This window comes from Eulemur rufifrons, chromosome 6 (genome assembly GCF_041146395.1).
Source record: "Eulemur rufifrons isolate Redbay chromosome 6, OSU_ERuf_1, whole genome shotgun sequence".
In the NCBI taxonomy this organism is placed as follows: Eukaryota; Metazoa; Chordata; class Mammalia; order Primates; family Lemuridae; genus Eulemur; species Eulemur rufifrons.
Window position 1 is genome coordinate 63835712 of NC_090988.1, and position 72089 is coordinate 63907800.

General features: G+C 36.7%; 1 protein-coding gene across 1 annotated transcript; it reads left to right on the forward strand.

Annotated features, from left to right (window-relative positions):
• Positions 1 to 21931: 21931 nt before the first annotated feature.
• On the forward strand, positions 21932 to 57219 carry FAR1 (fatty acyl-CoA reductase 1). Its single transcript, XM_069469614.1, has 11 exons — positions 21932 to 22120; positions 26091 to 26266; positions 34316 to 34495; positions 36850 to 37027; positions 37951 to 37995; positions 38118 to 38236; positions 39174 to 39241; positions 40747 to 40918; positions 48427 to 48556; positions 55420 to 55547; positions 57057 to 57219. Exons 1-11 carry the CDS (start codon positions 21932 to 21934, stop codon positions 57217 to 57219), a joined length of 1548 nt encoding a protein of 515 aa, XP_069325715.1.
• Positions 57220 to 72089: the final 14870 nt, after the last annotated feature.

A 72089-nucleotide genomic window follows, 5' to 3' on the forward strand; every position in this document is an offset into this window, starting at 1 on the left:
TTACAGAATGATTCTGGAGGAAGCGGAAGGTAGAATGACTTGGCCCACAGTCCCGCGGGGCTGGAGGAGACCCAGGCTCAGTTCTCTCCCTACTCGGGACCCCGCGGAGCTTCCACAGAACCATGGCCTCGCTCTCGCCGACCCGAACCAGATCCGCCAAGCTGGTAGTTCTCCGAAGCGGATCCCGCACACCCAGCAATAGCCGGAGGGCCCCCGGGCCCCACCTAGGCAGTGTCTGAGCACGCCACAATGGCTGCCCTGAGGTCTCCGCGAGGGCCTCACCTCACGCCCCCTACCTTTGGAGCGGGCGCCCCTCCCGCGCTACGGGCAGCCGGGCGTGGCCCTGGGCGAGACCCGGCGGGGACGCGAGCAGCCAGCTGGGGCGCTCGTGGACCTAGGATGTGGGACGCGCGCCCATTGGCTGAGCTTTCCCCCGCCAGCGGCAGGACTCAGCGCCCACCTCCTGGCCCTCTCTCCGCGCCCCCATTGGCCGTTCGCGTCCCGCTGGCGTCCGCTCCCGCCCCCCTCCCACCTAGATGGAAACCCGGTTGAGGGGTGGGAAGCTGGAGCGGGGAGGGGGCTGAGCGATCCTCCTGGTAAGGGTGCAAGAGAGAGCCAATCAAAAGCAGACGTGGAAAAGAGGCGCCAAGCCAGCCAGTCACATCCTGAGGTGCGGTCGGGGCCGCTGACGCAAGTGCAGGCCTCAGCCAATGGGCGTGCCTTTGCCCGTCCGCTCTTCAGCAGCCGGCGGGGGAGGTAGAAAAGCGAGTGAGGAGAGCGCGACGGCGGCTGCGGCGGCGGCGGCGGCGCAGCCATCGCTGGACTGCCAGGGGGAGAGCGAGGCCCGAGCCTCTGCGTCGTGGTGAGAGGCTGGGACGCCGGCGATAGAGGCTGGGCTGCAGGCGCTTCCTCGCCTGGCCGGGTCAGCGGCTGCGGGAGCCGGGGCAGCAGGCCTGGCCGAGGCGGGGGCGACGACCCGCCGCCCCGCCCTCGCCCTCGCCCTCGCCCCCGCCCCCGCCCCTGACCCCGCTCTTGCCATGTTCTGCCCAGAGCTGGGGGCGCCCGCTACAGCCCTAGTGGTCGGTGCGCAGCTTGACCGGGCCACTGCCCTCTGGGGGTCGGGACCGCGAGGGGGACGGAGGGAGGGGCCTGGTTTGCAGCGGCGGAGCCCGGGGGCGCAGCCAGGGGTGGGAGGCCTCATAGAGGTGGCGGAGGTGGGGCGGGGTGGTTAACGGAGGAGCAGGTTCGCGTGCTCGAGGGAGGGTGGTAGCAAAAGGAGGCCTGTGACTGAAGGATTCTGGGTCTGGGGAGGAAGAAAGTGATGGGAAATGGGTGATGCTCAGAAAAGGGTGCCCAGGGAGAAGGCGCGGCGCCGGGGAGTGTGGTTGGCCTCTGGAAGTAGGCATTGATAGGGGTCGGGTGAAATCAGCTGGGAGAGAAGGGAGGACGGGCTTGAGTTCTGAAGGTTAAGGTCTGTGGACAAATGGGGACATGTGGATCTGGAGTAAGAGGCATATACTGAAACCGGAAGGTGACTGAGAGGTGTTTTAGGTGAGATGTGAATGGAGACTGATTAGAGGAGTTATGTGGCCTGTTAAGAGTAAAGTATACAAGGAACAAACGAGGTAGATTTATGTATGGTAGCCAAAGGCTATGACTCTTACGAGTAGTTGAGCAAGAACAACTGTCCTTTTCAGCAGTGCTCGGAGAGTCTAAAGTCTGAGGTAGGGGTTAGTCAGCCAGATTCCCAGCTTCATTCACTACTCATTGAGGGCTAAACAGTTGGACTTGTTAATTCTCGCTTCTGAGACTGACCATCCTTCTCATTCCCTATCCCTCCTCCTACCTCCGAACAGTTCATCTCATTGTTTTGCTTCAGCAGCACACAAACTCACCCTCTCAGAAGTAATGGTATAAGTATTGTTTGCTTTTGATAGGAGGGCAGGGAGACATCGCTGAATTCTTTACATTAAAAAACAAAAGTAGAATGTGTTGCTTTAAGGCACCATCAGAAGATACTCTTAGAAAATCTGCCCTGCAGGGAAGTTTCTCAGTTATCTTGTTGGGCATGTGTGATATAGCATAAAAATGATGCAAGATCTCTTACAGTAACACAAGTGAGAAGTAATGTGTAAGTATGATCCTGTTATTCTGTAGGATCAACTACTTTGATGTAGTGGACTTTGATTATGTATTATTTGTTGGGAAAATTTTCAGCTTTGGGAAGAGTTTTTGTAGCTAAATAGATTCAAAGTTCTTTTCACTCAGAGGAAAGAAACACATGGTATGTTTGTATCACTGCCACTGCTTTTCTGTTTGAAGCTTTTGGAATTTTTATTTGTGAGGTGTGGGCAGAGTTTTGAGGCAGAGAAAAGGTAATAGGAAAGAAGGTGGCCCACTATAACATTTCCAGTGGATTTAAATGGGAGATATAATTTCTGTTTCAGGATAGTATAAAAGGATTGTGAAGAGTTATAGTGTCAAGGACAGAAACCAAAGAGAGCATTTGTGGTGTAGGATGTTTCCTTGTTAACCGGATCAGCAAAGCATTTAGTAATAGACCATTCTTTAGGATGTAGAAACAATTTTGTGGAAGTTATTTCTTGGTAATGCTATTCACTGTGATCGCATTTTACCTTTAGTATAACAGAATACCTAAGTGCTGAGGCGACTTGGAGAGAGAAGTAATCTGAGTGGTGTGGAGTTAATCAGGGAAGGTTTCCTGAAAGAAGTGAGTTTTGAGCCGTTATCTGAGCTAGGAGTTGGGATATGGGTTATTAGAAGACATGAGGATGACATTCCAGTAGTTTGGACATGGTATAAGCAATTATGGACAAGAGTGACAAATTAAAAATGTTTTTTAAGGAGAATTGAGGATTCAAATGAAGATTTAGGGGTGTGGAAATCAACTAAGCCTGTTGCAGCTTAACTGATAAATGATAATTCTGTATGGTGGCTAGGAGGGAAGAATTAGAACAGTTGATAACAGATTGGAGATAGGTAATAAAGGAAAAAGCACAAAAACATTTTTTGATAATTATGGTAAGAGAATGTAGTCAAAGTAAGTTGGGTTATTGAGAGGCAGATTTGATGGTCAACCATATATAGTAATCAGAAACATTTTTGAGTCCTGCTAGATTATATTGATAATAATAGCAAAATTTATTTAGTGCTGCTTTGTGCCAGATACTCTTTTGAGCTTTCCAAGTATCATCTTCCTTTTTTTAAATTTTCTTTTAGCTGATACCTTGATTTCATTCTTTTGATTATCTATATTTTATAGCTGAGGGTGATGAGATTCAGAGAGATTTAATTTGCTCAAGGTCACACAGCTAGCAAGGGGTAGGTCAGGATGGCCAAAATCAGTCAGTAAATGTTAATTGAAAATCTGCTTGATGGTCAGGCATTGTCCTGAGTGCTGGGGATTCAAAATTGACGAGAAAACTCAGGTCTTATCTATATTTAGAGATTGTTAGGAGTTCATAGAAAAAGAGCCAGTGTAGAAAGAAAAGGATTAGTTGAAGAGATTTTTATAGATATTGAAGAATACACTATTTAGAGAAACCTAGGATGAATAGTTTTAAGAAAGAGGAAGTGGTCAAGAACAAAATATGTAGCTGAGAGACTCAGAAGAACAATTATTGAGAAGAAACCATTGAGTTAGGGAAAAAAGTAATGTAAATTTAGTCTCAAGAAAGCTAGAATAAGAGGATTAATATATGGACTGATAGTTAATTGTATTTAGTGGCAAGTACTCCAAACAAATTTAAAAATTTGGTATGATCACTATTATGATCAAATTCATAGGAAAGATGATGGTAGGGCCCCTTGTTATGTTTTAGTCTTTGGCTGGAAAGATCATGGGTGGTTTAAAATGCTTGCACTTTCTTGTAGTTTTCCAAATTTTAAAAAATGAGCATGATTTTTATAATTGAGAGGGTAACCATTCAACTGAAATGAGTTGAGGGAGTGTGTAAGCTAGGCTGAACTTGAGGTATGAGAAAAGGTGGTCTTATTTCAGTACCTGCTCCATAAGAACTGCCTTGGTAGACATGATCCCGTCTTGGAAATGACTGGTAGAAACTGAAACTGCATGGACTGAAAGATGGCATTTGCTTAATTTGAGAGATCAGGTTACTAACGTACTATTATGAATCACGGAGATACAGTCTTGGCTCTCCTGAACATTTGTTTTCTTAGTGTTTAATAATTGAATTTAAGGGTAAAAAAAAAAAAACCCACAAAAAACCACTCATAGAATTGAGTCATTTTTAACTGTTTCTTTTGGCCTTATACCCTTAGTTTGTTGTTTCAAGACAATAAACTTCTCTTATCAAATAATTATTCCCAAGCAAACTAGTAGTATATGCCATAGCATCAGTACAGATTTCTTCCAGTCTCCTAAATGGAGAGGGAAGAGTATGGTAAATTAATCTAGTATTTAGTGTACTTTCATTTGGCCCATAGGGACTGTGGGAGGAAACAACATTAATGTGATTCTTATTTCATCTAGGTACTGTACCATATTCCTTAAATAAATTATCACATTTAATTCTCATATAATCCTCTAGTGTATGTATCCTATTTTACAGATAAGAATGAGGCTGAGAAGTTAGTAACTCTGTAAAGGTTGCAGAGCTAAGTGGCAGATTGAAACTTTGCTTTGTCTAACTCCAGAACTCATGCAGATGAGACAAATAGCAAGAAGGACTGATTTATATTAATAACCTACAATTGAAAAAAATTCCACATGACCTTAGATATTTAGTAACTATTACCTTAAAAGGTGGGACCCTTGTTTCCAGTGTTTGTGCCTTGTGACACTGCCTCTAAATAAATGATAGTGATTATTGTGTGTCTTGCAGGGTAAATTATATTACATTTTCTTGCTTTAGAGATGTATGTTTTCATATTTTAGTATTTTTTGAACTGATGTGTTTTACAGTGTCTACATTCACTTCAAAATGTTTGTGACATGGATACTATATCTTAAAGTCAAATGGCTCAGAATTGAGGTAGTGTGGTGTGGTATATGCATACAGGCTTCAAAAGCCTCTCCCTTTTACTCATTACTTTTTAAATATGTATAAAGAATTGAAGTATATATTAATAATAGCTCATTTTCTTTAGTTAACAATACAGTGTAGAAAAAAGTGTTACGATGTAGAAAATTCATGTTGAACTGCAAACAAGCAGATTTGAGTTTTAATTTTGGTTTTGTTAGCAACTTGATGTATAACTTTAGGCAAGTCACTTCCCTCTGGGCTTTAGTTTCCTCATCTGTAAAATGGAGTGGGGAGGAGAACTTTTAAGCCTGTCTGCTTTGAGCAAGCTGTATGCCCTCTTTCTAATTAAAAACATGAATGCTTTAGGTACCTTTCTTAAAAATTGTATTATTGCTTTTTACCCTTCTATTTTCTTCATCTTCCTGTCTTCCCTGCCTGCCTTTTTTGTCATGGATCCTTAAGGGTATGGTCAGATTCTTAATTTATTAGAGAGGATGAATTATTTTTAATATCCTACATTTACCAAGACAGTGTATCTTAGAAAGTAGGTACCCAGAAAATACTGAATGAATGAATGAATGAATGTTTTATCTGAGTTAAAAAAAATCATTTAAATAAAGTATCATCAAAAATATACTGAAGGCCAACACTTGGGGAGGTTGAGGGAGGTTTGCTTGAGGCCAAGAGTTTGAGACCAGTCTGGGCAACATAGCAAGACCCCATCTCTACAAAAAACAAACAAAAAAATTAGCTGGGTGTGGTGGTTGCATGGGAGGCCGAGCACGAAGATCTCTTGAGTCTAAGAGTTCAAGGTTGCAGTGAGCTATGATGGTGCCACTGTACTTCAGCCTGGGTGACAGAGTGAGACTCTGTCTCTAACAATACCAAAAAAACTGTTGAAGTTTCATTGAAAGGTAGTTCTACCTAAATGAAATGTGTTTAGTAAAGTTATATTCACTTGCTCTGTACTGGTGAAAGAGGAAAACTCCTGGACTGGTCTTTAAGAAGCTTTCTGTTACAAGTAGGAGAGGCAAACTTCTGTAAACTTGGTATTATGGAAAATTGCCAATAATAATATACACATCACCAACTTTACCATTTATCAACTTGTGGTCAGTCTTGCTTCATCTATACCTCCACTCAGTTCCTCTTTATTTTGAATCAAATCTCTAGACATTTTTACCAATTATTACTGTATAGCATAAGTATCACAATGGATAGGTTAATCCAAGTAAGGTAAAAATTTGTTCATATGAATATATTTGGAGACTTGTACATTATACTGTTCTGGGCAAGAGAGATTAAATCTAATAAGCTACTATAGGGTAGGGATAATGTAATTGGGGAGATTGAATACACATACGTGAAACAGAATGTACTAAGACTGGATGATGTGCCAAAATTGGTGGTAGAAACTCTTTTAAGTAGGAACTGACATTTTGGAATGAAAGTAGGATTTAGACAGGTGGAGATAGGGAGAAAAAACATTTAGGGCATGGGTGAAGGTGATCACAAGGATAAAGCATGTAGTTAGAAAATCTAACTTTGGCTTTGTAGAATAAGTTATATCTAAGCCTATATCTATCTTTTAGATCATTATAAGATGTTATTGGCAGAGTGTAGATCTTTCATCAAAGCTTGAACAAAGCCAATTGCTGTAATACAAATGAGGACATACTACTTCTGAATGTATCATTGTCATGGCACAGTCTGTTAAAAAGCCTTTTAAATATCTTAATACCACATGTATTAATGGATCCATTCTTGCTAGAATGTTTGTGGGTGTGTGCCATCAGCTTTCAGGTATAAGTCTTTGAGATTTTGAATGGCTTTTTGTGTGTGTGTGCACACGCGCGCATAAGCATTAGCCATTTGACAATTTTAAGATTATTTTGAAATATCTAGTTTAGATCATTCTTCCATAAAATTCTTGCCAGAAATGTTGGCGTCATAATTCATGAGAAATCCTTGGATTTAGGGAATTCATACTATTTTATTTTATTCTTTTGAAATATTCTGAGAATGAAATCTTACAGTATGTTCCTTGCAGAAATTCCTAATGTAAGGTCATGAACCTTACTGAGCATCTCCTCAAAGCATTGTGCTATCTCCTTAGAAAAACATGCATATACACTTAATTTTTCATATAATTTCTGGCTATTAATAAGACTCCCGGCTCATTTAAATGTCTTTGAGGGGTCTGTGGGTTCTGGTTTAATAATTCATTCTTTGTTGTGTAGACACAAAGCAAATGCTATAATTCAACTCAGTTATATTTCTGTGTGTTCTGCTCACCTTTTCAAACAAGTGTTTTTAAGTATTAGGAGTGACAAAATTAGAAAGCTTATTATGCTAATACCTAATTCAAAAATTAGACTAATTCTTAATTGGATTCTTGGGGAAAAACAAGCTGTAGCTAGTTTAATAAATATGTAGGAATGACTTGATTGAAGATTTTGGAATAGGTGTATGGTACTTTATATAATGGCTGCTGTCCATCCTGAATCAACAGGAAGTAGAAAATATGACATAAGAATGAATAAATCATAAATATCTTTTTTCAGAGATAAAAGAAGAAACTTCTTTGACTTACCTTGCCCTCAGACAGTTAAGATCTATGGAGGAAAAGGATCTGTTAAAGTGTTCTGAGGTTCACATCTGGGTTGAAACAACTCTTAGAAGTAATGCAGGAGCTTAAGAATGTGTTTTGGGCTGACAAAGAATTGATTCTCAGTGGAGCCCTAAGATCATAAGTATTCATCATCCGCTTTATTTGAGGGATGGCCCTAAATAAGTTTCTTAGAAATATATGGTTTTAGGCTGGGCGCAGTGGCTCACACCTGTAATCCTAGCACTCTGGGAGGCTGAGGCGGGAGGATCGCTTGAGCTCAGGAGTTCGAGACCAGCCTGAGCAAGAGTGAGACCCCAGTCTCTACTAAAAATAGAAAAAATTAGCTGGGTATGGTGGCATGCCCCTGTAGTCCCAGCTACTTGGGAGGCTGAGGCAGGAGGTTCACTTGAGCCCAGGAGTTTGAGGTTGCTGTGAGCTAGGCTGACACCACGGCACTCTAACCTGGGTGACAGAGCAAGACTTTGTCTCCAAAAAAAAAAAAAGAAATATGGTTTTAGAAACTTGTGTATTGCACTTAAAATGTAATCATGATAATGGTTATTACCATAAGCAGAATCCTCAAGAGACAGGAACAGGTGATTTAGCTAGTAATAGGACATCTGACCCTGCAGAGCAGTGTATAGACAATCCAAGACCTGTGAATATGAAGTGAATTACTTCAAAGTGATAACCCTTGTGACCTGTTGGAGTTAATAATTTTCCAAGTATCTAATGTACTACTAGGGAACAACTTATTCTAATACATAGGAATAGAAATATAGACTCTGAGAGCCAAAAGCGATTTAAACAGTGATCTGGCCTCTCCTTCCATGAATTTAAAGAGGGACCAGAGAGGTTAATGGACTTGCCCAAGGTCAGTTGGTTATGGCAGTCCCAATAGTGTAGTTATTCATTACCTGATTTTTGTTAGGTCTGTTGTGTAACAGAGTAGTCGCCCTCCTCTCATAGATACGGAAGCATAAAATTGAAAGTGGGGAATATGACAGAGGGAATGGCCTGAAAAAATGGTAAAAATATTTTCTGTCTCTTTAAAACATCCTCCACTCCTTTTAGAACTAAAACCTGCATCCAGGCCTCTGGCCAGTGGTTGGGAGAAGAAGGGTGAGTCTTTTGTTATTTGTGCAGTAGGAGATGGCCCAGCTCTGACCCGGTAAAGGTGAGTCCTGGATAGAGGTCACGGATTGTCTTCAGCAGAGATGGGGCTATTGGAATCTTCAGCAACTGTAGTTGAACAGTAATTGCCTGAAGCTGAGACCCCATCCTTTAAAAAGCTCTGTATTTCTGGTTATTAGGAGGATGATGGCGTTTCAGACAGGAGTCTCCATCATCCTCCTTTATCAGCAAAGTAATAAAAATTCTATGGTCCCCCCAAAATACTTGTTCTCATTCTTCTGACGCGGCCTCAAGGACAAGTGCCGAGTTTTCGGTGACACCTACAGTTTTCCAGCTAGTCTAGACTTTAAGACAAGTACAATTTTTGTAATTCAATTAGGAACCATCCATGTCCCTTTTCCCCCCAAAATGCTTGTAACTTGACAATTAATTATTATTATTCTGCTAGAAAGTAGAAATTACTGAGCCAAAGGATGACCCAGGTGAAGGGCCAGGATTTAAAAAGCTTGACATAGTTACTGGTCTAAGAGTCCTCACCCCAGCTATGGGATCACTAATGTGGGAGGGAGTATTCTCCCCAGCCACCCTGTCCACACTAACCATGTGTGGTAAAAGAACTCAGAATCAGGATCAGTCATATGAGCAGTAGTAACTTCTTGGAAGTTGGATGCAGTGATCCTCCCAGAGTTCTGTTTGAGTGGGAAGGAATAGCTTACAGGAATGTACTGAAAGGACTAAATCCCATAAAAAATGCTCTTCTCAAAAATCTTTTCTTAGTTTATCATTAAAACTTTGCCACTTTCATAGACATAATTTGCAACTAAATGTTGTCAGTCAAGAATCGAACCCAGAAAAGTATAAAAAACATGAAGGAAATGTTCCATGAATTTCTGGATTCACAATATCTGTTTCCAACTGTGGAATTGAATTAAGCTCTTAAAAAGTCTACATCAACAAGCCTTGTTCCGTGCGTTATATGCTAAAGATGGGGGGGAGTGTAGGTATGGCAAAGTAAAAATATTACAGTATAAAAATTCAGGGAATTCTGAGTTAATTTATCAAAAGTCACAATGGTAAAAAAAAAAAAAACCTAATGTTAAGATACTTCTAGCTCCAGGTACTGAGATCCAGAATGAAAAGACAGCCAAAATAATAAGCACAACTGTTACCAAAAGCTCAAGGCCAAATGATAAGAAAGAGGACCAATGTTTTGAGGAGGAAGGGAAGAGACAGTTTATTACTTTGCTGGCAAAGGAGGAGGATGGAGACTCCTGTCTGAAATGCCATGGAACTCCTAATAAGCAGAAATACAGAGCTTTTAAAGGATGAGTTCTTAGCTTCAGGCAATTACTGTTCAACCACCGTTGATGATTCTAATCTCCACTGAAGACAATACCGTCCTGAAGACAATCAGGTGACCTCTACCCACGACTTCCCGACTTCCCTGTACCTGGTCAGAGCTGGGCCCTCTCCTGTTGCGCAAATAACAAAAGACTCACCCTGCTGGTCCCAACCACTGGCCTGAAGCAGGGATGCAGGTTTTAGTTCTCGAAAAGGAGTGGAGGATGTTTTAAAGAGATAGAAAATATTTTTGCCGATTTTTTTTCAGGCCATTCCCACTGTTACGTAGGCCTCAAGTCCTAGTGATGCAATGGTACAATGCATTCTCTACAGTTTAATGCATTCTCTACAGTTTAATAAAACAACTAAAAACTCAATTGATAATGGTGAAGCCAAACTAATGGTAATTTTTAATTAAAAAGCAAGAATAATGACAATAGAAAGTGATGACCAACAAAAGACAACACAGCTTTACTGATGGCCAGTGTCCTTCCTGAAAATTACAGAATTCCAGGTTTTCAATATGCATATGGGGTAGGAGCTTGCAGCACTGCCAGTTGCAGCATCCAGACTTACTAGTTGAATACAAATTGAAGTCTGTGGTACATGCTAATAAAGTGCGTTTTTGCAGTTTTTGATAAGTAGCTTAATAGTTTATTCATAAGTAGCTCTATGAATCAAAGGAAGGTCATGCTTTATAAATCATTTGTAGTCTGCTGGGAAGTTTGGCCCATTTTTGGAAAATCATTTCCTTAGAAGGCTGATATGGTAATCATGAGCTTCTCATGGGCATTGTTTTCCTTGCTGCTGTTGGGAAATTTGTGAAGGGCTGGACTGAAATAGAGTTCAATGCGTTTCATTACCTCAGGACATTTTGTAGTCTTTGATATGCTAATATACTTCTTTAATCTGGTTGGGGATAAAGTGTATGGTTTCCTAGCCCCATTTACCACAAATGCTGCCTTGGAGGATAGGAGCCTGTTTTTAGGTTCAGCCTTGAGAATATAGCCAGAAGGCAGTGAAAGAAAGTGACACAAGAGAAGAAGAGAGAAAATACAGCATACATATGAAGCATACATAATTTGTCTGAGTCAGTTTTTGGGTAAACCTGTGTGTAGTCTACATGCAGTGTTCAGTAAACATGGTACATTTTCCTGAAACATCAGTTTTACTCAGTAATTTGAAATATTTTGGGATAAATTCTTATGTAGATTATGGAGTTCGGTGTACAACTTTCATGAATTTTTAAGCAAAACAGGATATTTCAATTTCCTGTGTTGTGCTAGAAAAGTTTGAAAAGCCCTATTTTTGGTAGTCCATTTAACTTTGTGTATTGGAATATATTTCACTTCTCTGAGTCTGAATATATTAGGATAAAAATTTTATGTCTTAATGTGAAAACTTTCTTAAGGTAAAGGGTGACCATAGCGTAATAGTTTATCAAAAAGAATAATGTGTGCCTTATGGGAATTACTTTTTTAAAAAAAATTTGTTTTCCCCTACAGTGGAATTGAACATATACTTTTGCAAGCAGTAGATTGATTTTTTTCCCCCTCCAATGTCAGTAACTTAACTAATTGTTAGAACTGTTTACTTTTTTCTTATTTTGGATGCTTCTTCCTATTTATTATTCAGTATTACCAAGCTATGTAACAAGAACACAGCCCTTCTGTAGGCTTTACAGTAGAGAAGTTACCCTACTGGCACAGGCCTTGAAGACAGAAACAGAAACAAAGGAAAATGAATATTATTGAAAAATTTAAATTTTCTGGTCAGCAGATTTTAGTGCTATAAAATTGACATTTCCTCTCTGATAGAGTAGAACTTGGCCTTTTAAAGGTGTCTTTCTTTGTGTGTGATTTTTATATCACTCAAAGGAATTCTGAGTGACTTTTCTCAGTATCCAAAATTTTCCAGGATAATAAGATCCCAGAAGCATTTTGTCAAAGTGCCATGCTTATGAACAACATCAGTGTACAAAACAGTTGTGTAGTGGACTAAGAACTAATGAACTTATTGAGATTCCAACTGCTGAGCAGTACCTCAGGGAAGTATTGGGGGAAGTAGGATACAGAGAGTTAAATATTGGTAAATCAGTGCTTGTGTAGGCAAACAGAGTGGCCATTATATCTGCTTCAATGGGTACTTACAACAGGGTTGGACACTAGCATCTTTTATTGAAAAAAGAAATGTTAACCAAGATGCTAGAGCTGTTCTTTTGTTTGTGGAAAAATGCTTGATAAGCCTTAATTTTTGAAAAAGGAAAAAGGAGCCCACTATTCTTATCAGCTTGACTACAGTAAATAGCTTGTGTCCTGAGTTTGCGTTTTGGTTCTTTATTTGTTGCTTATAGGTTACTTTCAGGGGAGGTTTTATGTTGAGTCTTAATCAAAACACTGAATAAAGATTTCAGAGTTACCAAAATATGATAGAAAAGACGCTAGACCATTAGTTTCCAATATGCCTCCAGAAGGGAGTCTATCAGAAAAATCTTAAAGGATGTACTTACCTAAAGGCTTCTTCATAGTCTAATTACCGTATCAACTCCAAGTGGTAATCTGCTGGTTCACAGTTAATTGAACATGGAAACATGAAATTATTATTCAGTAAATGAGGTTGTTGGTTAGAATATTTCAAAGTATGAGGTCCATGGGGCCATATTTTTAAAAGTTTTGGGTGACTAAAAAAATATGTAGTAAGAAACAACTCTTTGTTGTACCCCGGTCCCATGAAATAGGTCCAACATGGGTTAATGGTTGACTAGGGTGACAAGCAGTTACTTCACTTGATGCTTCTTTTTGACAGGTTGTATTTTTTAAACGTGACTGCAACAGTATTTCCCATCTCATGTATGTGAGCTTGTGTGGATCTTAACTGTTCTGTCATCTTGAGGTGGGGTTTAAATCCCAAACAAAAAGTTATACTTTGTGACTAATGAGGCCAGGTCAGAAAAGGTGAGAGAGCTCACTAGAATACTGGTCTTTTAAGCCATTAGCACCTTTATAAGCATTTGACTAGCCTGAGGTTCCCATGCCATAGGAAGCCCAGACTTCGTCATTGGAAAAATTGAAGAGGCTCTAAGTCCAGGAGCTAGAACTGTTCAGTCAGATTGCTTAGCTGAGCCCTTTTGAAATTCTTAACTCTTAGAAATTGTGATAACTAGAATACTACTTTTCCATCCATACTTTTTAAATTTTGTGGTGTTTTTTGATTATTGTATCAAGGAGTTTTTCAGCAAGGTAGTGGGCAAAAGTTCCCATGACAGGATTATATTCTGTGCTTTTCTTTACTTGTAACCTTTTCTTCAAAATAATACTGCCCAAGCCTCATCTCCGAACATCTTAATGGGATTTCCTTTTAGAAATACAGATTTTTGAGCTGGGGGTGGCTTGCACCTGTAATCCCAGCTATTGGGGAGGCTGAAGTGGGAGTGTCGGGTTTGGCTGTCTTGTTCTGTGTTCTCAGTTCCTCATGTGCCCCTTGGCTGAAGAATGACCAGACACACCAAAGTAAGGCAAGCACGAGGTGAAATTTATTGAGGGGGAGCAAGACAGGATTATAGAGCACAAGCAAGATACATAAGCCACAGGTGATGACTGGACCCTTGTTGTACACAGCAAAAGAGACCTTGATTATGGTCTGGGTCTTGTTTTATAGTGACCTCCCTGTGGTTCAACCACAGTTGATGATTCTGATCTCCACTGAAAACAATCCCATCCTGAAGACAATCGGCTGACCTCCACCCACGACCTCCCTTTACCAGGTCAGAGGTGGGCCATCTCCTGTTGCACAAATAACAAAAAACTTACTCTGCCCCTCCTAACCACTGGCCTGAGGCAGGTATGCAGGCTTTAGTTCTCAAAAAGGAGTGCAGGATGTGTTAAAGAGACAGAAAATGTTTTAGCCAGGGTTTTTTTTTTTTTTTTTTTTTAGGCCATTCCCTGTTATATCACCCCCAAGGTAAATGGATGAACTTGTATTCCTTTCCAGGCCTGCTAGTCGCAGAGCTCCAGGCTTCCCGCTGTATCTTGGCAGTGGGTTATCTGAAAGGTTTGTTTCCACAAAGGGCCTACCTAATTTACCAAGAAGCAATTTATAAGCAGGGCCTGATTTCATTCAGTACTGAAAATGACTTCATTAAAGATTTAGTTTCCTAACAGCTCACCATGTTTTTCCAAGGCAGTTAAGTCTAATATAATATGTATTTTCAAAATTCCATGATCTATAGTGTTACCTTGATATGAATATTTGTAGAAACATGTTTGAATTTGTTATCAGTCTTATGCAGGACCCCAGAGCTTCTTGTCTTCTACCTTACCTTATTACCTCCACTGCCGTGGAGTTTTTGTTTCTAATATTCCAATAAGTGATTCTGTCTAGGTGAATCATAAACCTTTAGAACTGGATAGGACCTTTGAGATCATTTATTATAACCTGTTCACTTTCTCTGAACTTGTCTTCTAAGGTCTTCTAACAGTCCTTCACTTCACTAAAATGAAGCCTTTACTTCACTAAAGAGCAAATAGAAACTTTTTATGCCTTCTATAAACATGGTATCTGCTTAAAAAATACTGGTTCAAATTTGATTCTGCCTATATATGTGTGCTAAGTGACCTTAGGCACGAAAAGTTATTAAGGAGACTTGTTGGAAATAATATCTGAAGGCATGAAAGGTAAGAGTTTGTGCTTAGTAAATTTTTCTTTTTTTTTTCTTCCCTTTACTATATATTTTTCTCATCACCAGTGAGTCTTTAAAACTGTTCTTATTCTACCTGGCTGGCCCATGAAATCGCCTCTGATTCTTTCCCCCATATCCTACTCCTCGTATACTTGTTCACATTTGTCTTACTACTTAGCAAGTATCTGAAACAACCAGCTGACATTATATTAAAAGTTATATTAATAATTGATTTGGGTTGTTTTTAGATCTAATACAGGCAAGGAATTCTCATTTTTGGGGCACTGAAAAGCTGCCTTTTTAAAAAAAGGTTGATTTTTATACTTTTTTTCCTTGTTTTTTCTTTTAAAGACTAGTTAAGTACAATAGTGAGAAGGGGGAAAGAGTAGAACAAGGAGTTCGATCTATAACTGACTGTGACTGTGAACAATTAATTGAGATAACTCACTACCTTTGGATCAGCTATGTACTTTTCTGATTATTGGAATACCCCAATCCCTCACTTTAATTATTTTATCTATTTAAAGAACTCTTTTAAAAAGTTGAAAATGAGAGAGAGAATCTTGTCTTTAATCACTTCTTTAAGTTTCTAAAACTAATGAGACACGATTACCCTTCCATTAATGTTAGAACATTTATTAAGAGAATACAATTATGTTACAAAAGTACAGGTTTATATTGGGTGGGGTGCTACCTTAAAAGTTCTCTGTGGGTCTCCATTTGTGGCCATTTCTAGCTCTTTTTGCCCATAAGACCTGCATGTTCTTTTACAAACAGGTTCAGAGTAGTAGTTTTATGTTAGGATTTTATGGCTTCTAAGTGGCAGAGTTTGGACTTGAACTCCTAGCAAGTAAATATATTTTATGCAGCTTTGTAATATATTTATTTTAATGTAATTATAAATGCAAATATATGAAAACATTGTCTTTTATAGCTATTGGGAAAACCGACTTTGGCAAGTAAACCTAAGTGAATTCATTGAAAGTAATGGTTATATTTGGTACTCAGCATTTTGCTGGTCTTCAGAAAGACTTCTGCCTTTTTAACTTTTGAATCAAAAGATAAGGTGTTTTTGAAAGAAAATACCTACTACCACTGCTAGGTGATGTTTCCTAAGGCAGCTCAAGAACAGTGAAAAGCAATACGAATCACTTCACAGTCCTGTCTGTCCCCTCCCCAAGTGCACAGAAAGGATACTGCTGCTGCTTTTCTCAGTATTGCTGTGCTACAGTTATTTTTTAACAGATGATAGGAGCTTTTAGATATCTTGCTGTGTAGTAGGAATTTAAACAGCATACTCTAGAAGGATTGGCATCATTCCTTTTGCTTTTCTAGTTGCTTCTGGCCACCCTGTCCAGAACTATGTGGAAGATGGGACAAGTCTGGACTTCCCTTAAAAGAATTCTCATTTTTACTGTCTTTGTGAATAAGTTAGTAGGGTGAAGTGAATTGGTTGGATGGGGAAGCCAAGAATACCTAGACAGTGTTTAAAAATACTTTAGTGCTTATAAACTTTTTGGTGGCATTGCAATAAGGTTTTTGGTGGTATTATGCTAAGTTGTGGGAATTCTGTTCTTTCTTCCATGAAGAAAACTATGATAAATCATTACAGTAGTATAAAATCACATGTAAATTGCTTTGAACTAGTTGCCTGAGACTGATAAGAAGCAGTTTCATTCTGTACCTCTCAGTACAATGAGTTATCCTAGTATAACCTGATGTAGGTCTGAGACTATTTCAAGATTTCAATGACTGAAAGTCTAACTAAAATTATAGAGCATAGAAGTTCAAATGTTAATCCAGGCACTGTGATGTGTACTGTTATATTTAACAGCATAAAGATTAGCTAGCAAACTTTATACTGTTACATTTGAAGAGAGAGAATTAAGTTTGGTAAAAATTTTCTGTTTGGTATTAACAGATTTGCTGGTTAAGTTTTGGTAGGGCAGATTTCCTGATAGATGAAGGAAGTGAAGTACAGAGTTGTGATTTTTTTTTTTTTTTTTGGATTGAACCATCATATATTCGGGCTATAAGTCCTCAATTATTAGAGGGAAAACTGCTTAACATCTTCTGTCTTAAATATTTATGTATACCTATGGAAAACTTTCTGGTACTGTATCTAGTAAGTAGCTTAATAAATATTTGTTGAATAAATTTGTATGTAAGAGGAAGAAGCTCAGATAATTAGATAACTGGTTTTAGGTTATGTTCTCAGGTATCTGAGAACAGGTATTTAACATATACCAGATTTGTTAGGTATATTGATGCAGAATTATTCTTCATATCTCTCATATGAAGTTATTAACATTTGGACTTTTTTTTAAAAGAGACAGGGTCTCACCATGTTGCCCAGGCTGATCTCAAATTCCTGGGCTCAAGTAGTACTTCTGCCTCTGCCTCCCAAGTCTCTGGGACTGACTACAGGCATACACCACAGTGCCTGGCTTAGCATTTGAACTGCTGTGCTCTATAGTTTTAGTTAGACTTTCAGTCATTGAAATCTTGAAATAGTCTCAGACTTGAATCAGGTTATACTAGGGTAACCATATAGTTTATTGTGTAAACTGGGATACTTTTGAGAATGGGAGAGCTTTGTTCAAAATTAAGTTGGGATAGCATATATAAACTTTGCCCATTTTTCTTTTGGTTTATCTCTTCTATTGATTTGGAGTTCTTTACATATTCTGGATATTAATCTGTTTTCATTATATACATTACAAATATCTTTTACCCTGGTTTGTGTTTTCTTTTTATTGATAATGTATTAGGATGAGCTTAATTTTAGTATCATCAATTTATCAGTATTTTCCTTTCTCTCTTTTTTTTTTTTTTTGAGATAGGATCTTGCTTTGTTGCCCAGGGCAGGGTAGAGTACAGTGGCGTGATTAGTGATTACAGCTCGTTGTAGCCTCCCACTCGCGGGTTCAAGCACTCCTCCTGGCTAAGTCTCCCAGGTAGCTAGGACTACAGGTATGCACCACACCGGGCCACTTTTTTTTATTTTTTATAGAGACAAGGTTTCGCTATGTTGCCCAGGCTAGTCTTGAACTCCTGGCCTCAAGGGATCCTCCCACCTCTACCTCCCAAGGTGCTGGGATCACAGGTATGAGCCGTCATGCCCAGCCAATGTTTTCCTTTTCGTTTAGCAATTTGTTATTTAGGAAATGTTTGCCTACCAGAAACATAATTGTTTTACTTTTCACATTTAGATCTCCAGTTTATCTGGAATGCACTTCTGTTTATAGTGGGAGATAGAGGTCAAAATTAACTTTTTCTATATGGTTAATTGCGCTATTCTTTCCTTGTCCCAATAGCACATTCCTGTAGCTTTATAATACATCTTGGCATATGGTAAGGTAAGTTCTCTAGTGTTTTATTCTTCATATTTGTCTTGGCTATTCTTGGCCCTTTGCACTTTCATAAACATTTTAGAATCTCAGTTTCTGTATACAAAAACAAAAACAGCTTAGATTTTGATTGGGATTATATTGAATCTAAGGATGATAATTGTCATCTTTATAATATCGAGTCTTCCAGTCTAGGAATATAGTATATATGTCTCCATTTATTTAGATATTGTTTAATTTCTCTTAATGTTTTATAGTTTTAAGAATACAGGTCTTATATACCTTTTATATTTATTTCTAATTGTTGGCATTTAAAAAAATAATTTATTGAAGTAAAATTCATATAATATAAAATAAACATTTGTTTTAGTCTGTTTTGTGCTGCTGTGACAAAATACCTTAGACTGTATAATTTACAAAGAACAGAAATTCATTGCTCACCGTCCTGGAGGCTGGGAAGTCCAAGATCAAGGTGATGGTAGGTTCAGTTGTCTGGTGAGGGCTGTTCTCTGCTTCCAAAATGATGCCTTGTTGTTGAATCTTCTGGAGAAGGGGAACATTGTGTCCTCACATGGTGGAAAGTGGAAGAGCAAGAAAGCAAGCTAGCCAAATGCTACCTGAAGCCTCTTATTTATAAATAAGGGCTTTAATCCCATTAATGAGGAAGGAGCCTTCCTATCACCTCTTAAAGGCCTCTCTTCTCAATGGTGTCACATTGGCAATACCTGCATTTTGGAGGGGACACATTCGAATCATAGCACCATTGAAGTGAACAATTCAGTGGTATTTAGTACATTCACAACGTTGTGCAGCCACCACCTCCTGTCTAGTTCCAAAACATTTCCATTGCTCCAAAGTAAAACCCCTTAAGCAGTTTCTTTGCAATCCCTACTGCCCTGTGCCACAGCCCCTGGCAACCACCAGTTTGCCACTATGGATTTATCTGTTCTGGATATTTCTTATGAATGAAGTCATACAGTATGTGACCTTTTGTATCTGACTTCTTTCACTTGATATTTTTGAGATTCATCTATATCGTAGTATGTATCAGTACTCCATTATTTTTTAGGGATGAATAGTATTCCATTTATGTATATACCACAATTTATTCATCTGTTGATTAGTATTTGGGCTGTTTGCTCTGTTTGGCTATTATGAACAGTGCTGCTACAGGTTGAGCATCTCGAACCCAAAAATCTGAAATCCAAAATTTGAAACTTTTTTAGTGCCTTCATGATGCTCAAAGTAAATGGTCCCTGGACCATTTTGGATTTCAGGTGTTTGGATTAGGGATGCTTAAACCACTAAGTATTATATAATGCAAATATTCTAAAATTAAAAAAAAACCTGAAATCCAAAACACTTCTGATTCCAAGCATTTTGGATGAGGGATACTCATTCAACCTGTATAAACCTGTGAGTATCTGTTTTCAGTTCTTTTGGGTGTGTACTTAGGAGTGGAGTTGCTGGGTCATATAATTCTATGTTTAACTTTTTAAGGAACTGCCAAACTGTTTTCCACAGCAGCTGAACCATTTTACATTCTCAGCAGCAGTGCATGAGGGTTCTTAATTTTCTACATCTTCGCCAACACTTGTTATTTTATATGATTTTGGTGTTTTTGATCATATTATAAGTGGCATAGTTTGGGGGGTTTTTTTTTTACTTCATTTTTTTTTAAGTTCAGCATATTATGAGGGTACAAAAGTTTAGGTTATGTATATTGCCCTTGCCCCCCCTCCGCCCCCCAGTCAGAGCTTCAAGCGTGTCCATCCCCCAGATGGTGCGCATCGCACTCATTATGAATGTATACACCCATCCCCTCCCCCCACTTCATTTTTTTATTTGTCATTGGCATATTAGAAATACATTTTTCCTTGCCATATAAACTTTGCATCCAGTGACCTTGTTAAATTCATATGGGGCTATAATTCTAAAAGTCTCTTTATTTATTGGATTTTCTATGTGCACTTGATTTTCTAACTTTCAAATGCTTTCATATTCTTTGTTCTTTTTCATAGTAATTTTATGAATGCAATATTCTTGTGAATGTCTTGGAATATATTTTTAAGAATTTAAATTCTCTTTAAATCATTACCTTAGTTTCCTTTGTAATTAGTTACATAGCTTTTCATTTTGGTCCTTATTGGTTTTGTAAGTATTTCTTAACTGTTTGGTAATCTTGGTTATCTACTCATATTTGTGAAGGACAAGGGTGGTTGGTTTTGGTAGCTAATATTGGCTTACTCTCAGTTTGTTGAGGTCTATTTTCCCAAAAGAGCTTTTGCCCAGATGGGATTACTGATTAGAGAGCTCTGCATGAGTTTAAGGGCCAGCAGCAGAAAGATTAGGGTGAGGACCTAAAATTTATTCTGGGGATTGAGTGCTGTAAAGACTTTCTTTTGGTGGTTTTTGTTTCCTCTCTCTTGATTCTCCTGCTTCCCCCACCTCCGTTTGTGGATGTTTGGAGCAACCTCAGGGTCAGCCTTGCTCCTCTTTTGTCCCTAGCACCCATGCTGGGTGCTCTTCTCAAGCAGATCTGTATAATAAGCCTGGAAGCCAAAGTTTATACGGGAAGTAAGACTGTCACGAGTGGCTCTGCTGTTCTGTGAGCAATCTTTTAATTACCTTGATTTCCTTCTGTTTTAATCCAGCTTCTTGATCCTGAGCTTGGCATTTTTCTCCCAGGTTCTATTTAGGGGATTGGTAAAGACAGCTCTCACTTCACTATGGTCCTTTCCTTTGCTTGCTTTGCTTGGGTTGCTATTTCTTCTGCTATGGATTCTCTATCAATTCAGTCTCATCGTTTCTTCTATTAATAGAAATTCTGCTATTTCTTCTCTCTCTTTTTTTTTTTTTTGCTTGTTAATGGAGCTATTGTTTGTTTTCAGATTGTAATTATGAAAAATTTTAACATAAAACACATGTGTATCTCCCTAGCTTAAATAAAATGTGAGCACGCTTGAAGCTCCTTATTTTCTTCTCTGACTACATTGCACTCTTCTCTCATACATCTGTTAATATTTTATCCTGTGTGTGTGCGTTTATAGACAATACAGAGCATTGTTTTGAATGTGATTGATCTTTATGTGGTGATATAATGCATAAATTCTTCTGCACCTTGTTTTTATTTTTCATTCATTATGGTTCTTTTGTTTGTTCACTTTCTTAGTATATCTTTTCTGTTGTTTCAGTGGAATTTGGGTGGAAAGGGTAAGTCAGCCCATGTATTTCTTACTATGACTTTTTAAAAAGGGAAATGTAAACCCCTTTTGGATATACTATCACTAAGAGACATGTAGTAGAAAGGACTTGGTGTTACCTCTTCTTGTTTCAACTGGTGATGATAGGTGAATATGACACCTGGCCATGTTATGCAAGCTAGGTAATTGAGTCTTGCTGCTGACCTCTATTTGGTGTTATAAATCCCTTTGGAGACAGAGAAACACCATTCAATTGTGTTTAGGGTTTAGCTGAGGTTGAATGAAGATTTGGGTTCTTAGTGCTGGAAGGAATTTTTAGAGATTGTTTAGTACAATTGTACTAGAGAAACTAAGGCCCACTGGAGGTAAGTGACTTACTTGTCTGAGGGATCGAGGGGAAAAACACAGGGTTAAAATGAGCTGCAGTTTGTTGTTCTTTCCACTTTACTACAGTGAACCAGAGGTTAGAGTCCTCTCTTGTTAGTTCAATTTTTACTTTTGCCTGACCTTTAAAATACTTATTTGATTATAAAGAAATTTTTAGTATGTAAAAACAAATATAAATCCTTGAACTAATGCTTATTTGTTGTGTTTTCCTTAGGGTTAAAATGGTTTCAATCCCAGAATACTATGAAGGCAAGAATGTCCTCCTCACAGGAGCTACCGGTTTCCTAGGGAAAGTGCTTCTGGAAAAATTGCTGAGGTCTTGTCCTAAAGTGAATTCAGTGTATGTTTTGGTGAGGCAGAAAGCTGGGCAGACACCACAAGAGCGAGTGGAAGAAATCCTTAGTGGCAAGGTAAGTGTGGAAAATGATCATTTGGAGGGGGGAAAAAAGGTATGTGATTCTGTGTATAATTATTGTAATCATCAATAGCTTAGTATATTTCTTCAGTATTCTGAAAAAAATTGTTAAAATAAATTTAATAAGCTCCTATAGGATGGCAGTAAACTGGATATGATTTGTGAATCAGAAGAACAGCAAAGCTTTCCTCTGTCATGGACAAAATTGTATAACAAGTTCTAAATTACCTTTATGGTAGATATTTAAAGTATGATTTTAAGATATTTGAGACATGTTATTTGTAACTACTAAATATCTTAAATAGCCTTCAGATAATAATAATTAGTAGGTAGATTTGAACTACCTGTTATGCTGTGAGACACGATGCTTTGGTAACACTGTAAAATTTGTAAGCACCAATTGTTCCCCACAGCAGTTTTAGGAGATAGAAAAGTCACATATTCCCATTTGACAGATGACAGAGAGGTCATAGAGAATATAAGAATAGGTCATACATTTTGAACCTTTAGAAAAATACTGCTAAGAAAAATGGAAATGAGCTGAAGTAAAATTATTTCATAATCATAAGCTTGTGAATTTTCTCAAAATGAATGAATTTATCTGCTATCCATTGATAGTAAGTTTGAGTTGGAAAGCAATAAGCTCAACTTTGGTACCCATAAGGAATCTGACTCTGTGGGCATATCTCAAAAAGGATTTCAATTATAGTTGTTTATTTTATAATGAGAATGACACTCATTTCTGAGTATCTAAATTCTTATAGGCCTGTTAAAATACCCAAAACTGTAGCAAACCCCTCCACAGCAGCCAGCCAGACTTTTGAATTTGAGTGAACTTCATAGACCTTTATGATAATTCTTTTTATTGAGACTAATTGTCCTATCACATTAGTTTTTCTTTGACACTGTGAAGCAGATATTCCTCCTTAATCTTGCTTTTATTTTTTGTAACTCTGAGATGTAAGATTTTTTCTTGGAAATTTAGAAATTATCCTTATGCTTTTTAACTATTCAAATTAGTCTACATTAGTCTCCCTTAGCTATTTTTTCTCTTTTTGATTCTTTGCTAAACCCTTTTGCAATCCTCTGCTTCCCTTAAAACCTGTGAAAAAGGAGTTATCGATGGTGCTATGAGACCACAAGGCTTGTACTAAATAGAATGCCTGCATGTATGTTTTGTTGCCACATCTGCCCTTTGTTACCCATCTTGGCATTTTATTATGAGCACTTGTAATTGATGTATTTTAAATTTCCCTTCCAATATCACCCTTCCCCCAGTGAGGGATTATTTATGCTTATTCATTTTTTATCATTTTTTATATTTCAGAAAATATTTTTTGTGCCTACTTAGTCTATTGAATTCAGGGATAAATACTATAGAGTTCCTACCTTCTAGAGAGTTTTTAAGAGGGAAGAGGGAAGGGGGGAGAGTAAGTATAGAGGTGTTAGAAGGAGACTAGATAGGAACAGTTATTGAAGTTGATGTCTTTGGTTGGAATTGAGGGCCTGAGTAAAATGTAAAAGACTTGGGTTTCTCCTCTGGGGTCTTCAGAGTAGTGCTTCTAAAATTTCCTCCACAGTAAGTCTGATTTGTAAAGAAAAGGAATATTTTCTACTTAAAGCCTGAAATTTCATTGAACTTTATGATTTAGCCTAAATTTATGGCCATTATTTTCATTACAAAAGTGTTTTGTCCCCAAATATTTGACTAAAATTACACTCCATAAAATTATGTCATTTTATCTTGTGCCATCAATTTCCTCCTGGCACACCCCACTACTTAATCCTAGGCCACTCATTCCCCATTACGTATAGTAATGCTGATGAATCAATAAAAATGAGTCCTTTTTATGTCAAGTAGCAGTGAGTGTACACTTGAAGTTAGTAAGAAACTTTAGGTGAAGTCTACCATAATTTTGAAATAGGAATAAAGAGCATATACCATAATGGGACATTGACTTATAGCAGGGTTTCTCAACTTCAGCACTATTGACATTTTGGGCTGGATAATTCTTTGTTGTAGGTGCCTGTCCTATGTATTTTAGGGTGATTAGCAGCCTTCCTGGCTTCTACTCACTAGGTGCTAGTAGCACTCTGCCGTCTCTTTCCCTTTTGTGACAACCAAAAATGTTTCCAGACGTCACCAAATGCCCTCTGGGGACCTAAATCGCCCCTAAATCACCACCAACTATGGAAATGCCTCAGGAAAAAGACTGTAACGGATGGTGAGGATTGAATTAAAATAGTTTAACATGAAGTAAATTCTGGAAAGGGAATAAAGAATATTAAAAAGGCATTAGTAAACTTAGTAAAGTAGGAACTAATTGGGTATTAGTGGGTTGAAAGCACTGGAAAAGACAATATTGAATAAAGAGATGATGGCTAGAGAAAAGTATCAAATTTGAGAGCTAGCTTACTAAGCGGCATGATGTCTTGGTGGTAGTGGTGTAGATAGCTGGTATTAAGGGGAATTAAAGGTCATCAGCAATCAGGAGAATGAAAAAGTATGAATTCAAGGTGTTAAAAAGTACTTTTCTGCTTATTCTGTAGGTTCTTTTTTCTTTCCCATTAAATATTGATATGCTTTGTTTTTCTATCTTAGGCCTTATCTCTTCTTAGTAGGTCCAGTGAAGTGGTTGCCCTCTGTTTTATGTGAGATGAATGGTTGTACTTTAAATTAGATTTGGAATGAGCTTCGTATATTAATAGTTTGGATCTCAGGTACTTATCATTGCTGGATACCTGGATAGTCTCTTCTCCTAGGGCTTTGGTTACTACCTGTGTGTGGTTAATAAAATCTGTATCAGTAATCATGTTCCCTCTCCCCTGAACTCCAGACCCACTAAGCCAATCACCTCTACAAGACTTATCTTTTGGTGTGTCATGTAGGTGCTTTACACCCAGCATTCACAAGACTGAACTTGTATCTCTAAAATTGTACTTCCTTCTCTTCCATTGTTCTCAGTCTAGTGAATTTATTCACTTAATAAACATTTATCAAATCTTTCTTGACAGGCAAGATCTGCTATCTAGGGCCTGTGCGTTGAGCAAAATAGATGTGGCCCCTGACCTCATGGAGTTTGCATTCCTTATCCCTCAAATTTCAGTCACTGGCCATGTCCTGTTGACGATACATCCTAAATATCTCTAAAACGTATCTGTTTTTTCTTCTCTATTGTCATTATGTTGGTTTAGACCAGGAAATTTCTTTTTTTTTTTTTTTTTTTTGAGACAGAGTCTCACTGTGTTGCCCAGGCTAGAGTGAGTGCCGTGGCGTCAGCCTAGCTCACAGCAACCTCAAACTCCTGGGCTCAAGCGATCCTCCTGCCTCAGCCTCCCGAGTAGCTGGGACTACAGGCATGCGCCACTATGCCCGGCTAATTTTTCTATATATATATTTTTAGTTGTCCATATAATTTTTTTCTATTTTTAGTAGAGACGGGGTCTCGCTCTTGCTCAGGCTGGTCTCGAACTCCTGACCTTGAGCGATCCACCCGCCTCGGCCTCCCAGAGTGCTAGGATTACAGGCGTGAGCCACCGCGCCCGGCCTGCATTTTAGAAATATGAATGATCATTTTAAATATTGTCTGTATTGCTTAAGCCTATTCCGAGGGCTGACATAACCCAATCAGCTAAGACACGGACATCTCAATTTCATCTCTGCTAACTGCCAGCTCTTGTGTCCTTGGCAAACTACTTAACCTGAGTCTCAGATTCCTTATCCATAAAATGAGGATAATAGTGTGGACCTCATAGGGTGTTTTCTATATAAATGATAGCAATTAAGAATAGTAATTTTAGTAATATCTCATGAGAACTAGAATTAAAAAAAAGAATAGCAATCTTAGGAATTGCATAGTTTAAGTTTTTAAAATAGTCATCCTTGGTGGGGAAAAATGGTGATAATGGGTTTTAGAAAGTGGAAAAATATTGCTCTAAAATAAATATTTTTCCCCCTTTGATAGCTCTTTGACAGATTGAGAGATGAAAATCCAGATTTTAGAGAGAAAATTATAGCAATCAACAGCGAACTCACCCAACCTAAACTGGCTCTTAGTGAAGAAGATAAAGAGGTCATCATAGATTCTATCAATATCATATTCCACTGTGCGGCTACAGTAAGGTTCAATGAAAATTTAAGGTAAGTACATGTGTTTATATAATCTAACTTCAGCCTAGTTAAAAGATCTAATTTTAATTCTACTTTTTAGTCAAGTTGTTTTGAAAGTGATTTGAAACTGTTTGCCGTATGTTAACTGTGGCTTTCAGTGTCCTGGGGTGTTAAAAGAATTTCCTTCTTCTTGTTATCAGTTTAAAAACGTTGGATAACTAGTATTTGTTTATTAGAAGTTGCCATGAGTTGAAACATGTGACAGGGAAGAGGCAAGAAATGAAGTAGAATAAAGAGAATTTTACCTTGGGTTAGGAGTATTAGTCTAAACAACTAATAGTGTTTATTATATCTTCTCCTCCCACAATTCTTTCAGAAACCGCTACCCCAGGAGCTTTATTCTTTTACTCCCTGTTATATCCATCTGAAAATTAAACAAAATTAGGTTCACGTTTTACAGAATAAGATAAAATGGCTTATAAATTTAAATCACACTTTTTTTTTTTATCTTAAAACTTGTAGCAGTGTTGGGGCAAGGTACACTGGACGTAAGTTTAATTTAAAAAATAATTTGGACCTCCTTCAAGATTCTTATTTCAAGAAAAAGTTAACATTCTAAATGTTCACTATTTTAAAAAACTAATGAATATTTATTTAAAATAGTGATTCTTAATTTAGAGCATTCTTTTTGATGGTATGTCCAAAAATAGTTTTTATGATATTAATCTAATTGTGTGGTCATATGCTAGTTAACATGGTATAGACTTTTGTAAGGTTTCAAAACTACCTGAAGGCCTTCTCTTTAAAATGTTTTAAAATTAAATAGCTGCAAGGAGGATATTGAATGTTCCCAACACAAAGAAATGGTAAATGTTTGAGAATGATGGGTTTGAGAATGATGGACATGCTAAGTACCTATTGAAATATCACCATGTACCTCATAAATATGTACAATTATGTCAATTAAAATAAATGTTTTAAAATTGATTACAAAAGGTTTTCATATTATCTCTTATACTGTCTTTAATAATGTAAATAGAAGTATAAACCTTAATCAACATTATATAATGTGACAGTTCAATGCCAAAGCATTACAGTATGTTTTGTCTGTATTCCAGGTGAGGGCACTGTAGTAGTCTCTCTTATTTCTGCAGTAGTGCTTTATAGTTTTCAAGGTATTTCTCATTATTTTATTCCATGCTCGCCTTACACACTGTAATATTACAGGCAAATCCATTCTTGAGTAAGCTGAGGCAACACTGTAATGGAAAGGGCATGAGCTTTGGAATTACATACCTTAGTTCTAATCTTGACGTTTATCATTTATTAACTGGTGAATTTGAGCCTCAGTTTCCTTATCTATAAAATTGAAATAGTATTTCTCAAAAGATGTTTTTTCCTTCAAGAAGTTTAAAAATCATCTAGTTATAAGCGCTTTCTCATCTAAGCTTCCAAAGTTAAGAGCCCCCTCAATGTTAACAGTAGAAGGCACAAACCTCCTAATTCTCACATAACAGCTTCACAGTAGCAGAGTCACCATATGCTAATACCGCTTGCAGAACTTTCTTTTCCCTTTAGAGTTCACTGAAGTACCAACATAGGGAGACAAAACAGTAAAAATAGTATGGGAAATTTGGGCCATAAAATTTTAAAAAGCTGAAAATATTCTTAAAACATTTGCCAAAAAAATAGTACAGTGCTGTTTTAATGCTTAGTTCCTCTAGAACTAAATGGCATTTCAGTTTATGCTGGACACTTAGATCTCCTTATTATCTAATTACTGAAAACAAAGCTACACAATCCTGGACCTTTCAGCTACTGCCACTATGTATTACCACAGCATATAAGGAATCTGTAACGAGGTGTGTCTCCCCTTCTCTGTTATACTGCATTTAAGGGTAATGGGCAAGTCTTATGCACCTTTGTAACCCACTGTGCATTAACTGATTTTTCCAAGTAGAATTTGTAACTCATTATTACTTGTGTGACATAACTTTCTGAAAACATGTCACTATGGTAAAAAACACAAATTCCAAACCCATCTCTCTGTTCTAACTTAGAAGTGTTCTAGCAGTACCTCATGTGGAGCATTAAATCTTGCTGTTTTCTATAGTTGATGTCAAATGACCGTCAGTAATTACTAATAAGAATTGAATACAATTAGATTTCAAAGCAGAAATTTAATTATATTTTCAATTCAAGTACTTGCATAGCTTCAGTTTGCTTAGCCCTTGGCTATTTTATGGAAAATGTGCTTTTTAGTGGCAGTATAGAGCAAAGGAGACTACTACACCTTAAGTGACTTTTTCCTGATGCGAATGATGTGAGGATAGGAGGGAGGTACTGAAGGCTGTGACCTAAAAACTTGGGACCAAATAGAGGCTCACAGATGTTTGGATTATTTTATATGCTTATTATTAAATAAGGAAAGCATTTGTGATACACTTACGTGAAAGACGCTATGTGAAGTTTTATCTTCTCGAAGACCTTTTCTTTTGGTATTTCTTAAAGCCAAACTTAAGAAGAAATTAATGTTCTTAAGGGGACAAATGGTGGGTTTTCTGTGGGCTTTCATTGGTTTTTCTGTGGGCCATTGCCCTCTAATGGAATTGATCTCTTTGGCTGTTTGATTTTTTTCATATTGTATTTTTAAAATTTGTTGTACGGTGCCCTGTGAGCATCAACCACCAGATGAATAAAACTTATTATATCTAAAAAAAAAAAAAAAGAAGAAGTTAATGACATCTTAGTTTGCTTGTCCTCCACAGAAAATCTGAACCTGTAGCAATTGTTTTGTTTATTTACCTTTTAGTTCTTTCTATGCAGCCAAGCGAAATACTGTGCAGTTATTATGTAGTCATGATTCAAGAATGACAAAAAATGTTATTAGAACTATAATATAATCTCATTTTCATAAAATATGTATTTATGTATATCTTTCTATATTTGCCAATAATTGTCTTTGGATGGTGCAATTACAGGTAGGTTTTTAGTTTTATCTGTGTATTTTTCTACCATGAACATGAATTAATCTTCAAATAAAGATGTACACAAATAACTCTTCAAAATTATTTTTAAAAATAACACATAAATCTTAAAGGAACTGATAACCCTTATCAACTAACAATTTTTTTTTTACATTTAAAATTTTCCTTGCATGTATATATTTTTGCATGTAGATTTAACAATTCATTTTTAACTAATATTTCCAAGATTGTGAATGTGGTCTCCAATTTTTAGTTAAAGCTTTATCTTCCCTGAAATTCATTAGTATGAAATGGTCAATATAACAGATATTTTTTCCCTGTGGTTCTGGCTTTTATTATTTTCTTCATAACCAAAAATAGGGTTCACACAGCCTTATGAAGCATAGCATGCTTTCAGGAAGAAAATGGGTATAGATACTGGCTAATTGTGGTATCATTCTTATTGACTTAAAGGGGGAAATTAGATAATTTTAAAGAGGAAATTGATTTGTGAACAGGCAAAATTAATTAGGGTGAAACTCATCAAAGTAAACTTTACAAGGAGAACCAAAGTGTACAGTATTTTCAGGTAACTTTCTCTCTGTTTGTTCTCCTTAGGATAAGCAAGGCTACCATTAATGAAAAAGACATCTTTTTTTTTTTTTTTTATCCTTTCTTTTTTTACTAGCAATAGTATAGCAGAAGGGGTAGATACTGTATTCTTCTCTTTGTCAAGGCCATGTATGTTCGCTGACCAACCCTAGTCATTACATTGAAATTATTATTTCTGTGAAGCAATTTTAATGGATGTTCCTATTTGCAAAGTCCACATAGTCTAATAGAGTAGTAAAGAACCATAATGTAAGACAGAAAATAAGGAGTTATTAAGGAGCATACAATAAGTGCTATGAGAGTTGAGAAGTAGATCTCATTCATTTTCAGATACAGTAGTTCCTAAATCTTGAGATGAGAAAGAAAGGATATCAAAATTAGGAATTTTAAAGAAATACTGACAAAAGGTGAGGGGGGAGAAGTGAGGACAATAAAGTGAGTTACTCAAATAGTTGATCATGGGGTCTTGTGTAAGGGAAGGTGGCAGCAAGGTGAATGAACGTATGTCAGGGCCAATGGAGTTGGGAGTAAAGAAGAACCAAGAAACTGAAGACCATGGTGAGGACAGAAAGCAGGCTTAAGGGGAGAATGGATGGACAGGTGATATAGCTTGGGGAAAACTCATAGTACAAGAGTTTAGAAATGGGGCAATTCTGGGTGATAAATAAAAGGTATGAAAATGAAAGTCTTTTAAGAAAGGAATAGAAATAAAGATTATTAGAAAAGATTAAGAAACTATTCTCAAACATTAAGAATGTATCATGAATCTTAAGAATTACTGGAATGTGTTAAAAAATGCAGATTCCTAGACTATACTTGCCAAATTCTGACCCTCTAGTTTTGGAGTAATACCCCAGAATCCTCATTTAGCAAGAGCCTTGGGTGTGGTTTAGTCACTGTTGAAACTTGTAGTGCACTTTCAGAACCAGTGCGCTCAAAATCAGCTTTGAAGACATTTTTAAAATTACAGGTGCCTGAGTCCCCTACCCTAAGATTGATTTGTTTGTCCCCACATATCTGTCTGTATTTTCACTGAGGTTGAAAAAAGTGGCCATAATAGTGATGAGACCTTATCTAGGTAGTATTTTCTCAGGAGTGAGGAGAGTGTATAAGAGACTTGTGTCAAAATGGCCTGGGGAACTTATTTAAAATGTAGTTTCCAAGGCCTCATTTCAGACATTAAAGAGTGTCTGAGGATGAGTTCCAAGAGTCTACATTTTTAATAAACTCCAAGGTGTATGTTATGCCAAGTATGAGAGCTCTGATTTAAAATCTTTAGAAGTGTTATCAACATACATTTTGAAGAACCCAGATGTTTGTAAGAAGACAGATGAACAAGAAAATTTATTGGCATTCTAAGTAGTTGAGTGAGCTTGCTTGCCTGCCTTCTTTCCTTCTTCCCTTCCCTCCCTCTCTTCCTCTCCCCCTTCCTTCCTTCCTTTCTGTGGAAGTGGTTTCTATGTTTACATTAGTGAAGGGCCACAATTACAAAGATTTGCTCATTTTGCACCCCTCTCCCAAAAGTGTATCTTATTTAAGATGCATATATGACTTCATATAACCAAAACATAATTAGAACATTGTTTTTGTTTAGTACTAAATGCTTTTGTGATCTAACACGTCATGGTCTCAGCCTCTAAAGTTCAATGGAATAGAAATTGGATTGCAGTAAAACCTGGCAGAGACACTAAGTTACTTACGTGGGTACAAAATGGCTTCAGGTTTGGGCTTTTAGATACAGATGGGGTGGAGGGTGGGGAGGCAAGGCACAAGTGTTCCTCTCAAGTAATTCCCTATTTTCAGTGACCCAGAAACTCTGTCACCATCCTGAGTAATGGGTAACAGAATATCCTTTGTGTACTTTTCCCAAAACATTACTCTCCCTATCCCTATTGTTTTGCAAATGAAAAAGAAAATAGCACATTCCGTTATAGTCTAGTGGACAGTGTCCTCTCTGTGAGATGTCTTTCTTGCTGGATTTCCACTTTAACAGATTTTCTCCCTCAATTGAGATAAGGAAGAAAAAAAGATGCACCTATAATTTTATAAGACCAACTCAATTATTTCGTTAAAAAAAAATTTTCCCCTAGGATGTTTTGATAGTTTCAGATACTATTAAAAGAAAAAATAAGGCACGGAAATTTTTTTCTCTGATGGAGTTATACCTTGTTTCTGGTGACCCAGAACTTGCTGTTCCCGTCCTCAGGAACCTGTAACAGAATATTCTCTGTATACCTCTTCCAAATAGTACCCTCCATATCCCCATTGTTTTGCAAATGAGATAGACATCAAAGCACTGCTTCACAGTCAAGTGGACTGGATTCTATCTGTGACACATCCTGACCTTATAAAACAGTAGTTGGGTATTTTTCATCTTAAATACTGAAAATATAAGATTTTTAGAAAGTACTCAAAACTATTTTCTTAAAAACATTTTCTTTGTCTTTGTTGAATATAATTTGTCTATGTTGCTTTACATAATTGTGAACATAGACTTTCTAATTTTACGTTTGAAATTTAATATAGAAACAATTTCCATATTTCAGATTTTTTTCAGTTATGATTTTAGGGATTTGATGATACTTCAACATGTTGATATGCTACAATTTACGTAATATTCACTTAGAATAACAAACTTTAGGGAACTTTAATTTCTTTTTGTTTGAAAAATTAGGGTTAGAACAAGTTTTTCCTCTGAGTTAATTTCAGTAAACTAGATTAATAATTGTACCATTTCTATAATTTCCGGTACTTTGTCCTAGTTTCTTTCAGATCAGTTGTATCGGTTTATAGTGTCACCAGCAGTGTATTTCTTTGTTATTTTTGTTACTGGTATTGAGTGTTTCAAACTTTTTCTCTTTTTTTATTTTTTAATTGACAAATAATTGTATATATTTATCATGTACAACATGATGTTTTGAAATATGTATACATTATGGAATTGCTAAATTGAGCTAATTAACAAATGTATTACCTCACATATCATTTTTTGTAGTGAGAACACCTGAACTCTCTTAGCAATTTTCGACTATACAATACATTGTTATTAACTGTAGTCACTGTGTTGTACAGTAGATCTCTTGGTCAACTGTTTTTTTTAAAAAGTAACAAACTATAAACAAGAGTTTAATAGAAAGTAAAAACTACCCACACTCATTACCTTAAGTAGTATTTATTGACTGCCTGTTTTGGGACTATGTTAGGAATAATGCTAAATACTTGCAAACGATTTATTTCATTTAATTTTATACAAGTCTTAGTAGGTAGATTCCTTTATTGCTCTCATTTACAGGTAAGGAAACAGGCCTGAGTGCTTCAATAACTTTACAGTCTAGCTGATAGGCAGGCCAAGCCAGCATTAGGTCTGATTCTAGAGCCTTGTTTTTAATCTTGCTTCACATCATATAATATGTGCTTTTTTTTTTCAGTATTTGTACAAATTTTTTCATGGTTTTATAGTCTTCATATGACTATTTTATTGGCCATATTCTTTCATTGTGATAAAATACCTACTTTATTAAACCATTCCATTCATAGTGAATATTTGAGCTCTCTTGGCCTTTGTTATTAATATTATTAGATGATGCTTCATTGATTGCTTTTCTGCATATGTACTTTTGTTTTTGTAGAATTACTTCAAATAAATTCCAAGAAGGGAGTATATAGATCATTTTGGGGTCTTGCCTATGCATCTTATAACAAATGTACCAGTTGTATTATAATATCACTTTGAATTTTGTAAGGAAGTCTTAAAAAGATGTTTGGATTAATTGCTACAAAGAAGGAAACATTCTTAACTTGATTATATGTTAATATAGTTTAATGTTGATAAGTTTTCTTTGGCTGTATCACCCTTATTTGTGACTCTACCATAGCATTTTAAAATTACTTAACTATTCTATTTTTTTCTTGTGACATCTCTATATCATGAAAGATTATACTTACAAAAATCAAGATACAAGCCGGGTATGGTGGTGTATCGCCTATAGTTCCAGGCACTAGGGAGGCTGAGGTGGGAGGATCTCTTGAGCCCAGGAGTTTGAAGCTATAGTGGGCTATAATCACACTAATGCACTCCAGCCTAGGCAATAGAGTGAGACCCTGTCTCTAAAAAAATGAAAAGAAGAAAGAAAGAAAGAAAGACCGACCAAAATGCAGAAGCAATCTAGCATGACTTCACAATGTATGCATAAAAGCTAAAGACTGAATTCTCTGTGTTTATTTCTGGGTAATTATAATTTTTTAATTTGTACTTTTATTTTTTAAGTGCTGCAATGAAATATATTTTATAAACAGAAAATTTCTTTTTAAACATAGCTGATAGAGATACTTCATGCTGAAATAAAATATACAAAATTAGAGCTAAAGGATAAGTTGTAAAGAAACAAAAATTTCTCTCTGTCACTCTATACCTCTCTAAAGAAAATAATATTTTTTTTTAAATAGGTCAAATAAATAACATCTTCTAAATTTTAATATTGTCACTTTTCTTTTTTAATAGAGATGCTGTTCAGTTAAATGTGATTGCTACACAACAGCTTATTCTCCTTGCACAGCAAATGAAGAATCTGGAAGTGTTCATGCATGTATCAACAGCATATGCCTACTGCAATCGAAAGCATATTGATGAAGTAGTCTATCCACCCCCTGTGGATCCCAAGAAGCTGATTGATTCTTTAGAGTATGTTTGTTTGAAATTCATGTACATTTGCTTTGATCCCCAAACTTTGGATCCAAGTTTAGCTATTTATCTTTCTTTCTCTCCCTCCTTTCTCCCTTCTGCTCTCCCCCTCCTTCTCTCCTCACTTCAACTCTCTCCTTTCTTCTTCTCTCCACCTATACCACAAATGCATACCTTTATCTCTTCCTTTCTTCAACAAATTATTGCATATCTGCTATAGTCTTTTTATATTGTATTGATTTTTACCTAATTAGTGAAGTCAGTGGGAGGTTTTCACTTTTGACCAAGTGTAATGGTGATGGTTGGAGGAAGGCCTCAGAACAACTTACCCTCAGAAAAACAAGAGCTGTGTTTTTCAGGGAATCAGTGCTAACACCCAATACCTGTGGAGACAATGACTGCCTGTTTAACAGCAAGGTTCTAGTTTATTACAGAATTACTCTCCCCCCTCGCCCAGTGAAGTATATCTATAGAGGGGCCTTTACTTATTAGGGAATCAGAGTAGTCATTAGTCAGAGTATTATTCATACTCTTTGTGTTATTATTTATAATCTTTCTGAGGCCTAGGATCTTGTCAGCAATTATTACATGAAAAATATGAGTATTGTTGGATAGGGATTGAGTGAAGTATACATATACCATGGTCCAGTTCTCGTTTGCTTTAGCCTGTGCTTTCCCATCCAAGAAACAAGAATCAGAGCAAAAAGAAAAAAGAAAAGAAAAAGAGGGGTCCTTTTTCTTTCATAGACTACAATTATACAAACATTCCAGTGTCTACTATATCTTCATATATTTGTTAATTCTCATATAGTATCTTTGGGCCATTTCCTCCTTTATTCTTTTCTGTCTCCCTTAAGTCTCCTTTTGTCCCAGAGATTCCGTCCACTTTTGACTCCTTAGTTATCATCTGCTAATTCCTTCTAAAATAACCATGCAGTCCTTTCTTTAAGGCTTTCCTGCTAATCAGGAAATTCCCTGATTTCAATGTTCTGACTCAGTTTCTTATGTGATCCCCAAATCTACTTCGTTTTCTTGTAGGTCAATAGACAGAAGTGTTTAATATTTCTGGGAAAAGTTGAATGTGGAAGTTAATGAAGTAATGTACTTTTTTTCTCATTAACATTGGTATATGCAAACATCTAAGGAACTAAGAAAGAGCTTGTAACCTAATGTTATTATCTCCTCTTCTTGCTTACAAAGTAATCTAGCTAGTAGATAATTTTAGAGTAACTCATGATAGGGTAACTACTGATAGGGCTTATTGGCTAAAGTCTCTCTTCAGTTTAGGCAGTTTTTTTTCTGCCTCATGTATCAACTGTCCCTTCCATTTTTCAAAACTCATCTGCACTGTGGAATTTTTCCTAAGTTTGGTAGCAGTCTCCCTTCAATTTAATTAATGTTCTTGTCCTTCCATGTACAAAAAGTACTTCCCTATACAGAAGGAAATTTATCTTGATAATCTCCATTTTATGCTTCTGTATCAGTTAGTATGAGTATCATTAGAGTGTGACAGTATACTAAGTCTGCTTGTATGCCTAGCATTATAGACAAGAAGGAAAAAGTATCTGAAAACAAGTATGTAACATCAGAATCTGAAATTTAGATGAGGAAGGACCATAGACATCACCTAGTATATGACCCTGCTTTTACAGATGATAAGAGTAGACCATTTCTTCAGAGAGACAGAGTTGAAAGAATTTTGTGACTTTATAGTAGGTTGCTAATTGAATTTTTGTAACATGGCTCAATTTATTTTTATTGTTTATCCTAGTATTTGTTAATCACAGAGCATACAGTTTGCAGTGCTTCACCTTAAATATTTAGATTATTAGAATTTTTATATTAATTGCAAATGTATATAATTAACATGTAAGATGGTCATATACAGATCTACAATTTCTAATCTGAAACTTTTGGGGCCAGATATGTTTTGAAATTTATTTGGACGTTAGAAAGGAAAAATAATTTATTTACTGTGCAATATGAAAAAACTCCAACTTGATGTGGGGTAAGCATCTCTGAACAAACACATATGAAGTATATGAATATGTAAACTTAAACAGTATTTTAAAAAAAGACTATAAATCACTTCAAATTAGGTTTTGCCATGTGCCATATGGTTTATGAAAGAACTCTCGGTTTTCAGACCTTTTTGAATATAGAAATTGCAGATAAGGGATTGTGGCCCATAGTTGATGTTTAATGAAAACAAGACTAACTTGCATTTTTTTTAGTAAAAATTGTCAAGTCTTTTGAGTCAGCAGCAGACATGTTTGAATATGCAAAGTTAAGTGGTTTCTCCTTTACATTAAAACTCTGGAAATATTTTTATATGCAATTTTTCTGTTTACCAGGTGGATGGATGATGGCTTAGTAAATGATATCATGCCAAAATTGATAGGAGACAGACCTAATACATACATATACACGAAAGCATTGGCAGAATATGTTGTACAACAAGAAGGAGCAAAGCTAAATGTGGCGATTGTAAGGCCATCAATCGTTGGTGCGAGTTGGAAAGAACCTTTTCCAGTAAGTTACTAGAAATCTTTATAAATAATTGGAATTGGGAATTTTAAATCATAACCATATAAAAAGAATTGGCAGTTATTTAATAGCAGGTATTATTTGCTGAATGTGGCTTAACCATGGCATAGCTGTTCTCCATTCATAGGAAGAAATAGTTTTATTGGTACTTTATTTCTAATGTGATGCTGGGTATATAGAAATGCAGATCAGTATTTTAAAAATTCTAACTGAAAATTAAATCAAAAGCTATGGCATTGTCTTGAGTCAAAGGAGACCATGATTTTATGTACCTTTTAGTACCAAAAAGAGGCAGGCCTTCCAAGAGGTAGACCCCTCCCTGTGTATATCACAAAGCTAAGAAAGTTATAAGAGATTTCTGTGATAACTTGCTGTTAAAAAAAATAGCAACAAACAGGATTTTATGGTATTTGTGAATTCCTGGAATGAGAGAAAGCAGAAATATAAACCAATGGGTAAAATGATTTAGGGAAAACCTAGTAAATGATAGTACCTTTTTTGTTGCTTTGACAATTATTCTGTTTTCCTCTATTCAGTAATTTTGAAGAGGATTTACCATTTTTCCCAATCATGAGTGCTGCATTTGTAAATAGCATAAAATCAAACAGGGGCTTAATTTAACAAAAATATTTGCCAGTATAAATTCCTTTTTATAATACTCTCTTGGCAGATAATTAATGAAAGAGTAGGTTACCCCTTGAAAATGTTTTTATTCAATCATTTATGATCCCAAAGGAAGATTGCTTCTATTTGGTACTGGTAGAATTAGTCTGGCCTGAATCTAGTCTATTTTTTAGCTTTTAGGAGAAAGCTACCAAGTATATATTTGGGGTTGTAGATTTCAAATAATGACTCTTTAATTTCATAATATTTCTAAGCTTCCCCCCCTTTTTAATTTTTGGCATTAGGGATGGATTGATAACTTTAATGGACCAAGTGGTCTCTTTATTGCGGTAAGTAAACCTTTTGATTTATTTAATCTATACATTTTTCTGTTTTCTGTGTATCTTTATATATAAATATACATATACTACAGCTTATATATCTTAAGGTGTTGTTTTTAATTTCAACAAAGGCAGGGAAAGGAATTCTTCGAACAATGCGTGCCTCCAACAATGCCCTTGCAGATCTTGTTCCTGTAGATGTAGTTGTCAACACGAGTCTTGCGGCAGCCTGGTATTCCGGAGTTAATAGGTATATGAGGTGACAATGTCGCTTATTAAATACATAGTAACTGAGAAGGGAAAACAGAGCTACTGACTAATGTTAATTAATCCCTCAGTCCTGATATTGTTGTACCAATACATAGGCAATATCCCTGCCAACTGCAAGAGTTGTTATAGGCAATAGCAAGCAGTCCCGTCAGTAGTAAGGAAGAATTAATGTTAATTCTCATGTACTACCTACAGGATGGACAAATTCAGTAGGGATTAAAAATGAAAAAAATTTTTTAAAAAGCCCTCCCCAAGGATGATTTTTAATTCAAAGTAAAACTTGGTATAAACTTGGCATATATGAAGAGCTGAAATTCACAGAGCATGGTTTACATATATTAAACGTGGCACACTAGAGCAGCTTTAATCAACCCATGAGCATACTTATTTTAAAAGGTAATAGTAGCATTTATAGTTAACACCTAACTTTAAGCTTCCCAATAACTTTTTTTCTAACTAATAAACTACCCTTATTTTTGAAGTCAGTATTTTATGTCCCCAAAAATTATAATAATAATTACATATTATCTGAATATGTTGTTTCTGGTAAAAGGGAGCTTAGTCTTTTTTTTTGACTAGAGCCTCTGAAAACGAGGAGACAGGAAGAGCTGAGATTGTTATTTTACTCATGTTTAAAAACAGACACTCCTGCTAATACAAGGAAGAAAAGTGTAAAAAGGAAAAAAAAATCTGTATTTTTTTATAAATAATTTTTTTTGGTATGGGAGGGAGAAAGGGTAGTTGTAAATAGTCATTAATATAAAAAGTAATCCTTTGAGGATAATTTTTAAAAAATAATCAGTATAGGAAATGTACCCATCATCCTAATGTCTTCCTACTTGGATATTATGTAAGATTTAGATTGGTTAAGTTTGGTCTCTTTTTATGTTTCATTGTTTTCATCTTTGTCTTTACAGACCAAGAAACATCATGGTGTATAATTGCACAACAGGCAGCACTAATCCTTTCCACTGGGGTGAAGTTGGTACGATTTTACCTGTGTTTTTGAATGTTAGAATAAATCTTAAAGAACTTAAGTTCACCAAAGTTTTAATGTTAGAATACCCATGAGACATTAAGGACACTGAGTTACCAACTTGTTCTTATTTTAATTGGCATCTTAGAAGTAATATCTACCAATACTGTGTTGTGGTCCTTAGTGATGTTTCACAAATTTAAAAATATCCTGCTGTATATTCCCATTCCACCCTATCCTTCTTTGACCCTTGCACTTTTTCTGCTGCCATCTGCAGCAGCCCTCATAGATGCCTGCAGCATAGGAATAGTGCTTTTCTTCTCCCTGATGAGCACCTCAGTCCTGATGTTGCCTGTCTGTAGGCAGTATCATTTCTGACCACAAGAGTTGGTATGTCACGTTGTCCCCAGAGTAAGAAATGAAGGAGTTAGGAAATGGAATACAGTTTGCCAGAATATTTTCTGTTAACCTTTATAAATCTATTTAAATTTACAGACTCACAGCAGGTACTGTGTATATGTTCTTAGTTCTAAAATAGGAATAGTAAAATTTAAAACCTATTGAAATTGAATCATTTTTAAATTGTTGATTCTTTCAAATTTAAAATAAAATTTATGTAAATTTTAAGTAAAATTTATTTATGGTATTGATTTAGTGATAGGTCTTATTTTACCTCTAATTGAATAATTTTTGTTACCCCCACAAAACAATTTTGATTTTAAAGTATATTTTTTATGACATCTGTCCTAGGGTTTTTCTGTGGCATTTTTATATCAATTTAAAGATTGACGTTAGAACATATAAGAATAAAATCTAGAGTGATTTTAATTTTACGATAATTATTTTAAGTAATATTTTTAAAGGACATTTAAACACTTTAAATAAGTTAGCTTTTTTATAATCTTTTTATTATGTTGTAAAGTTTATTGAAAAATCAGGTTGGGCATTATTTTTAGTGAATATCTCAATATACTTTTCCATTAAAGTGTTAACAGAGATGATATTAGGTTTGATTGTGTTGACATTGCATAACTGAAAGAAATTAGAGCAGAAGTTAATTTGGGGTTGTTTTAAGCTTGTAGATGTGTGTTAATTTGAGCAGCGTAAGCAAAGGATGATGATTTTTCTTTTCTTTTTTAAATAAGTACAGTAATAAGAATCTGGAAAGAGGAACAGAAAGAAAGAAGCTATCGTGAGAGGTGAAATATAGAAAGTGACATTGTAAACTGACGTAGGTAAAACATTAAAAGGATTTCAAGAGTGAATTTTAACAAAAATTCATTCATCTAATTAAAATTCATAAATACTGGCAGTTTTAAAACCACTTGAGTTCAGCAGTCTAATACCCATATTCTCCTAGCTACTATAGATGGTAGAAAAGTTTGTTTTTTAAATGAACAAACTCTGACATCTTTGGTGAAATATTTTGCTTTGTAAAGACATGATTTTTTTTTTTTTTCAAAACTTCATTACATGGTTATTATCAAAGCTGTTACACAACTTTTCTTCCTCAGAATACCATGTAATTTCCACTTTCAAGAGGAATCCTCTCGAACAGGCCTTCAGACGGCCCAATGTAAATCTAACCTCCAATCACCTTTTATATCATTACTGGATTGCTGTAAGCCATAAGGCCCCAGCATTCCTGTATGATATCTACCTCAGGATGACTGGAAGAAGCCCAAGGTAATGGTGACTAGCTCTGTCTTATCTGTTCCTCTGACTGTTAAACAACCCATGCTTACACTAAAATGCATATTAACTCTGTATTTGTTTATGCTTATGATAAGGCTTAATGGCCTTTTGTGAAGGAGAAGACTTGAATTTAAGACTTTGTCAGAAAAGCAAAGGTAGTGTTGTAAGTCATTCTAATTTATTCTGACGTTTGGATGATAAGTTACTGTCATGTATTGAACTCTAGGTCTAACTTTAGGTGTTTTTCTGAATAACAAATAATATTCAAAATGCTTTGACGCTTATTTTTCCTACAGGACATTATCTAATTCATTCCTTCAAGATGAATCCTTTAAACCAAGTATTCAGGCGCCCCAATATTAAGTTTTATTCCAACAACCTATTGCTTCATTATTGGAAGGGTGTCAGACATACAGTACCTGCGTTATTGCTCGATCTTGCACTCAGGTTGACAGGTCAGAAACCGTGGTAAGAAGAATAGCAGTAAATACACTATGTATTGGTAAGGTGGTGGAAGCTTGCTGGAGAGACAAAAAGTCTCTAGCAGAAGCTTTACCTTTAGAATTACTAACCTAATTAGTCACAATCACAATCAGGATGCCAGGGCATTTCTTAGAAATTGGAGATATTTGGGGAGACTAACTGTGGATCTCGTCTTATTGGGTCATTGATCCTTTGAAATCCCATAATATAGGAAATGTCCTACATCAAGGTTGTCATTGTTATTATAAGCTGAAATTGAGCCCTTCTGTTCTTAAAAACCTAGGGATGAGTTTTTACAGGGGATTAAGGGTAAAATATTTTACTTTCAATGGATGGTGCAGTTTTATGTGAAAAATATAGGATGCTTCTAGAAAATTACTTGAAATATCTCAGCTGCCCATTCAGCTTATAATATGGTTATTACAGTTTTTGACTAATTTTCCAAGTTGGGAATGGCATAGTTAAGAAAAATTAATAACAAATGGAAAACTTTCTATTTTCTTATAGTTGTCATAGCCTTTCCTCTTTCTGTTTTTTCGTTGAAACCCCCAAAACTTAAAGTTCTCCTGCTGTCTTTACCACACAGTTACAGTGAAATGTACTATACAAATATTTATTTATTTTTTAACTACATTGGCATTACAGTGGAGTCTTTGGAGAGTTCAGGATTTGAGTATTAATGTATAAAAATGCTGATTCCAGAACTTCCGTCAACTGCTCAAAAAATAAAAGTGAGGTATCTGCCAGTTACAGTGTATCAGGATCTGAGTTACTTGTAGGGATCTTCTGTGGATTCACTTGTCCATGGTGTTCCTAATCAGATATGTTAATTGACTGAAGTATGTGAGAGGTGTTGAATTGAACAACTCTAGAACAGAAGTATTTTCAGGTTTTTCAAGAATGAGCTACAAAATGCACTACTTGTCACAATTTAGGGTAGAAAAGTCAAAACTGGGTCAAAAAAGGAAAACAGATTAAATATATCACAACGCCTTATACAGAGAAAGGGGGCTAAATAAACTTAAAAAAAGCAATTAAATAGCCAAAGTTTACTAAATGGTTCAGAGTAGATGGTGCTGCATAACAAATCATCTCAAACTTAGTGGCTTAAAACAACAGTCATTTTGTTACTTATTTCAATTTATTATTCTCTCTGGATCAGGAATTTGGGAAGGAGTCAGCTGCGAGGTTTTGGCTTGGGGTTTTTCATATGACTATGGTCAAATGGAGCAGAAGGAAACAGGTCAGTCAGACAGGGGGCAGTGGAGCAGCGAGGGGCCAGGTGTCACTGTCTCTTCATATCATGTCAAGATCTCTCCATATAGGTTCTTTGCTAGGACTACTGGTAGTCTTAGAGGAATTAGATTTAGTACATGGCAGCTGGAGGCTTTAAGGGAAAGTATATTACCAAGTAAGGTGGAAGCTACATTGCCTTTTTTTACCTATCTATGAAAGTCATGCAGCATCACTTGCCTCATTCTTCTAGTCACAAGGGAGTCACAGATCTTCCTAGATTTAAGGAAAGGGGATTTAGAGAATGGTCAATATCATGTTATAAATGAACAAGTAAGATGAAAGGTGTTGTTGCAGTCAATTTTGAAAAGTTCAATCTGTTACAGTCAACCTTCTGGCCAAAACAATTCCTCTCACATGGAAAATACCGTTGCTTCTTTCCCCCAAGATCCCTGTGGCATCAGTTCGAAGCCAGGGTTTTGTCATGTAAATCTGATCCAGTTGCAGATGAGGCTCTTTAGGAATGGTTTTGCAGGCATAGGTCTTCAAGTATAGTTCTTCAAGTATTCATCTGGAAAGCTGTGAACTAAAGCAACAAGTTACTGGCTGCCGATACTCCTATCATATGATGGTGAGACAAGGATAGGATAATGGCTTTAGACAGTCTTGTTCAAAAAGAGAGTAAATGAGAGGCATATAGCAAACACTGGTCCATAACAGTTCTGAATTCCAGTCAGGTATGCGTTGATGATTTCTTGATTAGGGCCTCGGTCTTACTCTCCAGAAGTTCCCTGAGGCTCTTGGCTCTGCCCTCTGAGTTATCCTGCTTTTTCCATAAAAAGTGGCCTATATGTGCAGCTGAGTAGCCTTCTTATCCTGTTTCCTACCCATAAAAGGTTAGGAGCCCAGGGCAGGGATTGGCAAACTTTTTTTGTAAATTAGGGCCATATAAGTAAACATTTTAGGTTTTGCAGGCCATATGGTTTCTCCTGCAACTACTCAACTCTGCTGTTAAAGAATGAAAGCAGACATAGATAATATGTAAATAAATGAGCATGACTATGTTCAGTGAAATTTTATTTACAGGAACAGGTGGCGGGCTGGATTTGGTGCGTAGGCCCTGGTTTGCTGACCCTTGATATAGAAGCCTCTCTTTATTTTGTATTCTCTCTGTCCTTTTACGTGTAAACCGACACAATCACTTTAGAAATTGTTTCTAGTGTATCTATTTTAAAAGAATCTACTCCATTAGACCAAAGCTATACGCACACATATCTTTGAAGCAGGAAGTTTCTATGGGACAACACCCTTAGGTCTTAGATCCTTAGACTCTTAGATCCTGCCTTTTAAACAAGAGTTTCTGTGACACATGTCACAGAAGAGAGAGAGCCTTTTGTCTGAAAGATTTTATGAGGCACTGCTTTAGGTCTTTCTAAGGTCTTAACAACATCCCCACCTGGATCTGATCTATGCACAGAAACGATTTCTTAAGGAATTCCTGCCTGTCATTTTACATTTCCTCCAAATGCCACTCAAACAAATAGTTCATTTCATAAGATCATCTTTGTCCTCTTTCAGGAAATCTTGGCTAGATCATTAAGTTTATTAGGTACTCTTTCTAGCTTCCATGCTACTTCCACTTCCAAAAATATTTTCCTCCCTTCAAGGGGCTGGGGGTAGGGGGAGAGGGACAGACACACCTCACCAACAGCTTCCCCAACAGCTTCCTCAAAGCCCTTTTAAGGCTTTCGCTAACAATATTTTCCTGGTCCTTTCAAGTTTCACGATGGTCTCAAGGGCCTTACAGGTTTTGTCTACTACCTGATCCTAATGCCAACACCACATGTTTTAGGTTTTTATCACAGTAGCTCCTCACTCCCAGTATTAAGATCTGTTACTATTATCTGCTTCATAACAAATCACCTCAAATTTAGTGTCTTAAAACAACAATCATTTCGTGTGTCACTATTTTTGTGGGTTAGAAATTCTCAAAAGGCATGGCTGGGTGGTTCTGGTTCAAGGTCTTTCAAGTAGCTGCAGTCAGACAGGAATTGGAGCAGGTACACTGTGGAGGGGAGTGTCAAGGGGAGGAAGGGACGGAGCAGCAAAGGTGGCCGGGCATCTTTCTCTCTTCACATTGTCTCAGAGTCTCTCCATGTGGTCTCTCCACACGTGAACTAGTTTGAGTAGCCTGGCAGCCTCAGAACAGTGTACAAGGTGACTGAGGCTCCAAGTGTGAGTAGCACAGGAACAAGGCAGAAACCTCTGTCACCTTTTCTGACCTAGCCTCGGAAGTCACACCGTGTCACTTTCACTTCATTCTGTTGGCTATAAATCACCTACACCTATCGATGGGAAGATAGGGTAGCATTATAGGTGAGTATGTAGGATGGGAGATAATATCATAGGCACCTGTGGAAATTAAAATCTTCCCCATTTCAAATAGGGCATATTACCTGAGGTTGCCCTGTGTAAGGCTTTCTAAATATCAGAGCAGGACTAATCCTTGACATCTGGGAGCTTATAGTCTAAAAGTAACAAGGGACATAAAGATTTTTTATTTAGGCAATTTTATAAATGTTATATACCAAAGTCTTAAAATTTATATTATTTAATTTGTTCCAATATTTACTGAGCAAGGTTCTGGGCTGTACACTTTATATTGGCTCAATATAATGCCTAATTCTACATGAAACTGGTGTCAGTAATGTCATTTATAGTGTCCATTTTACTTATTTACATTATTCTGAGTGTCAGCTAGATAAAAATCTGACTCGCTGTTTATCTTGACATAATTATAAAAAGGACAACACAGATAGATATACATCATATGGATTCTTGGTTAGTAGTCATTGGGATCAAGGATACATGATGTTATTGCATGCAGAAGCAGTATAAATTATTCACTCAGCTCTTAAAATACAGTAGACATTTTATCCCTGTTAAAAACATCGAAACAAATGTCTTCATGGTCTTGTGTTTCTGTTACTTAGCTTAATTCTCTCTAACTTACCTTCTCTGAACCTGATATTTTTCATCTGTGTGATTCTCAACTGGAGGCATTTGACAATGTTTAGAGGTATTTTTAGTTACCACAACTGGGTGGGGAGGTGCTACTGGAATCTGGTGGGTAGAGACCAGGCATGCTGTCAAACACCTTACAGTGCACAAGACAGCCCTTCACAACAAAGAATTATCTGACCCAAAATATCTGTAGTGCCAAGGTTGAGAAACCCTGGACTAGATCATCATTAAGATCTTGCCCTACTCTAAAAGACTGTGAGTGATTAGTTTTTGAAGGTTGCCATAATAGAGAATAAATAAAATACTCTGAACATGCATGGCAATGTAGGCACAAGTATCTGCTCTATGGCATGTTTAACCAAGGAGTAATGGTGCAAAGATTTGTGTTTCTTTTTATTACTGCATGGTATTCAATCCAGTATTTTTGTTGCTTTTTAAATATTCTATAAATTTCACACAAATGTATGGCCTTTCAAATTTCTTCCCCCCAATTATTTTTTGAATGGCTAAACCAGTGATGGATTTTAGGATAATTCTCTTATTTGAATTAATCTGAAAATAAGATTAGGTGAGAATTGTCAGTGCAAAAGGTGTTAAGAAGAAAAGCTTTTTAATAAGAAATATGTGGAAAACCTTGTTAACTATGTGTTTGAGAGAGAGAGATTCAAGTATACTATACTGGCTGTGATAGTGTGTATTGATTTAGTTACAAATTGTTATGTCTTTTTGGTTTTTAGGGCAAAAAAATTGCCTAGTCTCTTCTTTTCTAAAATCAGCACATCTTTTTCCCCCCAAGTGCTTTTTATCTGTATGAACTATTCCTGTCCAGAAATAGCCTTTGATGGTGATAATTCTTTTTGTGTTTAATGGAGCTTTTATTTTGAAATTACTTTATTGGATGAACTATATTTGTTTCTTTACATAGTCTATACTGCTTCATTTTCTCCAGTATTCTTGATTCAGAGTTTCTTTCTAAATGTATTGAATGTGCTATCAGAATTGCTTAGCTAATAAGGGTTTTGATTTTTCCCTTATTTCTCGTGTTCTAATTTTCTTCCACGTCCCCCATTTTTAAAGCCCCTAATTTGGGGGTTTCTAAACTACATACAATGCTAATCCTTGTGGGAATATAAATGAAATTTTTTTTTTTTTTTTTTTGAGCCAGAGTCTTTCTCTGTTGCCCGGACTAGAGTGCCATGGTGTCAGCCTAGCTCACAGCAACCTCAAACTCCTGGGCTCAAGCAATCCTTTTGCCTCAGCCTCCCAAGTAGCTGGGACTACAGTCATGCGCCACCATGCCTGGCTAATTTTTTTCTATATATATATTTTTTTGTTGTCCAGCTAATTTCTTTCTATTTTTAGTAGAGACAGGCTCTTGCTCTTGCTCAGGCTGGTATCGAACTCCTGACCTCGAGCGATTCTCCTGCCTCGGCCTCCCAGAGTGCTAGAATTACAGGCGTGGGCCACCACCCCCGGCCATAAATGAAATTCTTTAAAGTATTTCTCCACACATTATTTTTCTGTTTTCAGAAGTTGCGAGTCTGGGGTGTGTGTTTTGTTTCAAAAAGTTCTTTCTTCCCTTTCCCTACTTATCATAGGTAGTTATTATTTTATAGATGTTACTGCTTGGGTTAGTGTTATGATATCAATGACTTACAGCAAGCCATGATGTATAAAATGGCAAATTTAAAGATTTAAGCTCGGCCGGGCGCGGTGGCTCACGCCTGTAATCCTAGCACTCTGGGAGGCCGAGGCGGGTGGATCGCTCAAGGTCAGGAGTTCGAGACCAGCCTGAGCGAGACCCCGTCTCTACTAAAAATAGAAAGACATTATATGGAAAACTAAAAATCTATATAAAAAAAATTAGCCGGGCATAGTGGCGCATGCCTGTAGTCCCAGCTACTTGGGAGGCTGAGGCAGTAGGATCGCTTAAGCCGAGGAGTCTGAGGTTGCTGTGAGCTAAGCTGACGCCACGGCACTCACTCTAGCCTGGGCAACAAAGTGAGACTCTGTCTCAACAACAACAACAAAAAAAAAAAAAGATTTAAGCTCTTTACTCTTTTAAAAAGAAACAAAAAACGTACTACACTCCCTTATTTCTATAAAGATGGATATTGGTGGGGTATGGGAATATGAGTATCTGTTTTGGAAAGTTTTCATCATGAGTCATTGATTTCACAGCACATCCAGATGATCAAGAGTAGTACCCATCAGTGTTAGAGAAAGTTTTTGTTTTTTAAAATTAGAGTTGATTAAATGGCAAACGAATATTTCTGTATGCACTTTGCTTTAGTGATGCTGAAGAGTTGGGATTATAATATAACACAGCATGTAATGAATTCACAGAAAATCTTAGTAAATGCAGCTATGAACTAAAATGTAGTTAAAGGAACAAAAAGCAAGGAAATATTAATTGCATCCATTTATTTGCTTATTTAGTATTTTATATAGAAATGACCTTGAGAGTATTGCATATCCTTTGAGAATTAATTCCATGTATCAGTGGCGCTCTGTTTAGACAGTATTAAGTTCATTGGCTGCTGCTTCCAAAAAATTTTCTTTTAATTTTGGATTTATAAAATGTTCTTCCAAGATGCAGAAATATTCTTATGCCCTGCTGATTTGTTATACTTATTGAATTATGTATTATAATTTTAATGTTGATGTCTATATTGGGGGAACCTGGTACCCTGGGTGGTAATGGGATTTTTTTCTAATCTATATAAAATATGAATCTGTCAATTTTTCTTACAATACAGGATGATGAAAACAATAACTCGTCTTCACAAAGTTATGGTGTTTCTTGAATATTTCACAAGTAATTCTTGGGTTTGGAATACTGACAATGTCAATATGTTAATGAATCAATTAAACCCTGAAGATAAAAAGGTAAGCATTTTCTGTTCTATATTAGGAAATAAGTAGCATACTAAGTAGAGAACCATTGGCAACCGGAGAAATGGATATTTTCTACAACCATTATGTAATAAGAAAGTCATTGATCTATTTATAATCTCTCATTAAAGCTTCAATGATAATTGGTGATATAATAAAATTATTATTATTTTTTTTTTTTATTTCATCTTATTCTTATGGGGGATACAGAATTGCAGGTTACATACGTTGCCCATGTACCGCCTTTCCCCCCAAGTCAGAGCTCCAGGCGTGTCTGTTCACCAGATAGTGCGCGTTGCACCCATCATGTAGGTATATATCCCTCCCTTCCCCATCCCCCCTTTCCCGAGTCAGCACCTTCAAGCGTTATCATTCCCCAAACAGTGCGCAATGCACTCATTGTGTAGGCATACACCCATCCCCTCCCCCCACCCCCAAAATTATCTTAAAATTTATACTTTAGGTATTTTAGAGTAGCAAAGGTATTTTCCAGGTATGATTCAAACGTTAATTCCTTTTTCCCTCAACGTAGGGTTCAAAGGAAACTTTAACTTCATATGTTTTTCCTTCAAACATTTTGTTTTCTCTGAGTTTTGAGAAAAACCTCCTCTAAGAAATTGTTTTTCATGAACTTTTTTATCATTCCGTATTTCAGCCTTTGCTAGTTTGAAACTTAAATTCTTCGTGTGTATTCTTTTTGAAGCTATCCTAGATATTTTAACATGTATACTTAACACAGACTAAGTTAAGCAATGTCTATAGCCTCCTTCTTAATGGTGTAATATTTAGAAGCTTTAAATGTTTTAGCTATGATTACCACTCTCAGTAACTTATTTGGTTGTACAATACTTTATTTCCCTATTTAAACCCTATCATTAGAGATTATTATTTTTTTACTCTACTCAGTTTTTATTTAGATTTAACTATATATATAGTAAATCATAAGGAGAAAATATATATATGAAAATATGATATATATATATATCATTGCTGTCATATTTTCTCCTTATGATCATTTTCTTTCTGCCCGAAATACATCCAGAATACCAGAATATGCTTTAGTAGGGGGTCTGTTCATAGTGGACTCTCAGTTTTTGATGGTCTGACATGTCTTTATTTCACCCTTGGTTTTATTTTTTTTTTTTAATTTTTTAATTTTTATTTTTTTGAGACAGTCTCACTCTGTTGCCCGGGCTAGAGTGCTGTGGCATCAGCCTAGCTCACAGCAACCTCAAACTCCTGGGCTTAAGCAATCCTTCTGCCTCAGCCTCCTGAGTAGCTGGGACTACAGGCATGTGCCACCATGCCCGGGTAATTTTTTCTATATATATTTTTAGTTGTCCAGCTAATTTGTTTCTATTTTTAGTAGAGATGGAGTCTGGCTCTTGCTCAGGTTGGTCTCGAACTCCTGAGCTCGAGCAATCTACCCGCCTCGGCCTCCCAGAGTGCTAGGATTACAGGTGTGAGCCACCGCACCTGGTCCACCCTTGGTTTTAGAACATGGTTTTAGCACATTAAAAATAGTGTTCTTTTTAGGCTGGATGCGGTGGCTCATGCCTGTGAGCACTTTGGGAGGCTGAAGTGGGAGAATTGCTTGAAGCAGGAGGATTGCTTAAAGCCAGGGGTTAGAGACCAGTCTGAGCAACATAGCAAAACCCTGTCTCTACAAAAAAGAAAAATTAGCCAAGAGGAATGGTACGTGCCTGTAGTCCCAGCTACTTGGGAGGCTGAGACAGGAGGATCACTTGAGCCCAGGAGTTGAGGCTGCAGTGAGCTATGATCATGCCACTGTACTCCAGCCTGGGTGACAGAGTGAGACCCTCTCTCAAAAAAAAAAAAAAAAAAAAAAATAGTGTTCTTTTTATGTATTCTGTCTTATGTTGTTGCTGTTGAGAAGTCAGTAATTTGCCCTTCTTGTCTAGCTGATATGTTATTCCTGACTCCTTTTCAATTTTCTCTTTATGTTTGGTGTTCTACAGTTTTACTATGAAAGTGTCTGGATGTAATTGTTAAAAATTTACCTTGCTTGGGTTGGGCTTTCTGAGTCTGAAGTTTGATGTCTTTTAGCAATTTAGGGGAAATAGCCATTGTTTATTCAAATATTGTCTATTCGTCATTCTCTTATCTACTTCAGAATTCCTAGCATATGTTAGGTCATTCTATCCTCCAGGTTTTTAACCTTAATTTCATATTTTGTATCTCTTTGTTTCTGGGCTAAAATCTAGATGATTTATGATTCTATGACAATCTGTCAGCTGTGTCTAAACCATCCAATTGAATTTAGAGTTTCAGTTATTATATTTTCATTTTTGGAAACTTTATTCTTCAGATTTTATAGATATTTCTTACATAGTCTCTAGAATTTCTTTTCTTAAATTCTGTTTCCAATAATTTAAATTTCTAAAGGATTTGCAGCACCTGTTTCTGCTGTCTGTTGTTTGAGCTGGGTCTCACTCATGGTACCTTATTTCTTTGTTTTTTATTATTACTTGTTTGACTGTAAACTCATATTCCTTGAGGATTTCTTTGGGAAGTTTTTTAAGGACTAGGTTGAAATTGTAGTTTTTCAATAAAGATTTGCCTTTTCTTCTACCAGTAGTCTAGTTAACCAGCCAGATGGCATTAACAAGCCAGGACCCATTTAAAATATGGTTCGGTTTTTAGCATAACTCAGGTGAATGTAGGCCTTAAATAGACTAGATCTGGTTCATGATTACAGTTTCTCAAAGGAGTTTTTTTTTTTTTTTTTTATCCTCCCAGTGCCATCTTCCTTTCTCTTCCCACTTAATCTTTTTATTTTGATAATATGTTTTTTTTTTTTTGAGACAGAGTCTCGCTCTGTTGCCCAGGCTAGAGTGCTGTGGCATTAGCTTAGCTCACAGCAACCTCAAACTCCTGGGCTCAAGCAATCCTTCTGCCTCAGCCTCCCGAGTAGCTGGGACTACAGGCATGCACTACCATGCCCGGCTAATTTTTTCTATATATACTTTTAGTTGTCCAGCTAATTTCTTTCTATTTTTAGTAGAGACTGGGTCTGGCTCTTGCTCCTGAGCTCAAACGATCCCAGAGTGCTAGGATTACAGACGTGAGCCACCACGCCCGGCCGATAATATGTTTTATTTAACCCAATATATCAAATATATTATTTGAGCATATAAAAAATCTAAAGTTATTTAAAGGATATTTTACTTTCTGCTTTTCATACTGAGCCTTAGAAACGCAGTATGCATTTTACACTCCACAGCATATCTCAGTTTGGACTAGCCACATATTAAGTGCCAGAGAGGCACATTTGGCTTGTGGCCACCATATTGGACAGTGCAGATCTAGTCCATTCTACCTACTGATTCTGAATGACAAAAGTCCTGAAGTGAGCTGTTTCTCTGCCCACTTCTGTGTGTGGTGAGTTTACTTTTTTCACCCTTACTCTGAGGATATAGTAATAGCTTTTTAGGTTCTTATCTTTTTGCAGAGATATTCCATAAGAGTCCTTAACTTATGGGTCACAGGCTTTATAGTCAGTCTTCTTTTCTGCCTGCAGCCTTCAAAGCAGAACTAAGCCACCAGGGTCATACAGATATTCTCAGGTGAAAGATTTGTGGCTTCTGCTGATTCCTTACTTTCTCCTTTCCTATCTCCCCCCATGCATAACACATACTGCTCAATGGATTACTATTAATAGAAAGTGAACAACCAGGTGAAGAAGTAGAATATTATTACCCTCAGAAGTCCTCCTCATGCCCTTTCCCAATCCCACCTCCTCTGTCTTCCCAAAAGTAGCAGCTATCTTGAATTCTAACACTAAGTATTAGTTCCATTCATTCGTAACTTTACACAAATGGTATCGTACGGTATTTTTTCATTCTTCTGTTGATAGACATTTGAGTTATTTCCAGTTTTTAGCTATTAGAGCTAATTCTCCTATGAACATTTTTTGTGCCCATATGCACACATTTGTGTAGGCTATATACCTAGAAATAGAATAACATAGGGTATTCATATGTTCAATTTAGTAGAAAAATGCCAAACAGTTTTCCAAAGTGGTTGTATCAGTTTATATTCCAAGTGTCCGTGTATGAGAGTTCCTGTTAATCTACGTCCTCCACAGCACTTGGCATTTTAATTTTAAGTTTTAATTTTTGCCACTTTGGTAGTATATAATGGTATCTCAATATGATTTTAGTATGCATTCCCTACTATATATAAAATTCTTATGTAAAAATAGTGGGAAAAGTCAATAAACCTATTGAAAAGTGGACTAGAGAGATAAACAGTTTACAGAAAATGATTCTTAACCATTCGAAAAGATTCAGCCTTATAATAACAGAAATGCAAAATAAAATTAGACTGAGATATTATTTACAACTTACCAAATTTCAAAAATGCTAACCCTGGGCAATGGGCATCTTCATACATTGCTGGTAGAAATGTATGGTATGGGTCAGGCGTAGTAGCTCATACCTATAATCCTAGCACTTTGGGAGGCTGAGGCAGGAGGATTGCTTGAGGTTAGGAGTTTGAGACCAGCCTGAGCACGAGTGAGATCCCTTCTCTACAAGAAAATTGAAAACTTAGCCGGGGCGTGGTGGTGCATGCCTATAGTCCCAGCTACTTGGGAGGCTGACGCAGGAGGATCACTTGAGCCCACGAGTTTGAGGTTGCAGTGAGCTATGATGACACCACTATACTCTAGCCCCAGCAACAGAGCAAGAGTCTGTCTCAAAAAAAAAAAAAGATATGGTGTGTTTCTCTGTCCTTTTGTTTTCAACCATTCTGTATCTTATCTTTTAGATAAGATATGTGTCTTATAAGTAGCATGTAGTTTTTTTCCCAGTCTGACCGTTTTTACCCTTAATTGGGGAATTAATCCATAATGTAAGTACTGTTAATTTTTGAATTTAAATCTGTTAGTCACACTTGTTTTAACTTCTTTTTTCTTTCTTCTTGGCTTTCTTTTAGATTTTTTTAATAATGTCATGTTTTACCGTCTATATTAAGTGCCTAGAAATATATTCTTTTTCAATTATTTCAGTAGATTACTCTAGAGATTATAGTATCCTTCTTTAATTTAGCAAGGTTTAATATAAATTGATACTTCCATCTTTTCTCAGATAATGAAGGACCAGCACCTATCTGTTATTATTGTTATATATTTTAATTCTATATATATGTTAAACCTCACATGCTATTATTTTTATTGCAATCTTTGCAATATATAATTTGTACAGATTTACCAGCATAATCGTCCTTTTATTACTTGTCATTTCTTCCTCCATCTCCCAACTTCAGCCTGAAATCAATCTCCTTCTGCCTAAATGCCCTTTAGCGTGGATTTTCTGCTAATATCAGATATTCTGTTTTTATTCTTCTGGAAACATCTTTATTTTTCAAAGATATTTACACCGGTATAGAATTTTGTGTTAGCAGTTATTTTCATTGAGTACTTGGAAAACACTCATAGTCTTTTGACTACCATTTGTTTCTGTTGAGAAGTTGATAGTCTAATAGTTGTTCTTTCGGAGACAATCTATATGACCTTTTTCTGACTTATTCTCATATGTCTAGATATGTGTTTGTGTGTGAAATATGTGTGCTTTGAATTTGTGGCTTGGTGTCTCAATGTTTTTGAAAACTTTCCAGGCATTGTCTTCTCAGATGCTGCTTCTGTCCCATTTTTGTTCACTCTTGCTGTGGGACTCCCAATAATACGCATGTATACCTTCTCATAATATCTCCTATGTTAATTCCAGTCAAATTTCCATTTTAATGCAGGGTTATTGTATTTCATATTTTAATGATTTATTTATAATAACATTTTTTTCACCCTAGGATTTACTATTTTTAGGTAAGTGATAGTATATAGTAAATAATCTCTTTGTTACTCCAAATAAAAGTATCTGTGTGCTGAGGAGCACTGAACAGTGCATAGTCCTCTTATTTTTCCGTAAAGTAGCATTTCTGAAGTCTTTCTCTACTGGATTCACCTACCTTTTTCATCAAATGGTCTAGTAACGGTTATCTAAACCTCTAAGCCAGCTTTCAGTAACATATTTTCTCTCCATGTCAAAAGTATTGCCTAGGAAAATTGGTTTGTGTGGTATGCAGATTATACAGGAAGAGAGGAGAGACTGCAGACAAATAGGAAGTGGAAGTAAACATCAATACGTGCATAAAGTAGAGAAAAATGTATAGATCTATTTGGACAATAGAATTTTGTCTTTTATTAAAAAATGGCAAAGGCTTCTTTCTCCTTAACATTTAACCTAATTCTCTTTAAATGCTGACATGAGTTTCCAGATTATCTTCTCAGGTGTTTTTGTGTTTAATGGAAGGTATGAAATAGGAATAAGAACTTTTTTATGAGTAGCAGTAAGATTTTAAAAGTTAATTCTGTATTTAATATTTTATAATCATGTCATTTTAATTGGCCTTTAGAAAAAATATGAATTCTTTTTTTTTTTTTTTTTGAGACAGAGTCTCACTCTGTTGCCCAGGCTAGAGTGAGTGCCGTGGCGTCAGCCTAGCTCACAGCAACCTCAAACTCCTGGGCTCAGGCGATCCTCCTGTCTCAGCCTCCCGAGTAGCTGGGACTACAGGCATGCACCACCATGCCCGGCTAATTTTTTCTATATATATTTTTTAGCTGTCCATATAATTTCTTTCTATTTTTAGTAGAGATGGGGTCTCGCTCTTGCTCAGGCTGGTCTCGAACTCCTGAGCTCAAACGATCCACCCACCTCGGCCTCCCAGAGTGCTAGGATTACAGGCGTGAGCCACCGCGCCCGGCCAAAAATATGAATTCTTATTGGGTGTGAAAAAAATTAGGAAAGTAACCAATAATTCTTTTGTTAATGTAGACCTTCAATATTGATGTACGACAGTTACATTGGGCAGAATATATAGAGAACTACTGTATGGGAACTAAGAAATATGTATTGAATGAAGAAATGTCTGGCCTCCCAGCAGCTAGAAAACATCTGAACAAGTGAGTTTGATGCATAGGTTTGATTGTATCTTATCTTCTGTATTAAGCATTATGTAATTTTGGGGGGTAAACTGGTATATTGAATAAAAGATATTGCTAATGATCTTTTATATTTGGGAAAAGTACTTACCTTTGGACTGGAACTGTGATAGTATTGATTTAGCCCAAGATTGTTGAAACTTAATGTCTTCATCTATTCCTTAGTATAAAGTTCAGGTGAAATTGAGTTTTAAAAATTACTATTACCTTTTCTTATATTGCTACTAAAAAAGCAAAGGTCTTGGGAGAAAATAAATATGTATTTTAAGCTGTAGGTAATTTATTTAAAGCTTTTTTATCCTACTCAAATAATCTTTGAAAGAAGAGATATAACAATACATCATTCAGCATAGAATTTTTCTTTGTTTGTAAAATAGAGTTATAATTTCCTTAGTCTCTTTATAAAAGTAATACATGCTGGGTTTTTTTTTAATCTCAGAAAATAGAAGAGGAAAAATCACTGATAATCCATCATTCAGAGATACAGATAATTTTAATGATGATCTCTTTTATTTGTGCTGTTTCATAATATATTTATAACAGTTTTTAAGGCTTTCACATTATTATCCCTCTTATGCCTCACAACTCTATAAGACTTTGCAGGGCAGGCAGAAGTATAGATGAGGAAGTTGAGGCTTAGGGAAGTTGTATTTGCCTAAGCCATATTGTATTAAGTGGGAGAGCAAACAGGAATATTGATCTTTTGAATTCTATTCAAAGTTCTTTTCTCTACATATCGTTCCTATCGAATTTAATGGAATTTATGTGACATTATATGTTTAAAGGTTTATATTCCTTTCAGACACTATCAGAAACCATGAAAATGTTTGAAACATGAACTGGGTAACGTGTGAATGTTACTCTTTGAGAATGAGAAGGTCCTGCTCTATAGAGCTAATGCTATGTTTTATTCTTGGATGAGGACTTGTCCAGTTGGCCTTTGCTTATGTGTCTGTCAGCTATAACTGCAGGAGTAATTTCACTTGTCTGACAACTTGTAAGCAACTAAAGATGTCAAAAAAGGTTTATTATATTTTGTCTGTACTGTGATGTACATAATGAATAAAACCTTTTTAGATTAAATAGGAAGCTCCAAAAGTTCAAGGGACATATCTGTTTTACCTATAGTATATTTGATGCCTAGCACAGTAGTGGGCTCACAGAGGATGCTCAGTAGTAGTTGTTGAAGTTTGTATAGCAAATATACTGTTAGGAAAGACATTACTGTGTTCATTGTTAATAGAGGTACTATATTGTTTGATGTACTGCTGCCCGGAATATACAATCAGGTTTGTTTGGATTTTGCTAACTTTCTAATTTAAGGGCTTCTAGTTTAGTTTTTAAACAAGTTTCAAATCAATATGGATTTAAGCTTTGATTAGATTAAAAACTAAGTATTAATTAGCTGTCATCCAACAAGATTTTATTTGAGAAAATACTGTCTGACACATCTCTTGATTTGTTTTCCAGGTTGCGGAACATACGTTACGGTTTTAATACTATCCTTGTGATCCTCATCTGGCGCATTTTTATTGCGAGGTCGCAAATGGCAAGAAACATCTGGTACTTTGTGGTTAGTCTGTGTTACAAGTTTCTGTCATACTTCCGAGCATCCAGCACTATGAGATACTGAAGACCAAGAATTTAGCATTAGAACATCTATGCATATGGTGGTCTAAATGCACAAAATGTAAAATGTACTTAAGTCATCTCACCTTTTGTCAAGACATTAAACCATCTTAGATCGGAGTGTGGAGTAAATTATGGTACATTTTGTGTAACATTTTAATGTTTATGCTCATAAAACCTAGTGAATACACTGTGGTATGCCAGCTCAAATCTATAATAGCCACCAAAACCATGACTTAACATTTTGATCCCTGGACAAAAAGGGTGGGGTGAGGGCAGGGGTGGGTAAATAGGAACACTGACCAGTATAACTGTGCAATTCTGGAACATATTAATTAAAATATGCCTTAACATATAGTGAATTTCTAATTCTAATATTCAGTGCAATGGAAAGCATTTATTTGGATGGGAGTGCTAGCTAAGTTGGTAAATATTTGATTCTTCAGTGTTTGATTTTTTTTCATCAGTTGAAGTGGGTTTTAATCTTGTTAGAATTATAACCACACTATTTTCACATCATCCTGTAAGTTATTGAGTGATATCAAATATGAAAGACATGTTCTTATTTTCCTTTTTCTGATTAAATGTCTGATGCATATCATTTTTCTATAAGCAACCAGTTGCTTTTATAATCAGAAGGCTATATATTATTCTAAAGACCCTGCTGGTTCTAAATGGGTTTGAGAATCCATGTCAACATATGCTGTGTGCTTTTTGAAGGAAACTGAAAATAAATTTAATAAAACTGTTAGTATCAAAAAGAATAGGAATACATCTTTCTTGTCCACGTATGATCAAATAAAAATCAATCCTGAGAGATTGTGTTCATGTTTTGATGCAGGAGGATCTCTTGAGACTTTGTTGGAGGTGGGAGTGGGAAGTGATTCACCCTACTTGTGTTCTCCTCCCTTTATAAATTTTATTCATAGGACTTGTTAAAAGGGTTGGACTATCTTTCCTGAAAACTGAAAGTGCATTATGATGGCAGAATGTATTTACAGGTAGTAGTAACATTAAGAAAATATCCTTGTGTGTGAACACATACTAATTTTGACCTTGAAAGCTGAATTCCTTCAAGAACAATAAAATAATGCATAAGATAATAAGTATAAAATTAAATAAAGGACTTTATTTACATACCACATAAAGTAGCAAACTGTTGAATGAGTTTGAAGATATCATTTATTTTTTTCTGCATGTAGTTTTAGCTTTAGAAAGAAATGCATTATAGAAACAAGTAATAGCAAGAAAATTGATGTATACTTTAATGATACATTATAATCCCTTTAAATCTTAATAGTAGTTAAATCTACTTACTGTTTTAACATGCATTTGGTTTAACAGATTGTTCAGCATAACACTATTCTAATTAAGCTGATCAAGTTGTACTATATTTAAGTCATCAGTAATGTATCTGGAATATGTTTAAAGAGGACAGTTCACAATACAAAAAGTTACATAGAACTTTACATCTTAATTTTCTTGTCAATTTAAATACAATGTACAAGAAATTTATTTTACTATTGTGAAAAAACTAAATGTAAACGAAATCATCTTCCTCCACGCAGGTGTATAATCTTGAAAAGGAAAATTGCTTCCATGTTGAAGCCAGATTTTCCTTAGTAAAACTTTTAAACATTATTTTAAAAGAAATATGTATATAAATACCTATATATTCTTTAGAATGACACTAAAGTTTCTGGTCTAGGACCGTACCTTGTATAAGGTGTGAGAGACCATGACAGTGTCTGATAATGGAATAAATGATGATGTCTTTGATTTAAAGTGGCCCACATAATATACGTTGAGTGCTCCATCTCTCCAAATACATTTCCATAATGTGTTGAAAACATGTTAACATTTGTATAATTTTTATACTTCTGCCAAATATATGAACTGTCTTTGTTTCTTGCAAAAGAGTCGGGTACAACTTGGGCAGGCCTGTGAAGTGCATAGGGAGTGTATGTCTTCTGAACTGCTTCATCGTTCCTGTAATCTAACTTAAAGAAATGCTAACAGGGAGGGTGCTGAGGCCACTGCATTAATTTTGTGTGCTTGTTTAGAATTCTGCTGTTATGAAAAAAAAGTAATGAGTAAATTAACCAAGTATGTTATTTTGGAATTTAAAGTTCTAAAATTAGTATAAAGAGTATATAGATTATTAATGCCTACCAACTAGACTTTGAACTTAAACGAAACTTAAAGATATTGGAAATCATTTATGTCACTTATTAGACATGAGTTTTAGTTCTGATTATATTTTCTACATAAATTCATTTAACAGGATAGCCTTCTAAATTAAATAAGTTTCATATTTCATTTAACTTGTTAAAGCTGTTTTCTAAAACATTTGAGTTTTTCCCCCATTCACTGGCATATGCATTTGTAAATTGTGATATCATTGTGACCATATTTAAATTTGACTTGGCAACATTAATGTCCTAAAACTCAATGCAAAGAAGCATGGCAATACATTCTTTAACTTCAGGATGGCATAAATTAAACATTCTTTGAATCTGTGTAGTGAAGCTTGAAAGCAGGGAGAAAGAAAATCTCATTTTCCCCCTTTTTTGTGTTTGTCTATAGGAGCTGATTTGGGATTTTTTGTTTTGTGGGGTTTTTTTAAATGTAAATTGATAATATTTTATAAAGTAAATAGAAGCATTATTGGGTGCCTTTGTTTGTAAACCAAAAAGTAATAAATGAATCCCTATATTTCCATTATAGTGTTTATTGTATTTTTATGTTCTGGAAATGATTCATGAGATAATGTGCTTAGGATTACAGGAGACAGCCCTTATACTTTTTGTCTTCTTTAAGATGTACTCATTAATTCTTCTACCCTAATTTTATTTAATTCCGAGTCACTCACACAACATTTTAGAGGAAGCATACAGGCAGGAGGAACACTTTTTGTTAAAGTATTATTTTTATGTATTAGTTGGAATGAGGTGCGTTTTTTTCTGTCTTCTAAAAACAGCACCAAGAGACCACCAGAGTGTCATTAGGCTCCAGCTGCTCTCCTCTGCATTGAATGATATATTATTAATTTATAGGTACATTTGTAGTCATATGTCTGTTGAATAAGTATAAGGGATCATTCATTAGTAATAGAAATTAACTGAACCTTTTTGGGGAGGTAGGGGAGAGCGTCGGGCTGGGGTGCCGGTAAGTGTAAATGGCTTCTAAGCATGCTCTTCTAGGCTGGCTCCCAGCACTGACTTGAAACTGTTAGCACTGACTTGCTCTGTTTTGAGAAAACTTTCTAACTTTTTGCATGAGTAACCAGAAAAGGAATGTATGCCATGTAACTTAATACAGAAATGAGTTAATTAAATTAACAGTCTCTGTGATAAAAGATATATGAAATATTTTCTTATTGAATTAATATTTTTGTCTTGAAGCATTTTGTAGTGACAGAATGTATTTGTCTTTTCTCATGGTGGTACCCTCCTAGCATACATCTTTGCTACCGTTAAGATTCCTAAACAGATCATCTTTGTTAAGTGTAGTTGTGCAAAATTGTTAAGTAATTCCTTTGAGTTTTCTTTATTAAAGAAAAATTTGAGTAACATTAAGTTTGATGTGCTGCTTTGTAAGTTGATGTCTCTAAAATACATTTGTTTAGAAAACACAGTCTGGTAAGTATGAGTTTAATATTTTTACTGTGGGCCTAAACTCAGAGGAATAAGGTTATCATTGGCTTTTGGGATTTTTTTTTGGCCACAGACAATACCTATAGTACCTGTAATTTTATACAAGGAGAAGAAAGGCAATCAAGGTTTTTCTTAATTCATTAAAATACATGAACATTCCTAGTTATCTCTTCAGATATTTAATATTCTTATCTAGACATTTAATTTTATTTTATAGTTCCGTGAAGTTGAATTAAGTGTTTTCCAAAGATGCTTTGGAGAATTCTTTTATTTTCTGCTGTTGCACAGGAAATTTAACTTTCTCTCTCTCATCGAGAGAGATCTTGTCATGAGCAAGATGAACTAGAAAGTGTTAAGCTGAACCATATAAAAATGCTAATATGTCTTTGACCTATCAAGACAGTTTCATATGACTCAATCTATTAATGGTATTATAGCTGCCTTTTTTTTTTTGGTTTGGATTTTAATAAATACACCTGAACCTTAACATACAGATGAGTATAGTTTTATTAAAATAGTCATCCAGGGAAATTGTTTATTTCATTAATACTTAATATTTTGACATTTAATGCCTAATTTTTTCCTTTATGTTACATCTTTCATAGGCCCTGTTATTTCTCCCAGGTTGGTCATTGGTTTCTTGATAGCAAAACCAACTTTGTACCTTTTACGTTGTAAAAATTACACTAGCTAACATTTATTGAGTACTTACTAGGTGCTGGGCACTACTCTAAGCATTTTACATGTTATAACCCATTTATGCCCTCTGTTGAGGAGGGCACCTCTATTACCCATGTTGTGTAAGTGTAATAACTAAGGCATACTATGTTAATAACTTACCCTCATTACACTGCTAGTGGCAGAGCTGAGACTTGAACTCAGCCTAGCTCCAAAGCGCACACTCAGTCCACTGCACTATACTGTCTCTCACTATGGGAATACAAATATTTCTGAACTATTCAAAGAGGTTCTCTGACATGTTCTAAATGTCTTTATTGATTTCTTCATTTCAAAAACCCAGCATTCATCCATGCGACAAATTTTGAGTGCCCGTTATAGTTCAGGCACTATGTTTTATATTGCAGTTATCTGTATCACACACCATGCTGTAAGCTTCTCAGTGGCCCAGACCTAAATGTGACATAGTGCCTTCCCTTAAGGATTTTATAATTTGATATAGTTAAGTAAACATAATTTTAATATGCAATGGCAGATGAGAACAAAATACTAAAAGCAGAGAAGAATGATTTGCTTATTGTTTCAAGGAAGAACTCATACAAACATAGGACTTTTGAGTTGTGATTTTAAGTCTGATTTGCAGATTGCTGGTATGGAGGAGCATCCAGGCATCGGGAAGAGCATGTACAAAGGCTGAGACACGTGGGAAGCAGGAAGTATTTTGGTGCCAAAGCGTAAGATGGCTAGGAAAGATGAAGCTGGGGAGGTAGTTGGGCCATCTGAGGGCCTTTGCATGCTCAGAATTCACTGTAGGCTATGGAATGGCTTCAAAAGAAACTCACGCTATGGTTTCCCTAGCCAAAGCACATCCAATTCCTCTTAAGTATCAGTAGATTTTGTACTTCAAATGAACTGACTTACTATCTTTTCTAAATGAAGACAAGAGAAAAAAAAGTACTGGTATAGTGTCACTGAATTTTTTGAGAACATAAAGTGTACCGATGTTTAAACAACCAGTCTCTTTTGTTTTTCAGTTTTCTATGATTCTCAAAGTGCAGTCCCCAGACCAGCAGTGTCAGCATGGGCATCACATGGGAACTCATTAGAAATGCAGATTTTGACCCCCAACCCAGGTCAGCAGAATCAGAAACTCTGGGGTAGGTGTCAGCAATCTGGTCCAACAAGTCCTTCAGGTGAGTCTGATACACACTAAAGTTGGAGAACCACTGGTCTGTATAGGCAGTCATCACTAGATAGCAATGGATAATCTAGCTTTATGCCCCATATTCTTTTATATTTTCTCATTTTTTGCAATGAGCCTCAGTGTTTTTAACCAAAGCTAAGTTTTTATTTTAAAATAACTTAAGGTTGAGGGTGCTTGAATCTAGAAAAACAACAGAAGTGCAAAAATGTGTCTTTTCTCCAATAAAAGGTCAGGGTCCATCTATTCTGGAGTTTTAGCTTGAGACAGAATTTTTGTCTTGTGAGTAAGGAACAACTTACTAGGCTGCCATAGCCCTTGCAATTGTCAAGGTCTTTTTCATTAAGTTTTTGTTGTACCTGGTAAATATTTTTTTGCTTATCGGTTTCTGATCTTTCTCTGAGGACCTTGCCAATCGAGTATATGTCCTATCTGTGCAGCCAAGTTATTACTCCTTCAGCTAGCATAGTTTTGTGGGTTTTTTTTTTTTTTTTTTGTAATTCCCATTATATTGCTCTATTGGCATTCTCATTTGTAAATCAATTGTGAGTTTGTAGAAAATCAGCTCCCCACAGAGACTGCTCTACTCATGGTAGACTGAAAAGGTATTTCTGGTCCTTAAAGCTGAGATCTAGAGCCCGTGGGATGAGAACCTCTAACTACCATAGATAGCATGGCACAGGCAGTTGAAAGTATTGCTGATTTTCAAATGTCTTATGGGAGGAAATCTGAAATAATCAGGATTCTTCTGTCTTAACCTCTATGAAAACAGGACCTACCCCATTAGATTGAAAGTACCTATTTTCATTGTTTCCTCTTGATTTATGAGCTCTCCTAGAGGTCAGTGTCTATTTATTTAAGGCACCTGCCATATAGCAGTTACTCAATGAACATTTCAACTAGTAGCAGGAAGTTTGTCCTTCCTTGTATCAGTCACAGAATTGTTAAGCTTCCTGCTTGTAAATAAGATTTTGTAATCAGGAAGACTGCCAAGAGGGGTGTAAAAGTTAACACTATTAACTTCTTTTTGTTACTGCTTATGTAGAGATGTTAACAAAACACATATGCAAATGATCCAAGTTAGAAACTCCACAATTGACAAACTTTACTAACTTTTTTATGCAGTAAGCATTGATTAGCTGTTTGTTACCTGTTAATGTAAAATTATGCTAAATCCTACTTTCTGAATTCTTGACAGATCCTAATCAAAGTACTAACTAATGCCTGTAAACCTCCAGAGTTTTTCATTATGAAGACTTTTATCCAAAGCAATCTAGAATGAAGGGCAACTTTACTCCTGGTGTATGGGTTAAGCTTTATGAATCTGCTTAGCTCAGTAGTGCTAAAGTGATCAGGAAGGTGGGCTGTGCGTGTGACACCTGACCAAGTACAGTGGAATGGTGTAATGGAACACTGACCTGCCTACATCATCTTCCTTCTCTCCTAATGTGCCAGAATGCATCTCATAGGCCTGGGCCAATTTTTTTTTTTTTATCTTTTTCCTCCTTTGGTATAAGAGATAGTATTTAGTGCACTGTAAGAACTGCTCTGAGATTAACCAAACTTCAGTTTCCTCATTGTATAATTCAGTATTGTTCTAGCTCATACCATATTATGAACACTCCGTATCTCTCCTATGATGTCATACACTTTACCTACAAGCATATTGTATATATGCATACTGTGTTAGTTTAACAGGCCACTGGATTCTAGGTCATCATAGAGCAAATGGACAGTTCTTGAAGAAATGTCAGTGCTTGGGTCCCGGAATATCCAGAGATCTTCCTTGACACTAGGTAGGCATTAGCATAATCTCAAAAAAACAAAATCCCTTAGGAAAATGGAGGAGCCCCTTATAGCAGAAAGGAAATCCTTTAGTGGACAAAAATAAATGCAAGGAGAAAATGTTGACTTTGAGTTATTCTAAAACTCCAGTTCTGGGATTTTTTCACAAAGCCCAGTATATAATAGTATAAACATAGCCTTATCTCTTTGAGCACCACTTATTACTTGTTTGCCTGCCCTGGTCCCATTGCTACTCTGCTCTTTGTTACATAGTTTTCTTGATTGATCTTCTGTCTGCGATTGCCTTCTTTATCTCCCATTTGAAAACTCCCTTTCCAGCTGCAATGAGCCTTCCAGGATCATCTGGCGTTCTTGCAGGGGATTGGGCTAACTGTCCTAGGAGACTGATCCTATAAGGTCCACACACAAGAAGGATTTGCTGCTTTTGAAAATAACCAAGCAGTTAAAGATTAATGTTGAAAGGGATTCTTAAAGAGCATTGAATATCCATTGCTAACTTAATAACCTGACTCCAATTTTGTCACTGACCCTTGTATACGCATAATCCTGTTCTTCCTTTTCTTAGCCAGATAACAAATGAAAGTTGCTAACAGAGACAGAATTTGGGGTGAGGGGGTCCTGAAATACAAATAAATAATAGTTAAAAAAATAGAAAAGATTTCTCAAACATTATGCTTATTTAATTCTTGAGTTGGATTTCTCTGAGCTCATACTCCACATTATTGCTAGGGTTCTTGAAGAATCAGGTCGTAAGTTCATGAAGCCTCAGCTGCAAATGCCATCTCTTCCTGGATGATGCAGAGCACTTTGCAACTTACAAACCACCACAAGCCTGGAGTTAATTCCAGCTAACCCCCAAACCAGGATCCCATACCTGGCCAGTGATCAAAATTACCATGTTAACTTTTCAAATATAGAGGTTCCCTGAACCGACCCTTAAGAGTTTCTGATTAGTTTTAGAGATAAGCCCAGGGATCTTAATTTTTTAAATTCTCTCTCAGTGATTGTGATGATGATGATCCCAGGTTAATTTTCTTTGCCCTGAGCCAGTGGTATGCAACAGGATCATCTGACCAGCTCCATAGACATGGAAGTGTCTGGGCCTTTTATCCCAGAAAACTGGGACAGGGACCAGACATTTATAACAATCCTTATGGGTGATCTGATGTACTCAGAGCATTTAAGAACCACCCAAACCTTTTCTAGAAATGTCATGCAACTCTTGGGGAAAAAATTCCAGCATTTTTTCCAAATAAGATGAAAGCAGAAGACAGCAGTGTGCAAAATTGTAGTTCTTTAGCACTTCTCAGCAAATTCCACTGCCATTTCAGTACTAACATTGTTTTTGTAAATGAATACACCATATCCGCATCTCTAACATACTATTCCATGGTAACTGCAGAGTACAAGTACTAGTCACTTCTGAAGTTTAAAAACTGTCACAATAAAACTCTCCCTAAGGACAGAGATGCACAATTGTATAGTAGAGCATTAGTTTGCTCAGACTGTGTGAATTCACTGCCATTTACCAACTGTGTGGTCATGAGCACATCATTAACCTCTCAGCTTCAGTTTCCACATCTGTAAAATACCCACTGGGAGGGTGGTTGTAAGAATTACATGGTACAATGAATATAAATGGGTGGTACATAGACGTGTTCAGTAACTACTCTTGTGGAATCACCAAAAATCCCAAACTATGAAAGGAATTATCTTAGAATTATATTAATGCAACCTAACTTATATACTCTACTTTTACACTATGATTTTCCCATTTCTGACATTTAATTTCTATCACAATTTCTTTAAGGAATGCAAGTTACAAATATTTTGAGTGAAAGTATAAAAAATTAGTTCTGTTTTCTTTTTGCAGTGCCAATCTTAGTATCACTTTAATTGAGCACCCTTCCTCACTGTGGCTTTTCTGCAACCAGCAGTTCTTGCCCACTGGGATAGAGTGAGGATCCTTCAAATCTTCCCCACCCAAGGACAAAATTCCCACTTACTTCACCCAAAAGCATAATTCCTTGAAGTTGGCCAGTTCCCAAATCATCCATCCCCGCAGATTTTTTATTAGCCACACCTTGAGACAACTCACTCTTTCCCCGCTCCAGTGATCTGTAGTCAGCCAGTTGTGGAGCAAACAATAGTTTCCCTTCCCTTCCCTTCTGGGGTTGAGAGATTTATATAGCAAGTGACTTGGGCCCTCTTTGTGTTCCAAGAACATCTGGGGAGTTTCCCTCCTATTGCTTGTATTTGAAAGAAATAAACCTGAAGTGCAAAACTAACAGTTTTTTGTAATTGTAGCACTTGGTTCCTAAGAGCATTTCACATTACATTAGCCTGGTAATCTTCAATGTTGAAAAATTAAAGACAATCAGTGCCATATAATTAGTAAAAGCTTTAAGCTGTCCAGAAACAAACTCCCAGTTAACTGAAACAGAAGGGAAATCACCCCGCCTACATGCATGTAGATTGAAAATCTTCCAACTGAACTAGGTTCCTTCCTCAGAACCAAAAATCTTTACCAGAACGGTTTTACTTACAACTAGAAATTGCATATGCATGTGGTTAGAAATTGTTAAATCACAGGTACTTAGCTCCACATTTGGGTCTTTTTGCTCCAGGCATTCCATACAGCATTCCCACCCTTTCTCATTTTCAAAGGAGTATGTACAATGTTTTCACAGTCATTTGCCAGGGTTTTCTGGGGGGCTTAAATTGCTCTTTTTTTCCGTTGCAGTTTAAATTTATTAATAGAATAAATCTGGTTACCTTTACCTTTTTGCCTTGACTAGAACTTTCTAGTTATTTCAGTGGAGTTGAATTTTCTAATTCTGATTCAGTCCCCACTTTGGAGGTCCCTATCCCCACCCTATCCTCTCTTCCCTGAGAGGCAGGTTCCTGTGCTGAGAAGGAGACCCCTTCTCCTCTTTTCCACACTGGTCTTTGCCACATCAGGCTGACCTTTGGGGGTGACATATTTGGGTTCCCTTGCCCTCTGGCTTCCATTTGGGTTCAGATAATGAGAGGCATTGGCAGAAGAGGACCGGAGGAGAGAGAGGGCGGGGTTCTTTTTCCTCAGTCTTCTGGGCTCTGTCTTGGCAGTGGTTGCCTTCCTCTACCTAATTCTCGTGCTTCTGTAGGGTGGCCTCTGTCACGCAGCTACGCTTTTCTCTGGGTTCCAATAATTGCCTTCTCCCCTTGCCTGGCAGCTCTCTCCACTGTTGCTAGTGCCTGTGCTTCACCATCGCTTGTCAGGTGCCATAAACCTGCTCATACTTTTGTAGATAGTCCCTTCCTTAAACTCTATTACTATTCTGAATATGCTCTTTCCTGCCTGGATTCAGATATGGCTCCTTGTACAAATCTTGACAGTGTTGGTTCCTTCTACTGGTAGGGTTCAAGTGCCCAAATGTGGTATCACAAAACCTACGGACCAGTCCTGAAAAAACTTTTCACTTCCTTTTCTATTTTTCAAGTTGGCTGCTACTTCCCTTGTTAATACCTGATGTGGGGACACCATCATTACATGAGAATCAGTCCTGCTCTTTCACATACGTCACTATACAGCAGATCACTGAGTCCACAGATTCGGTCCGCCCACCAACATCCAGAAAACAAAGTCTTTGCCTTCAAAAACTCTTTCCTTGCTTACTACCTGGTCTAAAACTCATAGCACTTCAATATACTGCCCTTCATGCCTTCCCTGAGATCAACTCAGCTCTGGAAGAAACTGCTCAAGGAAGGCTACCTCAAATAGAATTCTCTTTTACACCTGTACCCCTGTTTCTCCTAGGATTCTTTTTGTGGTTTATCTGTAGAGACCTATCATTCACCCAGGTAAGCTAGAAACTTGGGAATCATTCTTGAATCTTCCCTCTCCTTATACTAAGTATTGCATCAGTCACCAAATATTCTCCATCTACTTCTTTAACATTGGGGATATGTTGACTTCCTTCCGTCTTCTCCACCACCACTGTGGTCCAGAAGACCAACACTTCTCTTACTTGGGTTATGACATTTTTCTAACTTGTCTCCATGCCTTTAGTCTGGTTCCTCGCCAAAGCATGTTCTTTTCAGCAGTTAGAATAATCATTCTAGCTGGGCACGGTGGCTCACACCTGTAATCCTAGCACTCTGGGAGGCCAAGGCGGGAGTATCACGTGAGGTCCAGAATTTGAGACCAGCCTGAGCAAGAGCAAGACCCTGTCTCTACCAAAAATAGAAAAACTAGCCAGGCATAGTGGCGCATAGTCCCAGAGACTTGGGAGGCTGAGGCAGGAGAATCGTTTGAGCCCAGGAATTTGAGGTTGTAGTGAGCTATGGTGATGCCACTGCACTCTACCTGGGTCATAAATCTGATCATCCCATTTGTACACTGCCCCCAGAATCAAGTCCGTACTTCAAAACACAGTTTCTAAGGCTCATTATGGTCTGGACAACAGCTTCTCATCTCTCTTCCCCACTCCTCATGCCCCAAGCACTTCTTGTTCTGCCAAAGTTCTGATCTCTCTCTTGCCTTCTTCATGAAGTCCCTCTACCTGCATTTCTGTCTGCTTTCACCCATCTTTCAAGTTTCAGTTTAGGTATGAAGTCTGTATCAAGAATGCTTTCCACTGCAAATATGTAAACACCTAAGTTGCAGTTAATTTTTTTTAAATGTAAGAAGTCTGGGAAGAGGCAGTTTCTAGCATTGATTCATTATTTATATTACTATTATTTTTAATAGTAGTTATTTATTCATAATAATATTAGTCCTCCAAGCTGTAGCTCCTGCAGTTCTTTTTTTTTTTAAATAACATTTCAATTTTTTTTTTTTTTTTCGAGACAGAGTCTCACTCTGTTGCCCAGGTTAGAGTGCTGTGGCGTCAGCCTAGCTCACAGCAACCTCAAACTCCTGGGCTCAAGCAATCTTCCTGCCTCAGCCTCCCAAGTAGCTGGGACTACAGGCATGTGCCACCATGTCCGGCTAATTTTTTCTATATATTTTTAGTTGTCCAGTTAATTTCTTTCTATTTTTCAGTAGAAACGGGGTCTTGCTCTTGCTCAGAGCTGTTCTCGAACTCCTGACCTTGAGCGATCCTCCTGCCTCGGCCTCCCAGATTGCTAGGATTATAGGTGTGAGCCACCGCGCCTGGCCTCAATTTTTTTTTTTTTCTTTAAAAGGAGTGAGTTGTGTACAGGGGGTTTAAATGCTTTATGGACAAAAAAAACTGCAGGAGAACCAATTTATTCATCATCATTATCTTTTTCATCTTCCTCCTTCTCCTCCTTTTTCTGGCTTTTTTCAGCCTGACGACTCCCTGTTTTGCTGCATCAGGCTTTCCTTTAGCTTGGTATGCAGCAATATCCTTTTCATATTTTTACTTAGCTTTGCAGACTTCTTTTCACAAGTCTGCTTGTCTTCTGCAGCAGTGTTGTTCCATGTCTCTCCCAGTTTCTTTGCAAATCACCAATGGATAGGCTGGGATGTTCTCCTGTGATATTTGGGTGATAGAACAGAACAAGAAAAAGGCCAAAGGAGGCCTCTTGGGTGCATTGAGATCCTCGAACTTCTTTATTGTTTCCTCTTTAGGAGGGACATAGGTTTTCATTTCGCTTTCATAATGGGTCTTGCCCACCTTTGCCATGTCTTCAAATTTTCCTTTCTCTTTAGCAGACATGGTCTTCTGCCCCCCTGAGCACTTCTTAGAAAACTCTCAGAAGTTGAGTAAGGTATCTAGGTGCTTTTTCTTATGCTCCTCCCAGCAAGTTAGCACAGAGAATGCACATGATGACATTTTGCCTCTGAGCTTCCTAGGGTCTCATTTGCCCATGTTTAGTTACTTTTCCTTAGCGAGGCACAGTCACCCAGTACCTCTCCCGCTTTCACTTCCCCTGGTGCTGTCTCTATGGAGCTCCATATGCTGCTGATAGTTCTGATAAAACTCTATTCCACATTTTCATTCTCCCAGCCCAAACCAAGGATCACAACCAGATTTTGTCCTGGGTATTATTGCAAATCAGTTAATAGCTGGTATCTGTATTGAGAAAAAGTTGGAGGCCCAACAGGGGCTCAGCAGAAGAGAATGCCATGTGCAATCATTTAGTGATGTCTGTCATGGGCACAGAAAACACATGACAATGTGTGCTATGTATCTGCCATCTTTTGTCAAACTTATGCATCTAAGTGGCCTGGTGTTAAAAACAGTCTCACAGTTAGCTTGTCAGGATGGAAAAGGACAGCTCTAGAAAAGGAAAAACATTACGATTGTCTTTTCTCCTTTGATCTGTGGACACGGTGAATTATTCCAGATAAAACAACCTCACATTTCTAGGATAAAACCCAACTTAGTCATGGTGTATTGTATTTTGTATATACTACTAAATTCAATTTGCTAATATTTTAACTTATCATATTATACTTTGAATTAATGTTACACCACTTAACATATAAGGACTTTAACAACAGTGTATTTCCATTTATCTCCCTCCCATTTTGTGCACTATGTTGTCAAATATTTTTTTTCTTTTCAAAATGTCATATAAAACTGCAATACATAATTAATATTTTTTGCTTTAAATAGTCAATTGTTTTTCTTGTAATGAACTTAAGAAACAATAAAAATGTTTGTGGAGTTCTTCATTCCAGAACTCCATAGTACTGCAGTCCCCAACCCCTGTGCCACGGACCACTGCCTGTCCGTGGCCTATTAGGAACCGGACCACACAGCATGGCAGGCGACGGAGTGAAGCTTCATCTGTATTTACAGCTGCTCCCATCTCTCCCATTACCACATAAGCTCTGCCTCCTGTCAGATCAGTGGCTGCGTTAGATTCTCATAGGAGCACAAACCCTACTGTAAACTGTGCATGCGAGGGATTTAGGTTACATGCTGCTTATGAGAATCTAATGCCTGATGACCTGAGGTGGAGCTGAGGCAGTGATGCTAGCGCTGGGGAGTGGCTGCAAATACAGATTATCATTAGCAGAGAGGTTTGCCTGCTCAATAAATGTAATGTGCTTAAATCATCCTGAAACCACCCTCCCCACCCCTGTATGTGGAAAAATTGTCTGCCATGAAACCCGTCCCTGGTGCAAAAAGGTGGGGGACCACTGCCATAGTGGATTCATATTTCCAACTGGCGTCATTTCCCTTCAGCCTGAAAACATTAATGTTTCTTGTAGTATAGGTCCGCTGGTGATGAATTTCATCAGTTTTTATTTATCTGGAGATGTCTTTATTTCATCTCATTTTCATTTTCTCCTGAAAAAAAAAAAAATTCTAGGTTGACAGTTTTTTTCCTTTGGCACTTTAGATAACATCATTCTATTGTCTTTTGATCTCTATTGCTTCCCATAAGATGTTAGTGATCATTTATTTTTATCATTGGTCCCCTAGATGTAGTGTGCTTTTTTTTTCTGACTACTTTACTTTGTTTTCAGCAATTTGACTATAATGGATATGTTAAGGGTTTTTTAAAATGTTTACATTGATTAAGTTTTATTGAGCTGCTTCTGGAGTCTATGGGTTTATAGTTTTCACTAAA

Coding starts and splice junctions, on each gene's coding strand:
- FAR1 (XM_069469614.1), top strand. CDS start 21,932: ATGGTTTCAATCCCAGAATACTATGAAGGCAAGAATGTCCTCCTCACA. Junction 40,919..48,426: donor ATGACTGGAAGAAGCCCAAG/GTAATGGTGACT, acceptor CTTACAATACAG/GATGATGAAAACAATAACTC. Junction 48,557..55,419: donor TAAACCCTGAAGATAAAAAG/GTAAGCATTTTC, acceptor TTGTTAATGTAG/ACCTTCAATATTGATGTACG.